Below are 72,089 nucleotides of genomic sequence, written 5' to 3' on the forward strand. Positions count from 1 at the left end.
ACATATAGGACAATGATCATGTACTTTCCCTACTCAAAGAAAATATACAAATTTGCATCTGATAGGCTTTTAGAAAGACTAAACTTACAAAGAAAGCATCTATCCGTTCATCAGTGGTACCATGCATGAGGGGCCTGTTTTTCAGCCCATACAATGCCTTTCTGAACACCTATCATGACAAGATAACTGTACTCCTTCCAAGACATAGTTCGATCGCTCTCTAATCTAGGTTTCTCTCCTAGTGAATTTCACTTGACTTAGCTATGATCTTCATATCCAGGTTCCTTCCAATCTCCTAGTGCTTGAAATTCCCAATGCTCAATCCCCATCACTCAATTCCCAATGCACTCAATCCCCAAGCACTCAATCCCTAGTGTGCTCAATTACCAAGTGCTCAATCTCCCCAATGCTTAATCCTTAGTACGATCACCAAAAAGTGTTGTTTTTGGGTCAAAACCCACACTTCAATGATTCTAGGCCACTAAAAGCCATCAACACACATGAGTTGTAAGCACTTAACATCACTCAATTGATCCCTAGCACTCAATCTCTAGCACTTGATCCCTAATGCTCAATCCCTTCGTAAGATCGCCAAAAAGTGTCATCTCGAGAACCGACACTTCAGACCACCTAGCCAGACTTATGGATGAGCTATATGTGATTGTGCCCAACACAATAAGTGGGCATGCTCGGCATTGGTCTGCATGAACAGGGGATGCTCTAGAGATTAGTCCACACAAGTCAAAGTACTATTTGGAATGTGTCCAAATAGGAGTAAGCAATGCATACTGTTGTTAATAGTGCAAGAAAGACTAGTTTGAGCAAACTATAGTAATACTCATTTGCATGCTTATAGCATAAAATAAAGGTTCAATGGTGTTGAAGTGAATCACATTAGTGTGTCACGATATGATGCATAGTCACACTACGGACATTACACAGATACAACAACATAATGAGAAAAATAGAGTGACTAATCCATCGAGAAAAAGACAAGAGTCAGGTCCAAGATATGCATTCTAGTTTCCACTTCTCACTTAGGCAACATTGCGTTCTTGGCTTCATCACCAATGAGACTAGCTACTACCATACAGCAAGACGTCCTCCTTATAAGACTAGATTAATTAATGACATAGCAACATACAACACTAGTCAGTCCAATCCTCTCTCTTTCTCTCTAATTCCTCCCTTTTCTCTTCTATCTTATGCACTATCTTTTTGTCCATCTTCACTCATCTGGGTACTACAACCCATTTACAAAAGGTCATTATAAAGAAAGATTTTTAGCTCTCATGACGAGTCCATTTTTTATAGATGAGATAAATACAAGCTCATTGGTGGTGAACAATGGAGCTGTTCACCCGCCAACACTGAGAAAAGTATAAGAAGAAGAAGCAAGTAGAGGAGGAGAAGAAGATGGGATCTTACCTTTGGTTTATTCTTTGAGATCTTGCTTGCTTTCCTAAATCCAATAGGTGCAAAAGAGCAACTATGAAAATGAATTATTTGCTTTGTCCAAATCTAATAGGCACAAAAAAACATAGATATTAGGAAACTATGAAAAGACCATTGCTATTAGGAAAGTATGAAAAAACCATAGATATTATAAAACTATGAAAATTTAAAATATATTAGTAAAGAGGAGCTAGGGTTTAGGCCATGAGGTTCTTGACATGACAAGAAGGTAGAAGAACACATTTAGAGGTTGCTTTTTTTTAAATTTAATGATGTGGCATGGCATTCGGCCTAAACTTTTTGAAGATAAAGTCATTGGAATAACCATGAAAAAAAGTGTCAGCACATTTATCATAATAAATTTAAAAAATATTGATGTTTATTACGATGAGGATTTCAATGTTTAGCGAGGCCTATGTCCGATCTCCAAAATTTGGTTATATCCCAAAATAATCTCATCACTATTCTAGGGAGTTATTGTAATGTCCCTTAAATTGAACAAAATAACTCCACACTTAATGAGGCTACACAACAATGAAGTATAACATTAAAAACAACAATAAAAGTAATATAGACTAAAGTTCCTCATAGTATACCAAAAATTATAAAAATACAAATCTAAAACTTCACTTATTACTGATTTCTTCTTTGTTATTGCAAGCGCTGATATTTCACTTGCTTTTCCACACTACAAGGGACATGGCATCCAATAGTGAAAACATCAGTATTATATAAGGCGAACTTGGTTTTTAGTGCTTCTTTTGTTGCTATTTTTACTGTACATCAAATGTATTTGCTATACAACGTCAACAAAGAAACACAAATAACAACAAAACTAATAGCACTTATAGTAGCAATATTCCTTATAGTAGCGAAATATGTCTTTCCTTTCGACCCAAAATGAAAAGTTTCACGCTTTTGCAGATAAGTGGCACTAGCGATTGCTTGCTAGTAGTATTGTTTTGGATGTTATCTCACCTTGTTTTTAGCATACTTTCGTTCTTTGGAAGTATACTTTAGAGGTTTTTGGATGGTATCTCACCTCTTTTTTAGCATGCTTAGCTTAGAGGTTTTTCCCTACCTAGCTTCATGTTCCTCTTATGCTTTCTTTTATTCAACAACAAAAGCTTTTTCTTTTTCTTCATTTATTTGTTGAAGAAGACAAAGGATGAGTGAGGAACAATAAACTCTCGCCTTAGATTATCACAAATGTAGTGCTTCTATATTGCTCTTTCAATTTCTAAATCTTGAAAATGTTAAGAAATTCCAAGTTGACAAGGCCATATAACTTGTTTCCCAATTTTATCCTCAATAATTTTGTTATTAGTATCAACATTATGCAAGGGTTGATGGATAATATTATGGCACCTCTATCTCCTATGTGCATGGATTCATACCATGCCTACTATAACTATGTGTCTAAGAGCCTTGATGTTATGTAATGGGAGAGGCTATGTGTGTGACCTATTCTGACTCCCACCAACAAAGAAGAAAAAGCCACCACTACCCCCACAAGGAGTGGCATGACTAGAATGCCTAGGGCCACTACTACTATGACAATGTGTATCAATGAGGTAGTAGACTAACTCACAATGTGAGAAGAGTAGGGAATGGGAGGTCTTAAAGTACATGGAGTAACTTAGTCATAACCCACACGATGTGTAGGGTGACCAAAAACCCCCCAAAAGGACCATGTCACCATATATGGAAGAATATATAGGTGCATAGATGAAGGAGATCAAGGTAATCTACTAGGTGAAATGGCTTAAATTATTGGACCCATACTTTTTGAAGATTAAGCTCAAGGGATCTCTCTATGCTTTAGATATCTCTCTCTAGCATACACCACTAAACCTATGAAAGAAACGAATGCCCAAAGCACCTGAGGGTGCAGCATTAAAGAAAAAAACAAGAACATGGTTATGCTAAATCACATACAGTCTAATCATACACTTGTTGTATGGACCATGTAGACCATATGGAGACAATCCTAACCATATAAAGAACGTGTGTAGCCCATCACCACACTATATTGTGGTTAGAGACCATAGGGACCAGACATGGGGCTATATGTAACACACACACACCAAGCATATAGAGAGATCACATGGAGCCCATTTCAACCATATATGGGATATATAGACAATAAAAACCACACAGACAACAATGGGCATGTAAAGACCTCGGGCCACCCATTATGACCATGTATAGAGACCACATGGACCATGCGTGAGAGAACACCATAAGAAGGGAAAGCATATAGACACCTATTATGACCATCTATGGATCACATGGACTATACATAATAGCACACCGGGAGAAGACCAAGCATGTGAAGATCATATACAACCCATTACACATGTACGGACCATATGCCAAGGCCATGATCTATGGGTGATACAACCCATTCCACACATGTCCAGACAATATGGACCATCCACAACCATATGTAAAGATATTAAGTAGCCCATTATTACCATCTATGCACAGTTTCCACCATATAAGCCACGCTAAGGCAAAAACAAGCATGTAAAGATCTCAAGATGCTTGTTCCAAACATATATGGATCACACGCACCATGTAGACTATACCGAGATAACATTAAGCATGTAAATATCTTGGGTAATCCATTTCAACCAATGTATAGACCATATGGACCATGCAAAGCACACCGTGAGAAGAGAGAGCATACAGAGAACATAGCCCATTCCCCTCATGTATGAGACACATGGATCGTACATATCACATTGAGATGACACAAAGCATGTAAAGATCTTGGGTAGCCCATTCTGACCATATACAAAGAACACGTGGACCATGTAGAGCACACCGCGTGAGAAGATCAAGGATATAGAGATCACATAGAGCCCATTCCAACCATATGCAAATCACCTAGACCATAACGAGATCACATAGAGACCATTCCAACCATATGTGAATCACATGACCATATAGAGCACCAAGCATGTAAAGATCTTGTTCCGATCATATACATACCACATGACCATATAGAGCACACCAAGCATGTAAAGATCTTGTTTCGATCATATACATACCACATGGGCTGCCATGCAAGGCACACCGTGAGAAGACCAAGCAATAAAGATCACATACAACCCATTCTGACCATGCACATGACATGTAGACTATGTACAAACCACACCGAGACATGTAGACCAAGCAATAAAGATCACATACAACCCATTTTGACCATGCACATGACATGTAGACTATGTACAAACCACACCGAGACAACAACAAACATGTAAAGACCTTGGGCACAACCCGTTCCAACCATTAAAGAGATGATATGGACCATGTAGCAAAGGACACCATGGGAAGAAGCATATCGAAATCCATTTCGACCATATCACATAGCCTATACATAGTAGCACACCATGAGAAGACCATATGAACCATCTAAGGCTACGATCTATGACAGCCTGCATTGACATCATGTGGATGATATAAGTATGTCCATGACTCATGTATGCTCATGCCACATTACATGCTAACATGGACTCATTACATGTTAACATGGACATGTCAACTATCACATCATCAGAGTAGTCCACATAAGCAAAACTCATGAAACCAAAGCTTGTTGTGCACCAAAAAAAGGTCCCTAGTGGTACATATGCTGACATGGACTCGTTACATGTTGACATCATGGACACATCCACTACCACATCATCAGAGTAGTCCATATAAGCAAAACCCACATAACCAAAACTTGCCACGCTGTTCTTGTTTTCCATGTACTTGAGAGAGAGTAGAGAGTTTTAGAGAGAGGTAGAGAGCGGGCCATAACACGAACTGGTTTGAAGGTGAGAGGGACCATTCAAGGAGAACATTTTAATAGGAGAGGCTGGCTTGAGTGGAGTGGCAAGCATGGCTTAGGGCAAATGGTCCTTTGTGGTTATCTAGGTAGTAGAATAAATCACACCAATATGATAATAAAAGCCAAGGTAAAATGAGTAGTGATATCAAACTAATCACTAGCACCCTCTCTAGCTCTCAAAGCATCTAATATGCTCTTAAAGCATCAAACCAAAAATCGGCACCCTCTAGCTCTCAAAGCATCTAATATGTTATCATGGACAACTACTAAAGTCGTCAAGAGCTATGTGCGTATGGCTTTGAACTCAATCAAATTAATCATCGGCACCCTCTCTAGCTCGCAAAGCATCTAATATTCTCTCATGATCATCTACATGAAGCCACCAAAGTGGTCAAGAGGTGCACTTGTGGGGCTAAACTCAATCAATCTAAAGAATGACTGTAAACACAAGATAAGAGGAATATAGGCCCCATGGATCAACCTGGTGTACTACTGGAACTGAATGTACCTCCCATGTATATGGAATGTTGTGATGGTCCTAAGTGATGGCCTCTATAACAGCACCAGCAACCACACAAGATGAAAATGTACAAGAGTCAATGCTGGGGGACTCCAAAATCACAACTTCAAAGGCACCCCAACGACCATGTTGACACCGCCTAACACTTTACTGATACAGAGTTAATCCAACTATGTTTATATCTTCACACAAAGATTACTCTCCTCAACAAGCTCATCTAGATCAACAACTCTCACACAAAGATTACTCTCCTCAACAAGCTCATCTAGATCAACAACTCTCACACAACCATAGCTCCAAAACCCACATCTCTGACACTAAAAGAAAGCTGGTTCAAAAAGCCTACAAGATGGAAAAAGTACTAACTAGATACCAAACCCTTGTCAAGGTTCAAACTTCCACAAATTTCTAATCTTCTTTGGTCAGATCACACACATACAAACACACATCCTTGAGAATCACAGCAACACAACCTTAAATCAAAAACTAATCTCACACAAAAGGAGTTACAACTTCTAATAAACTAGCAACCAACAAGATCATCATTGATAACCACTAAGGTATGATAGAATTTCTTCCACAATCTAACCTTCAAAGATAAAAGAAAGGTGGTGACATAAATTCAAGCTCAACTCTCTAAGACCATGGATCTAAACATAAAGGAAGCTCTACAACAAAAGCTCCACAAAAAAAAACATTTTGAAACCTTCTTCTTCACAAATATCAAGAACACCTAAGTGTTGGGGATGAATCCAAACTCTAATTGGCCTGTATACAATGACCCTCTGATCTACTGACTCCTCAGTATTTCCCTTGCTAGGATTTAATATTCCCTAATTCAAAGTGCTACATATGTCTTATTTGCTGCTTCTCACTCAAACCCTTGTCTTTCTCTTCAATCAAGTTACAGGGGCTCCAACATGACAACTTCACCTTCCCCTGTTGTTTTTGGTTCCCTCTTCAAAAAAACAATTTGTTGCTGCCATCATATGTAGGGAGCCATTTATACTAAACATGAACTGGTGAGGTCTTCATTCTACAATTATGTTTTTTTTGGCTCTCCCCCTCATCTTATCTCTCTTCTACTACCAAATGGACAAACCTTCTATTCATGAGTGGGACACATGTGACATTACAACATCATCATGTGTATCATCAAAACAAGTCATCCCCATCATCTCTCTCATGCATCCCCATACCTTTTACCATTTCCTACATCATAATTATCCATTAAAATCATCCCTTCTTGAGCTCATAAACACAAGATACTCTTACTGGGGTTCTGATCCTTATGGCATTCATCACAAAATGCCTCTCAAACATGTTGGAACTGAATGTATTTCTCATGCATATATGAACATGCTGAAAGTAGAAGCCTACCACAACCATGCTATGTGCATCAAATAAAGCATCATGATGGCATTCATGACATTCATCCCTCATTGAGAGTGCTCCTTAGCATGGAGAACCTCAACAAATAGTAGTCAACGTGCTCTTGGCCAAGAAATTTGTAAGTTGGTTATAGTAGGTGCAACGATAGTAAATGTATCATCCATGGCCAAGAAACTTGTAAGTTGGTTATAGTGAACAAAATAAATATGGCACCAGCATTATGTGCCATAGGTACCACTTGCATTGGATGCTCGGTAAGCACCCGCTCGCTCTCCAAGGATCTGCTCATGCAGATCTAACACAATCCCCCTAGTCACCACAAAAGTATGCAAACCTTCGTGTGAAGATAGTGGGGTCACTACAAGAGAGGTGCTCTTAATGGAGTGGAAGCCCAAAGTGCCTAAAACTATCTATGGCAATCATGGTTCTACCAAGTGATCTATGGTGGTGCTATCTATAAACAAAAAATATATCCCCACAACCCTTGTGTCATGTGAGGAATAAGAAGAGGTTGTGCTGCCACTATGTACACAACTCCACCACGTGTCATGCATTTCTGAATCGAAATGCATTGTGCCAAAGCTGGTGATGCCGTAAAGCATGCTTTAGGTGCACCAAAACCATCATGCTCCCCCTTCCCCTACCCGGTGGTCTTAAAATAGCTCTAAATAACTTGAATGCTAGGTTTTGAGTGGCTTTAAATAACTCGAATGCTACATAGCTATAGGAATATTGCTACATAGTACAACTTGACAATGACAAACTATTGTCATAGTCTCAACTACCTTAACTACTAGTCAAAGGAGCAACATCTAAACTTGTGTTATCACACTAAAGAAGTTTGCTTCCACTAGGAAAAATCTTGGCCTTAAGGTCTTTGGCTAAGCTTGATGAATGCTCATATTATGCACATACATGGGACTTGGAAAGCCTACAAACATCATGAACATCTCTTTCCATAGTAAAATATTCAAGATAATCAAGTATCACCTTAATTGATAACTTTGTTATTTTTGACGATAGCTTAGCTATTGCCATGAATTAATGCCTATAGCGAGGAACCAATCAATTTATTGTATTACTATGCATTCCTCTCAAACAAAAAGCCAACCACTATACATCACAATTGAGTAAATTTTTAATATCCAACCTACTGTTTCAAACCTATAAAAAATTGTCATGTACACACAACGTCGTGAGATGGAAGGTGGCAAAGACACTTTATTTACACATATCTCCATATGACTTACCCATCAATATTATTGGCTAGGGTCAAAAACCTTAGTGAGTTATCCTCCTTTGCATCTTGCAAAGCCCGGCTATATAAGGTTTTTCTTATTAGCTGGTATGGAAGTGAGCTAACTAGTGAATCCTCCTTTGCATCTTGTAAAGCCCGAGCCACAAGGTTTTTCTTATTGGCTGGTATGGAAGTGAGCTAACTAGTACACTTCATAAGGGCTCACTAACTAGTACACTTCATAAGGGCTCACTAACTAGTACACTTCATAAGGGCTCACTAACTAACAAATGTATTCGGAAAATACTTGAGTTAGCATGTATCTAAGTTGGCGATGGGATCATTTTTTTAAAACTCACACTATTTTATTTGCTCACACTCTTTTGATTTGCTTAATGTTAAAATTTTGCACACTTCATGTTCTCAAACATAAGAACAACATATAAGGCTAAAAATTGCACATATGGGCACAGGGCTATGATGTCACCACTCTTATAAGCGGCTTATCATACTTTTTTGCTTGCTACCTTGAAATACTAATGTGTTAGTAGCTTCATCTAAGCTCACCAAGCATTACATTGTAAAGGTTTTATTGCTCAAAGGTTACATATGAGAGGTGAATGCAAAAAGGTGAAAGGGTAGATTCTAAATGAATTAGATATTCTAGGAGTGAATCAATTCATGGTGGAGAGAATTTAGGAGATGTGATTGAGGATTCCAATGAGAGATTCATTTTGAGTTGAATTTATAATTAAGATTATACATTTGATTAATGTTTATTCAATTAACATTAGAAAGTGATCATTGCCTTAATTAATGTTTATTCAATTAAGATTAGAAAATGGATCATTGCCTTAATTAATGATAAAGCCAATCTTATGTTTTAATCCTCCTTAGATCCATGTTTTTAGATACATACTTAATGTCCACACGAGCTGGTCCATACTTAGTTGAGAGCCGCACATTTTTACCCACATCAAGCCCTAGCTCTACACATCTCTATTGACATAATGTGTGTGTGTGTGTGTGTGTGTGTGTGAGAGAGAGAGAGAGAGAGAGAGAGAGAGAGAGAGAGAGAGAGAGAGAGAGAGAGAGAGAGAGAGAGAGAGAGAGAGAGAGAGAGATGTAAGGGGAGAGAAAAAGGAATCTAATTATACATTTTTTCTTTATCTTTCTTTACAAATACATGCTTGGCACCTTTTAAAAATTCAGTTGAGCCATTCTCTAAACAAATAACACAGAGTATTTTAGTCCTTTCTTTAGTAAAAATAGACCAAAAAGAGTTTTATACATAAGATAGTTTATTATAATTTGATGTTAAGTTGTTATTTTAGGTTATAAGGGAAATTTGATACTATGTTATAATACTATAGCGCACAAGATAGAAATGATGCACATCAACTTTGTTTCATTCTAATAATTTAAAAAAGTAAACAATAAAGTTATATGAAAAGATGTTTAATCAATAAAAAGAGAACCTTTCTTAGAAGCCACCTTCACAAGATGATAGCACACACTTCTAAAAAGTTTTTATTCAATAAAAGAACCTTTTTTATAAGCCAATTTTTATGATTTGGACAAGAGCGAGAGCATGGAGAAGACACTTGGGACAACAGAGAGTGTAGTGTGGAAAAGATATTTGCATATGGGCAACTTCAAAATATCTAGAGATGTAGAATATTCTCATAGAATGCTATTGAAGTTATCAAAAGAGTACCATGAATCCCTAATAAATTTGAGATATCTAGAGATGCAGAATATATTATCATAGAATGCTATTGAAGTTATCAAAAGAGTTACATGAATCCCTGATAAATTTGAGAGTCATTGTGGGTGACCTACATGGAAGCACAATAGTGTTGTGACAAAAGGATCATTTCTACTTCCCAAATAAAATCGAGAGTCATTATAGGTGACCTACATGGAATCACAAGAGTAGTGTGACAAAAGGATCTTTTCTACTTCCAATAGCATGGAGGGTTTAGGGGTGCTTATTGGAAATTCAAAGGACGCTTACATATATATAAATTGCATATTAGAATGAGGCAATCTCAACTATCCATTACTTCTTGGGGGGTCTCCCTCATACACACTCACATATAGGTGGGTCTCAAGGCACTAAGCAATCCATCGACTTTACACTTGATTCACCCACCTTCACATGGTAAATGCATTTTCATTGTGCATTTCCAAGCACCTTCCTTTTTTTCGACCGCACATCACATGTGTAAATGTCCTAAGGCAAATTGAGAAATGTGCATGCATGCCCGCACACATGTACACACACACACACACACACACACACACACACACACACACAGATTTCTATGGTTGTTCAGGGCATCCATGAGAGTTTATGCAGGTCACAAAAAGTGAGGGAAGAATGTGCAAGCTTGCCCATTTGATATGTGGGGAAAGTTTTGTAATACACCGTCTTTACACACACTAAGAAAAGGGGGAAAGAAAAGGAGAGAATCTCTGCAGAAGGCATTCTCATGGACAGGGAGTCTCACAATCCCTAAACTGAACATCCTAAAAATTTGCACATATTTTTATAAATAATAATAATAATACTTTATAGACATCCCTAAACTGAACATCCTACACATATTTTAATAAATAATAATGATACTTTAGACACAGTAATAAAAGACCCTCTATACTTACTTGCTGAAAATTTAATGAACCCAAGAAAAAGATTTTGGTGCCTTATTTATGGGCTCTTTTACATTTGTCTTTTAAATTTGTGTTGTTTTCTTACATGACCTATAGAGGTGCAGTGTGCATCTCCACCTCGCAAATTCAGCTCTCTCAAGAAAAACCGCGGTCCAAAAACATAGAAAATGCGCACTACTGCAGTGTGGTGTTCTCTCAGCTCCTTTCCCGCATCCAAGGTTTGGTCTTAATTAAGTAACGCATTTGATTAATGGATGATTAATATGTTTTTATGTGCGATTGAACATGTGATCAATGCGGGATTACAGCTCCGAGTTCACTGCCAGTTAGTATTTTTAGCTAATCAGAGCACTTTTGGTTTTACAGGATCCGAATTACGGAGGCGAATTAAAAGTGATTAAGGGAAGGGGTTATTTGGCGGGAAATGTAGCGGACAAATTTGGGTTTCCACAAAATTACCTTCTTCGCAAAAATCAGATGTGTAGTAACGGCAAGGTAACATTTGAAACCTTAGTAAATTAGGTGAAATCCTCATTAATCATGTACAAATTAGGGAGACCTGGCATCAAATCTTCAACGCTAATTAGGTCCAGCCGGCACTTGAATCGCTCTTAGCATCTGCAAATCAGGGCGCCCCTTGGCATCAAATGCTGATTACATGGTTTCAAGTCAGGGCAGCAAATGCTTGTCGATGGTCCTGGCATTAAATGGGGCCTATCTGGGATCAAATGACAATTGGATGATGGGGGCTGATTCAGATGGTTTTTATTATGTGCAAAATGAGGGCTACCTGGGATCAAATGACAAGTGAATGATTCTTCTTATGGTGCAAATTGAGATCAAATGCTAATTTAATTGTCTTTACTATGTGCATATGCATCGTATTATGTGCAAAACATGGTGGTCACTTGGCATTAAATGTTGTTTTGATGGTTCTTATCATGTGCAAAAATAGGATCACGAGGCATCAAATGCTAATTGGATGGTTTACTATTATGTGCAAACTATTGTTGGCATTAACTATTACTATCTGAATGGATTCTACTATGTGCAACCATGGCTACTGGCATTAATTAATTTACCTTATTTAGGGCCACTTGGAATCAAATGCTGATTTGTATGGTGGTATCGTGTGCAAATAATAGCCATATGGCATCAAATGCCAATTGAATGCTTCTTACTATGTGCAACCTAGGGCCACCTGGCATCAAAGGCTGACTGTAAATGGTTCCTACCATGTGCTTATTAAGGCATCTGTCATCAATGCTAATTGGAAGGGTTCTTATGATGCGCAACCCGGGGCCAACAGCGGCCAGAAATTGCTAACTGAAGGGCTCTTATTTTCTGCAAACTAGGGTCACCTAGTATGCTAATTTAATGGATCCTGGTCTGTGCAAACTAGGGCCACCTTGGCTTCAAAATCTTGTTGAATGGCTCTTCTTATGTGCATATTAGAGCTACTTGGCATCAAGCTGCAATTTAAATGGGTCCAATAATGGCGTTTTACCCTAGTTGAGCGCATGTGCAGATTAGGGCGAGCTGTCATAACATATTAATTGAATGGATCCCACTATGTGCAAATAAGGGCCTTTTGACATCACATAAACTTGAATAGATGGCTTCTATTATATGCCACCTGGCATCAAATTTGAGTTGAATGGCTCTTTTCACCTGCAAACCAGGGCGACTTGGCATTGAATGCTTACTGAAGGGTCTTGTTTTGTTTTCTGGTTTCAGGAACACTTGTTTTCTTATAAAAAAGCTGATCCTCTTGTAGCAAATGTTACCACTTTTAGCAAAGGGGACCTCCTTGACAGTGGTGTTTCCATGGATAACCAACTGTTGGGTGTGTTTGATGTGGACCCTGACCTGGTGGCCCATGCAGATCACCTGAACTACAGATACCAGCAGTACTTGATGCACAAACAAAACATCGAAAAGTACGAAGGCGGTCTCGAGAAATTCTCTTCAGGTGATTAAAAATTCTTTGTAATATAGAGAGAGAAAAAGCAAAAAAGAGAAAATAGCTCTCACTTGTGTGTGTATGGTGGACGGAGAGAGAGAGAGAGAGAGAGAGAGAGAGAGAGAGAGAGAGAGAAAGATATATTAAGCGTCTACTAAAGACCCAATGGGCCTATGAGACCAAAGTGATACAATAATGTCCATGGCATATCTCATCATGGAATGGAAAATAAAACAGAAAGAAAACATAAACATAGCTACAGGGGTGATACAAAACTGTCCATGGAAACTCATCATGGAATACTAAAAACATAGAAACATGAGAGTTATATTAAACGTCTTCAAAAGACCCAATGGGTCTATGAGACATTGATACGATAGTGTCCATGTAATCTCATCATGGTACAAAAGAAAACAAAGACTAGAGGTATGATCTGGGAATGTCAAATCTGAGCCATATGATACAAAATGGGACCAGCATCATTATACAACCTATGGAGCTAACCCCCCAGTAGTAGGAGGGGGCCATCAAGGATATCAAGCATGGGGATAACATGTAGAAGGCTCTGTAGATCCGCTGGGTGTGGGAAGGTGGCTCTGTGCCTCTCCAAGATCTCCTCAAGTTGGGGCTGATATCTGTGTGCTGGCAAGGTCGAGGGAGTCTAGGATGTCGGGCTCGTTGTAGGGCCGTGGCCCGATCTAGAGTCACACCAAAGTGGGGTTTGGCGGGAGGAGGTCAGGCACTCTAGAATGTGTGGCTCGATGAGGCTGTGGGTATGTCATCCATGGCTGGTGTGGCATCCTGTCATGGTCGGAAGAACTGAGTGATGGTCGCCTAGGGCCGGGGTCTCGACTCCCTAATCAGTGAGTCTCTATGGTGATAAAGCTCTAGTAGGATGAGGCCTAGCCACCAACCCCTCTCTGAAGAGACAGTGGAACCTCCCTTGAATCTCATAATATATGGTGCACTTGCATTTGTAGTGCTCCTCTAACTCGACCTCCCATTTGCATATAGTGCATATCCTCTCCTCACGAGATATCTTCATGGATCTCCTTGTCTCTATCCTCCTCAGGCGGTGTGATGACACCCGCAACTGGCCCATTGCAATCCGCATGGCATGTGACGTGTATATGTCAAGGTATCTGGCCCTCAGTATGAAACCATCCTTTGTAAGCCTCACGAAATTATCCATGTAGTACTGCCATTTGTGTGAGAGTGGATCATGTGTTGTAATCCAGGTATCCTGTATGTATAGCCCCAATAAATCATATCTGATCACCTGGTTCCTGTCATACTAAGACAGCCTGATGAATGGGGAGTCTGGTTCATACTGGAGTGGGGGAAGGTGATCCATCTTGAGTCCCTGCCTCATGAACCAGGTGCATTAGGGTGAGCCTCGGGAGTCTCCATGGGGCCATGGCACTGATCTTGTGAATGTATGTGACTATCTGGAAAAGTGCCTCTACTATACCATGGATGCTGCAGCAAACTGTGCCAGGATGATATCATGTGGGACTGATGGTGCCTCCCGTGTTGCATGCCCACTCATCCACATAGAAGCTGTCCAAGTGGGCTTGTTAAGGAGAGGTTCTTCTTTGTTTGGCTTGGGTAATAAGGGGTTATACCTTCCTTTAATAGACGTACAGGCCATCTTGAGAAGTTCATCCCTTCTTTCGACTAACATTGAGCCTCTAGTGCTGTTGGTTTCTTACTCCACATCAAGCCTAATCTGGACAAGTGGTTCCGGTATATCCTGAATCATGATATATACTGGATCATACTCTAGAGATAATGGACCACTTTTCTTTTCTAGTTCTATTTCAGGTTTGAGTGGCTCTACTACCTTTTTCATGGGTTTTTTTGGGGTCTTGGTTTTCTTTTTCTTCCCCTTTTTAGATTTACTACTCCAAGGAGAGGCTGTCTCTCCTCCTTGTTTTGAGATTGCACTCAGGTAATCACATTCAAGGGAGTTTCCATGTCCTCTTTCAAAGAAGAAAGGGAAACGTCGTTTCGTACATGTAGGGGTGCCGTTTCAGCCGTTTCCATAACTATGGTTTCCACACCTGGGAGCTCCGCACTGCCAGTGGGCTTTTGTAAAAGTCTTCTCCACAGTGGTGGAAGTGGAAAACTCCACCCAGAATGTATCCATTGCCAAGAAATTGGATATCCATGGGATTGCTGGTAATAGATGCCTGGAGAAGATCTCGGACGTGGCCACGAGCTTCTAAACGAAGCCACTGAAGAGGACAAGAGCTTGAGTTCCGCTGCTGAGAAAAGACAGTTGAGGCCGGGAATGATGGAGCGGCTGCCACGGAGTCCTGCAGGTGGGAGTCAAAGGGGAACTCTCAACTAGAAAAAGGCATTCCATTGCATTTCCTTCTTAGTAGGGCTGCTGATTATTGGAAAGTTACATAATAATTTTATAAAAGCAGGGCTATTAATGTCTGGGGCCCATGTAAGTGGGTGTGCACATAACTGTGTGAGGAGCCATAAATGTGAGTTCTAGATCCAGTCTAGCCCTGTAGTTAGGCATACCTGTTTTACTATCAGGAATTCGGGCCTTTATAATCTTTTTGTTTTCAGCTGATCTTTGATTCAACGTGTGCAGGGTATTTAAAATATGGTTTCATTAGAGAAGGGAATTACATTGTGTACAGTGAATGGGCACCTGCAGCACAGTAAGCGCTCAAAAAATCACCTGTTTGGACAGTCACCTTTATAAGCTTCCAATGAATCTGTCATACATAAATTTAAACTTTTCCATTGGCGTATTAGAGTGGGGGTAAATGAATCTCTTTCTGTACAGGTCAGCAGAACTTGTTGGTGACTTCAATAATTGGGATGGCTCACAGTAGAGTCACCAGCTCGATGTGCCATGGACCATAGTTGGTCAATGGCATCTTTGATCTAGAGGTCATGCAGAAGATTAGAGAAACCAATCGTGTGGTTGTGGAAGGTGTGGTCCATTGTGGGGACATCCCAGTCTGTCTTTGGCGCTACACATAGCAGGAGGAGAACACCATAGCTCCAATATCAGTGGGATTAGGGTGGGAGTGGTGGAGGACCACGCAGATGGTGAGAGGCACCCCCACCTCCTTGAGAGGTAAGAGGACCACAGACAGATGCGCCACCACCTCCTTGAGAGAGCTGGAGTCAAAGAGGAGGCAGTGCGAGAAGAGGTGCCCTCAGATTTGGAGGGGGGGTGGGGGGTGGGTGGGTAGATGAAACGTGGGTTCGGAGCTGTAGGAGGGCGAGCCTTGCATGTGAGAAAGGCGGCCAAGGCAGCTGAAGGAGGGGGGCGTGGCTGAGGCGAAGCTGGGGAAGGGGATGACGAGATTTTGGTGAAGCTCAAGGTGGAGACGGAGGGACGAAGTGGGAAGGGGGGGGGGGTGTTGAGGTTGCGAAGAGGCTAGGGAGCAGGTACTTGGTCCTGGGGCCATTTGTGGGGGTGGAAGAGGTGGGAGGAGGGGTGTGGTGAACAAGAGGGTGGGCTGCTGGGGGGTGGGGTGGGTGACTGTGGGGTCCACCGAGGGCTCACCTGGAGTGGGGTCCATAGAATCCTCAGGCATGCCTGGCTCAGGATCTGGTGACAAGTGCTCAGAACAGTTCGCCAACTGTGCCCGTGGGAGCGGAGCCTTCTGAGACTGGTTGCACTCTGCGGCGGCAGGGGACCTGCCACGTGTTCTCGTCGGGCGGGCTGCTGCTGCTGCTGGCGAGGTTGATGGGAATTCCCCCTGAGGCTGCGTCTGGTGTGACAGCGATTGCGAGAGGGGGAGGACGAGGAGTGGGGGAGGGGTTGCTGCTGGTTTGCGGAGGAGGCCCCTCGCCAGTGCGATGACGGGGTAGGGTTCGCATGAAATGCCCTGTTTGTGGGCAAAAGAAAGAGTGTCCTGGTAGGCCCGAGAACTCAAGCCACTGCTGTCAAGTGTGTTGGGGGAGATACTCCGGTGAAGCAAGAAGTACCCGAATGGAGGAATGGAGGGGATTGTGTGTGTTTAGGGGGGGGAGGGAGTCCCAACATCAAGTGTTGGGAGGAGCACGTGGTACTCTTTGGGAAGGCCAGGGAAGTAGACTGCCATCACTGGGAAGCCAGTTGCCTCCTCCAAGGGGTCTAACTCCGAGGAAACTGTGTTTCCACTATAAGTTATGGAAAACGGGGAAACAGAAACAGAATCGGTAAGGGAAATGGAAACAGAAATTTCAGGGGCCTAGAACAGGGAGATGCCATGTCAGCAAGGGAGATGTAAAATAAGGAGGAGGAAGCAAAAGAAGGGGCAGAGGGAAACACATTTATATGTAAGAAATCAGGAGAGTACATGATTGGAGATTGGGGAAAAAGAGATTGGTCAGGAGAAGGAACAATAAAGAAGCTTATATTGCCCTGAAACTGGGGGTTTTGGAGGGGCCGTTCCTTGCCGTTTTCCCAATGGAAACGTGTTTCGGGTTGCAAGCAAAGGGGAAACATCGTTTCGTACATGTAGGGGTGCCGTTTCAGCCGTTTCCCATAACTATGGTTTCCACACCTGGGAGCTCCGCACTGCCAGCGGGCTTTTGTAAAAGTCTTCTTGCAGTGGTGGAAGTGGAAAACTCCACCCAGAATGTATCCATTGCCAAGAAATTGGATATCCATGGGATCGCCGGTAATAGATGCCTGGAGAAGATCTCAGACGTGGCCACGAGCTTCTAAACGAAGCCACTGAAGAGGACAAGAGGTTGAGTTCCGCTGCTGAGAAAAGACAGTTGAGGCCGGGGATGATGGAGCAGCTGCCACGGAGTCCTGCAGGTGGGAGTCAAAGGGGAACTCTCAACTAGAAAAAGGCATTCCATTGCATTTCCTTCTAAGTAGGGCTGCTGATTATTGGAAAGTTACATAATAATTTTATAAAAGCAGGGCTATTAATGTCTGGGGCCCATGTAAGTGAGTGGGTGTGCACATAACTGTGTGAGGAGCCATAAATGTGAGTTCTAGATCCAGTCTAGCCCTGTAGTTAGGCATACCTGTTTTACTATCAGGTTTATAATCTTTTTGTTTTCAGCTGATCTTTGATTCAACGTGTGTGCAGGGTATTTAAAATATGGTTTCATTAGAGAAGGGAATTACATCGTGTACAGTGAATGGGCACCTGCAGCACAGTAAGCGCTCAAAAAATCACCTGTTTGGACAGTCACCTTTATAAGCTTCCAATGCATCTGTCATACATAAATTTAAACTTTTCCATTGGCGTATTAGAGTGGGGGTAAATGAATCTCTTTCTGTACAGGTCAGCAGAACTTGTTGGTGACTTCAACAATTGGGATGGCTCACAGCATAAGATGGAAAAGAACCAATTTGGTGTTTGGACCTTGAGAATCCCAGACATAAATGGAAAGCCAGCCATTCCCCATCGGTCCAAGGTGAAGATCCGCCTTCAACGTGGAGACGGGACTTGGGATGATAGAATACCCGCATGGATCAAATGGGCCACTGCCGATCCAGGCCGATTTGGAGCAACATATGATGGCATATATTGGGATCCTCCTGCTGCTGAAAAGTATGGAAATTTTACCGGTACTTGTGGCTTTTGCACTAACTGAATTTGTTTCTGAGCCTTTTAAGAAACATGATTACATTTGGACTCTTTGTCATCATCAACAGATATGAGTTCAAGCACCCTCAACCCCCAAAGCCTCTGACACCCCGGATATATGAAGCTCATGTGGGCATGAGTTCTGCTGAGCCTTGCGTATCGTCATACATCAAGTTTGCTGATGAGGTTCTGCCTCGGGTCAAGTCAAATAACTACAACACTGTGCAGCTAATGGCAGTCATGGAGCACTCTTACTATGCATCGTTTGGCTATCACGTCACTAATTTCTTTGCTGTCAGTAGCCGTTCGGGGACACCCGAGGATCTGAAATACCTTATTGACAAAGCACATTCCTTAGGTCTCAGGGTGCTCATCGATATCGTGCACAGTCATACTAGCAACAATGTCACAGATGGTCTCAACGGTTATGATTTTGGGCAAACCACTGAAGCCTCGTATTTCCACACGGGTGACCGCGGGTACCATAAGCTATGGGATAGCCGGTTATTCAACTATGGAAATTGGGAAGTGCAGCGGTTTTTGCTATCCAACTTGCGTTGGTGGCTTGATGAGTTCAAGTTTGATGGGTTCCGATTTGATGGAGTCACATCTATGCTTTATCATCATCATGGGATAAACATGTCATTCACAGGCAACTATTCCGAGTATTTCGGCTTCAGTACTGATGTGGAGGCAGTGGTGTATATGATGCTTGCCAATGACCTCATACATAGCCTTTCTCCTGATGCCACAGTGATTGCAGAGGATGTTTCTGGGATGCCAACACTTTGCAGGTCAGTGGGTGAAGGTGGTGTAGGGTTTGACTATCGCCTAGCCATGGGGATCCCGGACAAATGGATCCAATATTTGAAGGATGTTCCAGATGAACAGTGGAAAATGGGGGAGATCTGTCATGCACTATTGAATCGAAGATACACAGAAAAATGTGTGGCATATGCTGAAAGCCATGACCAGGTAGTGTGGCGTACTCTTTTTGTTTTTGTTTTTTTTTTCCTGGGAAAAAGATCCTTCTATTAGTTACCAAAAAACAGCCAAAATGCCCAAGTACAAATCTGTCCCCAAAGGGAAACACTAGTCAAGATGATCAAAGGGAGGATGCACTTCTCCTCCGGCTGGCCGCTCTAGGAGGAGAAGGCTATCTCATACAATGGGGGGGGGGGGGGGGGGGGGATAACCACACAGGTGGTCTGTAATGCCAAGTGAGCTCGCCACCTCTATCTGTAAGAAAGGGATCGTGGCACCAGATCCTGAGGAAGGCCTCCCGACGTCTGCTGGCGGGGTGAGGGTGCCTTCTATGGCTTTGCTGCATCGAGCTCTCCATGTATGCCACGTGGCCATACTACTGCGAATTTCCCATCCGTGGCAAGATCTTGGGGTCCATCGACCAGTAGGCGGAGCTGGAATTGGCATAGTGGAAATATGAAGGTGAGAGACTTGAAGGGCTAGTCCCCCACCTTCCCCCTCGTACGGCATGATGTGGCCTTAGTGGCCCAAGCAAATTAGCAATAGGGCCCCATGTGACAATACGGGTGGGAGCCCGATCCATAGTGAAAATGTGCAGGATCCTTTGCCAGACCTGTTGGGCCTTTGGGCAATCCAAAAGACAGTGACGTTATGTCTCCTTGGGATCGCCACACCTCTGGCATAATGCTAGTTTGCCCCCAATAGCCAACCAAGTGCCAACTGCTAAGCTCTTATGTACCAATTGCCACATGAAAACATCTTCTAGAAGTGAGAAAATACGGTGGGAGGCCTTGGGACTGCCAATGTGTTGCTCCTGTTGGAGTGCCCTCCACCTCTGACATTTGAATCCTGCGGCTGAGCCACGTGCCCGCATCTCTGTGAAATTCCATCTTGTGCTCTAACGCCAAGGGCCTCCCAAGGTCGGAGTGCGGGTGGAGATCCTAGCTAGGATGAAGTCCTTCCAAGGCTCATCGCCTGCTGAAAGCAGACCACGAACAATCAACTTGCCCAACAGGGCACAGCTCTGAATGGAGGGGTTGATGATGCAGCCCATAGAAAGTTCTAGATCAAACGCTAGGCCTGACCAATACATGCCCGGGAGAAAAACAAGCAGGAGGTAATGTACCACATGGTGGCGAGAAGAATTTGGTTCACCATCACTACTCGGTCAGCTAGGGAAAGCCTAGCCGAACTCAAGTATAAAACAGCTTCTTTTGAATGCTCAGAAGAACGGGGGTGAGTTGCTGCTCTAGGGAGATGTCAATGCCAACTTGGCATCCCAGATAGCGAACTGGCGTTCCCCTCGGGACCCACTAAAAAGCCTCAACTGGATGCCAAGTCGAGGCAGGCGATAAGCCAACCCAAAATCCACACGATTGTGCCATTTGATCTGTGCTCCGGATGCACAACATCGTCCCCCTCCAGAATGCCCCAATCTACTCTGTCATAGGCTTTCTCGAAATCGAGAAGGAGCACGATTAGATCTTGCTGCCGCATCCTAGCTGATGTAGTGGCCTCCCAGAAGGTGAAGATATTGTCTAGAAAACTCCGATCTTGAATGAAATCTATCTATGTACCATGAATCAAGTTGGGGAGAAAGGGTTGCAATCTCCGGCTAATGGCCTTGGCCAGAATTTTGTAGGCAGTCCCTAGGAGGGTGATGGGTCTCCACTACCGGATCTCCAATTTGTCACCACCCTTCTTGGGAATCAAATGAATGAAACCCTTTGATAGCCTCGTGGCATGGCTCCTGTAACCATTATCTCATTAAAGGCAGCCCTGAGGTCACCTTCCATGAGATCCCAATGTCACAGAAATAAAGAGGTTGGACGACGGTCCTCTCCCGGGCATTTACCTATTGATAGTGCCGTCATAGCCTTTGCCAACTCCTCAGCTGTGAAGGGGTTGAGGAGGAAAGTCCTAAGAGAGTAAGGGACCATCTGTAAACGGAAGGGGCAACTAAACACAGAAAATCTAATCAATCAGGCAATCTGAAAATACACATATGCATGGCAGATAAAACGAGATGACAAATCTGCACAGTACACCACACTAGGGGCCAGAAGATGGGCTGACCCCCCCCCCCCTCCCCCCCCCTCCCCCCCTTTGTGGTTAGATTACCAAAAAGGAGTCTGCTTACAACTTATGTGGGTGCCCAGGGTTCACCACTGGCTGCACCTGTTTCTTCCAATACAATATGAAAACAAGAATACATCACATAATCTGAATTTGCTGACAATTCTCAGCACAAGTGAGCATTCCCGGCATCAAGCACATGCAGGACAACTATGGACAGCCCATAGCACTCCCACATCAGCCCGGGACAACTCAACATCTTCATCTTCTTTCTGTCTGGCTCATAGGGTAAGTCGACCAGTCCTCAAAGGCTGTTTTCAGCAGTCAACCAGCGCTCAGTAGCCACAGAAGAAAGATACCAGCAGTCGTGCACAAACTTGCAAACCTCCGGTCGGAAGGAAAAACTGTCTAGAAGCCCACAACCAGCTCTTCCTCCCTGTTTTTAACCTCTGTCCAGCCTCTATTCCAGCTGTAAATCAGCTGCCCAGCAGTGGAGAACATGCAGCAAGAGTCGGCCAGCTTTTCCCATGCATCTGGTGAACTTCAGTCTCGCGATGGCTACACCAGCCATACATGTATGCCATGTCAGGCTACACCAGCCATACATGTATGTCATGTCAGGCTCCACATGCCACACATGAACAGTAGAAAAATAGAAGCTGTAAGGAATTTTGTGACACCATCTCTCTCGTGTATTGCCACACCTGCTGCCGCGCATCCATCACCTATGCGGAAATGGGGGCACCAATGAGAAGAGTGCTGAAGAAATCTGTGGCGATAGCTCTTACATGCTGGGGGTCTGAAACAACGGATCCATCTGGGCCTTGCAATGTGCGGATACCCTCTCTTTGTCTATGTGGGCCTGCAATCTCGAAGAAATCTCAAGAGACTTTGTTTCCTGCCTGCGTCCAAAAAGAGGCTCTGGTGTGATATCTATACTCCACCCTCCGCTATGAGCTCCGTACGAGCGGCATCCAACTGACTCTCAATCCACCGGCTATCTAATGCGACAAGACCATTGTGAATACTCCTCTCCTACTCTCAGAAGCCAGCCAATCTACTCTGTGCTGCCTCCTGTAAAAGATTTCTAATCTCGCCAAAAGGCCTGCAGCTAGGGCTCCTGCAGCTAGGGCTCCTGCAGCTGCGCCTACGTGAAAATCCATCCTCTCCTAAATGCCCTCTATCCTATTGCAGATCTTTGGGTCTTGAATGAGGCTATCTGGAATCTGAGTAGTAGTAGATTTGTCTTGCCTCCAGGGGCCATCCAGGGAGAGAATAACCGGGGCATGGTGAGAGAGAGAGAGAGAGAGAGAGAGAGAGAGAGAGAGAGAGAGAGAGAGAGAGAGTAACACGACACAAATGCGGATGGGAGCCATCGTCTCCTCAAACATGCCATCTCCATCAACTGGGAGGCATTGGAAAAAACTATAGTCGATTGGTTGTCCCAACACCTTGGGGGGCCACTGGCGACTTTGGAGGGAGAGCTCGGACCGGAGAGGTAGCAATGGTCATCTCTATTGGCTCCGAAAAATGGTGAATCAATTGGTGGACAGAGCTGGCCAGTTGTCATCGCTTTGGATCTGGCGTAGTTGGAGGGCGGTGGTAGTGCTCTGGAGGGAGGGGGGGAGGAGGAGGATTTGGAATAGCCGGAGCAGAGGTGGTGGGAGGGGGGAGAGTTGAGGTAGAATGTTGGGGGGGGGGGGGGGGGGGGGGGGGGGGGCGCAAGGGGGGGGTTTCGTGAGGGACTTGTGGAGGCCCATCACCATCAGGGGATTGTTGAGATAAATGATCAAAACGGTTTTTTGACAAAACTGTATCCCCTTGGATCCTGCCAGCCTGTCGTGCCTATCTAAGCCGCTCGGCTCTTGACATCGGTTGGAGTTCCTGCGTCAAGCCAGCGGTCTACCACTCTCCTACACCGGCCTCAGCTGGGGCCTCGTGCTCTGGTACTGTCAGAATACGCAGCGGAGATGATGACCAGATCTGGGACACGAGCAAAAACGCATGCAGAAAAATACAGCACAAGAGAGAGAGAGATGTAGGCGTGTAACTCTGCTCTGATATACACAAGAAGATTCCGGTATGATACACAATGGAATGGGGGGCTGGGGGCCTATTTATATGGCCCCATAGACCAGTCGGCCTGTGCTACAGGCAGCCGACTGGTCCTGAATCTCCACGACCAGTAAAACAGCCAGTCGGCCAGCTACAGTGAGTCGGCCAGAACAGATTCAGTCGGCCAGCATAAATGCCCCCCCTGTCACCATACGGAGGCCACCCAAGCCATAGAAAAAATGGGAAAAATAGGGGAAAAATGCGGGGAGTAAGGAAAAATGATAAAACACCTGATAAGGGCGGGCACACCCACAACAAAGGCCCTGGTGTATAAAACTGGACAGGAGATGACTTCTAACACCCCCTCTCAGCTCCTGGCTGTGAAACCAACCACAGGGAGCTGGGGTGCCGCCTGAGCAAATCCTGAGATAGCGACTTCGTGAAGAGGTCCACAGTACTGTCCTCCGTCGAACAGAACTCTAGCAAGATGTCATCAGCAACGATCTGTTCACGAACAAAGTGCCTCTCGATGACCATGGGTTCCTTCAGTGGAAGCCCAAACCTGCTATGCAACCTCTGCATCCTCACCACCTCACAAACAGCATCACAAACAGCCCGGTACTCTGCCTCTGTTCTCGACAAGGCAAAAGATGACTGTCTCTTACTGCTCCAAAAACCTGCTCCTGGGCCTGAAGTAGATCTCCTCGTGTCCGAATCTCCTCCCCAAACCGAGTCACTCCAACCGTGGAGTCGGACTCCATCCAACAATCCCCCTCCTGTGTACAAGAGTCCCTGATCCTTTGCATGCCGCAGAAACCACCGGAAACGCAATCCTGCCTCCCAAAGAGTCATCCGCAACCATGAGCTCAACTGCCTCATCAGGAAGCTCCCGTCCAATCTGGTGTCCATCAACCAGATCCATGAACCATACAGCTTCTGAGTCAAAGAGACATCAAACTGCTCACAAGGATCACCACCTGTTACGGTGCACAAACAAGTCCTGGAAACCTGTCAACCACCCCCTCTGAATCCGGAACCACAAAGCCTGGAGAAACCACCTCCTTCTGCAAGTAAGCATCTGCCACCGGCCTGGCTTTCCGAAAGGTCCCCGTGGAAAGAACATCCTCATCTACTGGAGGTTCTATGTCCCGAACACTACGAGACATCAGAGCATAAGTGACCTGTTCAGTTTCCTCTGACTCACGAACACAAGAACTACCAACATCAGTACTGGAAAGTTCCTGCCAACTGCTGCCATCCACTAGCAAGCTATCCACCATCTAGTCCTGGAAAGCCCGCACCTGCAGCGTATCCACACTTGAGTGGCCATTACCAGACTGCCACTCATCACAAACCTGAGGACCTGGGAGAGAGAGTGCTGAAAGCCTGTAAACTCCATTCTCCACTCCGCCTTCCCAAACCACTTGGCCTGTTGCTTTGTCCCGGAGAGCAACAAAATGCTCATCAAACTCCACCCGTACGCCAGTCTTGCAAACCTGATGCACTTACAACAGATGAAAACCAAGTGCCGGAACATACAACACCTGGGAGAAATGCTTCCCCCCTCTGCCCCATCGGGAACTATCTCCATCCTGCCCTCACTGTGAACTGGGATAGTGGATGTATCCCCAGTAAGTATGTGACCAGAAAGCCTATAGAGATCCTGTAAACCGGAACGGGAAGGAGTCATGTGCCTGGAAGCACCACTATCGAGAATCCACTCCCGAGTATCCGTTGCGGAGAGTCCAATCTCCTCCCTGCCTGAAGAAAATAAAACATCGGTGTCCATCACCTCCAGGTGCACAAAAGCCGGAGTTTTCATGATTGCTACTGAGGAATCTTCACCCTTCTCGGTCTTCCGCTTGGGACACTGCCTCCAATAGTGGCCTTTCTCGCCACAATCATTACAGGTCCTCTTTGCCTTCAGTTTCTCGCGGTCAGCGTCGGCCTTCTTCTCAGAAGACTTCTCCGATGAAGCCTTCCCTTTGCCCGAGTTACGGCCTTTCGACCGTTGGCCAGTTAAGGCCTCCGAACCTCCACCCTGAGGAGGGTTCGTGAATCGTTCCTCCTGGTCCAGGGCCATGGGCACAAGCTCTAATCAACGATGAGTAAAATGCTGAGTACGAAGAGGGCAAGTGTTGTTGGGGTAAAGGCATTATGCCCACCCTTGTAGTGTGTACAAGCCCATAAGTTTTATAGTACATAGTACACTTAGTACTTTTAATGTATTAAGTGCACTGTGTGTACTAGTGCAAATATACATGTGTGATAGGGGAGTCACACACTCATATAGTATGAGTTGACTTATCCCCACATGTCTCTCTCTCTCTCTCTCTCTCTCTCTCTCTCTCCTTCTCTCTGTGTATGTCTCCCACATGAAACGCCAATTCTCTCCATTCAACTGGTATCAGAGCTTTGGCTACAGGAGATCCCTGTGGTAGAGAGTGGTAGGGTTTCTACATTGAAGAGCACTGGTTTTAGGGTTACGAATTTGACTGCTGTGCTGACTGCGACAAGCTGGCTAGGGTTTGTTAGGGTTTGTGCAGTGTGCAGCGACTGTGTGTCCCTGCGTTGAACCAGTCGTCGCAGGCAGGTGGGCGGAAAGAGAAGGCGGCGAGGGCAGCCATTTCTCCTTCAGCAGAGCGGCGGGGTCTTCAACATCATCGTCTCGCTGGAGCCGCTGGATAAACACGTGGCGTGTCTGGTGCTCGTAAGCGTGTCGCTGGCAGCAAAGTACCCGTTCGCGGGTCTGACGGTGGCGTGGGAGTCAAAGATGGTGGTGGTGCCATCACTGGCGAGCGGCGCTCAGCCCACTTTGAGGCTTACGTGGCAAAGGCCACATTTCCTTCCATTCGTCGTGCTGTGCTGTGCGCCTTCTATACCTACCAGCTGCCGTTACCTGCCGACTAGATCGTGGCCACCGCAAGGCGTAGTAACGCACACCACAACGGGCCAGGCTGGGCGAGCACAACCCGCCACCATCTGTGTGCAGCCCGCCAGCTTCGGTGAGAGCAGGTGCCTTCGACAGTGCCTCTATTGTGCCTTCCTGCAGGAGCTCAGCTCCTTCGAGCTTCCTCTTCACAAGACCAAGGTCGTCATCGATGCCAATCGAGCAGGAAACCTTCAAAGAGCTGCAAGTACTGCGCCACCACTGCCTGTGAACTCGGCTACACGAGTCAGCAAATTCGACACCCCCTTTCTGCAACATAAATCAAAAATTGCCTGAGGTATTTGCTTCAATTTTGGAATTTGCATGTCCAATCATCAATTGAGCAGGTACAATCATCAATTGAGCAGGTACAAGTCCAAATCGCTCAGATTTTGAGCAAAATTGGCAACAATTAGGTGACATTGGTCACATTCCGCGTCAATTTGCAGGAAATTGGATGTCAAAATTTGGGGCTTTTGATGTAATTGTGCCATTGGGCATTCATACATGCTGTATGATGTGAGCAATCTCACATTGGGGGCAAAATAGCAGGAAATTGGAGTGCAAATCAAAGGGCTTTTGTGCCAATTGGGTTGATTTGCATGCAGGCACTGGCATTTGATGCTTTGGGCAATGTGTTGATGCCTGTCAAGCACTCAATGTGCCTGTAAATCAAGGGGCTTTTATGTATTGGATGTATATGTGGCCAGGGGGAAGCATTGTGAATACTCTGGATGCCTTCATGTGCGTTAATGTACCATGTATGATCAGAAATTGATCTTGAATCAAGGGACTTTTCAAGATTCTGTGCTTGTTGAGCTTGGCAAAGCAGCAGGGAAGACTTTTATGCCTTGAACCCTCAGTAATCCACTTGCAGTCAAGGGGCTTTTGCCTAATTTCTGTCCGGGACTGTTGTATGCAGTGGTGGGGACTGTTAAGGTCTGATTTTCACTCATTTGGACAGCCAGGAGAGCATTTATTGCTACTGTACTTGCTGGTACAGATTTGGTACAACTTTGTACAAGTTTTGGCATGGCTGTACATTGATTTGAGTGAGGAAAAGGCATATTTTCAGCTGCTGTACTTGCCGGTACAGATTTGGTACATCATTGGTGAGCACTTAGTACTGGTGTACAGTGTTTTGGAAGGGGAACAGAGCACATCTAAGGTGCTGTCATAAATCTGCAGCAACCAGATTTTGGTGATTTTATCACATTCAGTGGGAGGAAAGTTGCATTCTTGCTTCCGCAGTGGGAGATAAACTTTGGGAGAACAACTGTAAGCACTTTGTGTGCTTTGGTGCAGTGTTTGCACATCTTGCAGGGAGTCAGGCATTGACTGTATCAAAGGTTGCATATTGCTATGGCAACCACAGGTGAGAGCTCTTCATTGCTTCACATCAAGAAGCTTGAAGGCTCACATAATTATGATATTTGGCAAATCCAGTGCTATAATGTGTTGCTCCAGAAGAAGCAGCACAAGCCCATCAAAGAAAGGGGTGTAATGCCCGCTTCTCTTACTGCTGAAGAATGGGTGGATGAGCTGGCAAGATCCACCATCATGTTGTCTGTGTCAGACACTTTACTTTTAGCATTCGTGAAGAGAAGACAGCTTGGGGAATGTGGCAAAGATTGCAGGACTTGTATGCCCAGCAAAGTGCCTCATGCAAAGTGTATTGGTTGAAGAAACTCATAGGTCTTCAAATGAAGGAAGGGGCGTCTATGTGACAGCCCATCTAAATGAGTTTAATGGTGTTGTCAGCCAGGTCATCAATCAAAAGTTGGCAATGGACGATGAGTTCAAAGCCACCTTTCTCTTATGCACTTTGCCAGAGAGTTGGGACACATTCAGGACAGCCACTAGCAATTCAAATGCTATGCTGTCATATGCAGATGTGGAGGGTGCTCTCCTTCAAGAGGAGATGAACAGGAAGAACAACTCTGTTGGAAAGTCCAATGCAATGAATGCACGTGGGAGATCCCAGCAAAGGGGTAAAAGCCAAGAACGGGGAAGGAGCAAGTCTCGCTTCAAAAAGGACTTGGAATGCCATTATTGTGGCAAGAAGGGACATATCAAAAAGCAATGCTACAAATGGAAGAATGATCAAAAGGAAAAGGGCAAAGGAAAAGACAAAGACAAAGATGAAGCCAAAGATGCAAAGCCAAAGGGCAAAAGTGGAGTCAAGATTGAAGAAGTCAATGTGTCACATGCAGTTGATAGTGAGGATGAAGTCTTATTCACGTCTTCACTTGATGCCCATTCACTCCTTGCAGGAGATGGTCATGGTATGCACTCATGGATCATTGATTCAGGTGCCTCCTTTCATGTCACAGGTTGCAGAGACTTGTTTGTCAGGTATACTGCTGGCAATGAAGGAGTAGTTTATTTGGGTGACAACCATGCATGCCAGATTCTTGGCAGAGGTGATGTGAGGCTTGTGTTTTCAGATGGTTCACAGCTTATGCTCCATGATATCAGGCATGTGCCTGAGATCAAGAAGAACCTGCTTTCTACTGGACAGCTTGATGATGCTGATTATGTTACCACATTTGGTCGTGGAAAGTGGAAGATTAGTAAGGGCTCATTGGTTGTTGCCAGAGGCTCTAAGGTGGACACTCTTTACTTCATGCATGCTAATGTTTGTTACCATGCTAATGTAAATGCAACCGAGCTGCCGGAAATCTCTATGTGGCATAGCCGGTTGGGACACATGAGTGTCAAAGGAATGGAGCAATTGTCTCGTTTAGGTTACTTGCCTTCTCTAAAGTTCTCAAGTTTTCAGTTTTGTGAGCATTGTATATATGGCAGGCAACTCCAGTGCCCCCACAAGAAAGCTCTTGGACAGAAAGATGCTCAGTTAGAGCTTGTGCATACAGATGTATGTGAGATGCCTCAGCTTTCTTTGGGAGGGGCAAAATATTGTGTGTCTTTTATTGATGATGCCACACGCAAGGTGTGTGTTTATCCTCTTCGTTTGAAGAGTGATACATTCTCAGTGTTTGAGAAGTTTGTTGCTCATGTTGAGAATCAAACTGGCAAAATACTGAAGGCTTTGCGTTCCGACAATGGTGGAGAGTATATGTCCAAACAGTTTCAGGACTTTTGTGATGCTAAAGGCATCAAGAGAGAGCTCTCTTCTCCTTATGATCCTCCACAAAACGGGACAGCAGAGAGGATGAATAGGACCATTCAGGAGAAGGTCTGTTCTATGTTGTCACATGCTGCGTTACCTCATGGTTTTTGGGCTGAAGCTGTTATGACAGCCGTTCATCTTATAAACAGGTCACCTAACACGAGGCTTGGTGGGAAAGTGCCAGAGGAAGTATGGACAGGGAAGCCTCCGTCCTACAAGCACTTGAGAGTGTTTGGTTGCGTTGCGTACGTGCACATACGCAGGGAAATGCGCACCAAACTTGATCCTAAGTCTCACAAATGCATATTCCTAGGATATGGTGACAGAGGTGAAATGGGGTATAGACTTTGGGATCCAGTGAATAGAAAGATTATACGCAGCAATGATGTCATTTTTGATGAAACATGCATGTATAAGGAGCCTGCAAGGCAACAGGAGCCTGGCAGAGTCATCTTTGATGATGATGGACATCATGAACAACAACCAAGGGCTGTAAATCAGCCATTACAGCATCAAAACCAGCCCTTAAATGGTGTTGAAAATGGTCCAAATGGACAGCTAGAGATGGTTGAAGATATCCCTATGGATATTCCACAGTTAGAGGAGATACCGGGCATGATCTTTCAGCCTTATGGCATGGAACAGGAGCCACCAATAGGTGATATGCAGGCTGGACAGCAACCTGCAAATGATGATCATTGGGTACGGAGGTCCGCAAGACCCTCAGACCCCCTGACAGGTTTGTTCCAGGGGTTGACTACTTGATGCTTACTGACTGTGGGGAGCCCTCTTGTTATAAGGAGGCTTTACGGAGGGCAGACAAGGCTCTTTGGGAGCGTGCTATGAAGTCAGAGATGGATTCTCTGCACAAAAATGGAACATGGAAGTTGGTGCATTTGCCTACTGGCAAGAAGGTTTTGCCATGCAAGTGGGTTTACAGGCTCAAAGTTGCACCTGATGCAAAGCCAAGATACAAAGCCAGGTTAGTGGCTAAGGGCTTCAAGCAGGAATATGGTGTGGACTTTGATGAGATCTTCTCTCCAGTGGTCAAAATGACCACACTTAGAGCTGTATTAGCTTTGGTTGCTCATGATGATCTGGATTTGATTCAGATGGATGTGAAGACTGCTTTTCTTCACGGTGATCTCCATGAGGAGATATATATGCAACAGCCAGAGGGTTATGCAGTGAATGGAAAGGAGAAGCTTGTATGCAAGCTGAAAAAGAGTCTTTATGGGCTCAAACAGACACCAAGGGAATGGTATCATAAATTTGATACATTTATGAAATCCCAGGATTTCAGGAGAAGTGATATAGATCACTGCTTATACACCAAGAAAGCTTTGGATGGCAGTCTATTGATCCTCATCTTGTATGGTGATGATATGTTGATTGCCGGGAAATCTCGTAAGGAGATGGATGCCTTGAAGAAGAGGCTGCATCAGACCTTTGATATGAAGGATTTGGGTGATGCAAATCACATTTTGGGTATGCGGATACTTCGGGACAGAAATCAGCATGTGTTGTATTTGTCTCAGAAGGAATACATTGGCAAAGTTTTGCAGAGGTTCAATATGGATGGGGGGAAGAAGACTAGTACTCCTTTGCCTCCATATGTGAAACTCAGTGCTATGACAGCCCACAGTCGGATAGTGACAGGGCTGATATGGCCAAGATTCCGTATGCTTCAGCTTGTGGCAGTCTCATGTATGCCATGGTTGCTACTAGGCCGGACATTGCATTTGCAGTGGGAGTGGTTTCTAGATACATGGCCAAACCTGGCTGGGAAGCAGTGAAAGGTGTCATGAGATACCTGAAGGGCACATAGGATATGTGCATTTGCTTTGGCAAACAGGATGCATTAGTGCATGGTTACACGGATTCGGATTATGCCGGTCATCCAGATAACCGGAAGTCTACTACCGGTTATGTGTTTACATTCACAGGAGGTGCTGTGTCATGGATATCCAGGATGCAGAAGTGTACTGCCTTATCTACTACAGAGGCCGAGTATATTGCAGCCACAGAGGCTTGCAAGGAGGCATTATGGCTATCTCGGTTAGTGGTTGATTTGGGTTATACAGGGGATATTCCATTGTTGCATTGTGACAGTCAGAGTGCCATCCAGTTAGCAAAGAACCCTGTCTTTCATGCAAAGACGAAGCATGTGGATGTGAAGTATCACTTCATCAGAGAGGTGATAGAGAACAAGCAAATTCAGCTTGTCAAGATTCATACGGATGACAACCCGGCTGATCTGTTGACAAAGAGTTTGCCTCCAGAGCGGTTTGCTCATTGCAGACACTTGATGGGCATCGGATGAGGCCAGTTTCAGCCTTGATATGGCCTTGTATATTATCATGTACATGCTGATTTTTCTTTTCCTTCATTTAAGGGCACTTTGCCTTTAAGTGGGAGGTTGTTGGGGTAAAGGCATTATGCCCACCCTTGTAGTGTGTACAAGCCCATAAGTTTTATAGTACATAGTACACTTAGTACTTTTAATGTACTAAGTGCACTATGTGTACTAGTGCAAATATACATGTGTGATAGGGGAGTCACACACTCATATAGTATGAGTTGACTTATCCCCACATGTCTCTCTCTCTCTCTCTCCTTCTCTCTGTGTATGTCTCCCACATGAAACCCTAATTCTCTCCATTCAAGTGTGACAGCAACGTTATGGCCATGTCCTCTGACAATATCTCCTTCCCAGCCTGAAGAACTTCCTGCTGAAGAGCCTGCAGCTTGTTAATATGCTCCTGCATCGTCGACGACTTTGCAGGGTTCATAACCCGCATCTGTACTTCCAAGGAAATCCTCTTCATGGGCGATACCCTGTTGTAAAGTGAGGCCAAATGCTGCCATATACCTCTGGCCAACGTCATATGCTTTACATGATTGATTACCTATGGTGTGCAATTGAGAAAGATAAACGAACGGACCCTGGCGTTGACACGATCCCACATGTGTGTCTGAGCCTCCTGGTCCTTTCGGGTCAACGGTAACTCCCTTCCTCAACTTCCGGCCGTGGAACCCCAACAATGACGAAATCAGCGAGGTCGTAAGACTCCAGGACAGATTCCATCATAACCTTCCATATGCCGTAGTTGCTCCCGTCCAACTGACGGTCCATCGGGAACGTGGGGAGTGTCGGGATCTTCACATGTCTCTCGGCCATCTCATACAGATCTGCCATTGCGAGGATGTACTCTGAAAAGGGTGGCTGGGTGGGAACAAAGAAGAACTAAAACCTGCAAGTGGCTGTCCAGCAAATCAGCCCGCCTTCCTCTTGCTTCTCCTCTTCCCGAACAGTCCAAAACAGTCCACCAATCAGCCACAAAACAGTCCCCCTCTTGCTCACACAAATCCCAAGAACTATCTAGAGCCTAGGGCTCTGATACCATGTCAGAATACGCAGTGGAGATGATGACCAGATTTGGGACACAAGAGCAAAAACGCATGCAGAAAAATACAGCACAAGAGAGAGAGAGATCTAGGCGTGTAACTCTGCTCTGATGTACACAAGAAGATCCCGGTATGATACACAATGGAATGGGGGGCTGGGGGCCTATTTATATGGCCCCATAGACCAGTCGGCCTGTGCTACAGGCAGCCGACTGGTCCTGAATCTCCACGACCAGTAAAACAGCCAGTCGGCCAGCTACAGTGAGTCGGCCAGAACAGATTCAGTCGGCCAGCATAAATGCCCCCCTGTCACCATACGGAGGCCACCCAAGCCATAGAAAAAATGGGAAAAATAGGGGAAAAATGCGGGGAGTGAGGAAAAATGATAAAACACCTGATAAGGGCGGGCACACCCACAACAAAGGCCTTGGTGTATAAAACTGGACAGGAGATGACTTCTAACAATGGTAGCCTGTGTCCCACCCACCTCCCCGAGGAGGGTTTGAAGTGGGGCCAGTGTGGGGGGGGGGGACAACTGGAGGCGGCCCCCTGGACTGCTGGCAAGGGCAGACTCTAGCGAGGTGTCCCATCTGGCGACAGATGGAGCATTGGCCTGGGAGGCCAGAGTATTCCACTCTCTGAAGAATCGGGTCCCCCCGTATAGGGGGATTCCATTACCCTCCCGATAGCACCACCAATCACCAGGAGGAGAGGAAGGTATTCCTTCCTGAGGCTTGGAAATCAAACTATCACGGGAAAGCTTGAGACGCATGCTAAAGGATCGGATGTTGGGTCGAAGTTGTGTTGCCACCTTGCACAAAGAAGGCCTGGGCTGTACGCAGTACGACGGGGCTCAGCTGCATGACTCTATCTGAAGCATAGTCACAGGAAATGGCCGTTTCAGTCCCTAGAAATGCGTTTCTCCGTTTCAGGACCCCATCCGTTTCCACGGCCGTTTCTCGTTTTCGAAGTGGTATTGTCACAGGAAACGGCCGTTTCCACCCCTATAAACTCGTTTTCCCATTTCCATTCCTCAAACATTTCCGTTCTCGTTTCTCATTTTTGGTGACTATGATCCGAAGCTGCAGGCAAGTCGAAGTCAACTTGGTGATAGCCACTCCCAAGAGGATGAATATATGTGATCTTTCTAGGCGCGTAGACAAGGCTTGCCTGTAGAAGATCCCTGAACTGTCTGCATGCCGGGCGGTTACCCACAATCTTGCATATCAAGGTGGAGGCCTCTAAAGAGGCAACTATTAAAGCGAGAAGCTGGAGGTCTTCTTCGTAAAAAGAGAGGCAAGGGACGGCAGCCTCAGTAGCCCTAAGAGCCGTAACCACCAGACTAGGGAGAGGGGGGCGGGGGGGGGGGGGGTGGGGGGGTGCGCGGGCAGGAGCACTGAAGGAGAGGGGCTGAAAAGGCTGCGTTAGGGAGCTGGGCGGGCACGGACAGGAGGAGGAGGCAGCGCTGGGGAAGGCGAGGTGGCGGACAGGAGGGCAAGACGGCGCGAGAAGGAAGAGAGGGGACAGAACAGGGCACCACAGGGGGAGGCGAAGGGCTGGGCAGAGGCGGGGCTCAGGCAGGCACCACTGCAGGTGGAGGGGGAGCATGCGGGCGGAGCAGGTGGGAGAAGGGAGGGGGAGCTGCGCACAGGCGCAATGGGGCAGAGGCGAAGTTGGGGGGGGGGGGTGCAGAGGCGATGGTGAATGGTAGGGAGGGGTGCTAGGTGCATATTGGGGGGAGAGCTCCAATTTTCAAGCTGTGGAAACTTGAAAGATACCGGGTCTGTGTGGCGTACTCTTAATATGGCTTAATATCTACCCCGGGTATTTTTTGTGCTCATGTTCTCTCCTTGTGCAGTCACTGGTTGGAGACAAGACCTTTGCTTTTCTGCTGATGGACAAGGAGATGTACACGGGAATGTCAACTTTGCAACCGATATCACCAGTTGTTGATCGGGGTATTGCTCTTCACAAGGTATTTATACTAAAATTTGTATGATCGGTTCCTCACTTTTCAATGAGTTGTTTTTGAAATCTCAAATGACTTGGAGGAGCAACCACTAGCCCAAGTGAAAAGAACCTGGACTGTGACGGGCAAAACCCATATACGGCAGGGGTGTGTTTGTGTGTGCGCATGTGTGTGTGTATGTGTGTTTTTTGGGGTTTCCACAGTATGACAAAGAAAGTAAAGCCTGCAAACATGTACAGATGCAAGTGTGCATGAATGCATGCAGGCATACACTATAAGGGTGTTTCACTCGTGTAATGCGTATGCAAACTTTTGTGTATGCGGTAATGAAGGGTCTAAAATTGCTCCTGGGTGGGATATAGGCTCCATACTTTTTGTATATACATGGGTATTTCTCAAGTGGTCATGCACACAGGTGGTGTCATTTAAAAAAAGCTACATCTCAATCTTTTAAGAGCTTTCTGTGTTCTCTCATTCAAGAAGACGCTGAACAAACTTTTTAGGGATTTTACAGCTTCTGCAAGTTTTTATGCTGTAGATGGTCCACCATGGCTTTAGAAGGGGAAGGATACTTAAATTTCACAGCTGCTTCAATTTTGTATGTTGTAGATGATATACTTTTTAACCATGGCTTTAGGAGGGGAAGGATACTTAAATTTCACTTCTTCTTCAATTTTGTATGCTGTAGATGATACACTTTTTAACAATGGCTCTAGGAGGGGAAGGATACTTAAATTTCATGGGAAATGAGGTAAGGTATTTTTAAACCTCCGAGGCAACCTTTTCTCCAAAACCTGGTTTTGTCAGCTGTCTTAACATCTCCAAATTTCTGAAATGATTAATTACACTTGTGACCCTGCTACTCTGTTGCAATTTAAGTTCGGGCACCCAGATTGGATCGACTTCCCCCGAGAAGGCAACAACTGGAGCTACGAAAAATGTAGAAGGCATTGGGACTTGCTAGAAGTGGATCACCTCCGGTACAAGGTGACTTGTTTATATACTTGCAGTAAAGCCATACATACATACAAACAAACAAATGTATGTACACACATACGTATACTTACCACAAATGCACACATATGTACGTACTTCGTGCATACATACATGCATACATACCAGGAAGGGACGTCTTAGAGGACCAAAAACATCTTATTCATCATGTTGCCTGATTGTCTCTTAGTAAGTACCAAAACTCTGTTAAGCTGACAAGACTTTGTTCTCTTTTTGGCGTGTTTAGCATATATGAATAATACATATCACCCATTGACTTATTTATTGTCTGCAAATATTATAGTTCATGAACAATTTCGACAGAGCCATGAATGGGCTTGATGAGACCTTCCATTTTTTAGCATCCACAAACCAGATGGTCTCATGCACAAGTGACGAAGAAAAGGTAAATTTGTGTGTCAGGGATTTGCTTGGTGAGTGATTTTGCATAACTTTTACTTGCTCAGCAGTTGTATAGTATTTCATGTGGCATGATGTAGAGAGGTGTCTTTGCAGGTCATTGTCTTTGAAAAAGGTGGTTTGGTGTATATTTTCAATTTCCATCCTCATAACACATACTCCGGGTAAGTGACCACCCAGGACTTTGAACAAGCAACTATTGCTTTTTGTATAAAAGGCTATCCAGTTTGGGTCTAGAGAATACTCTTTCAATTCGTTTTGCAATACTTGGATATTTTATGACCAAAATTAATACTATAAGTACTGTTTATAGGTACAAGGTTGGCTGCGACTTGCCTGGAAAGTACCGTGTTGCTCTAGATAGCGATGCTCTGGAGTTTGGTGGTTATGGCCGAGTATTAACCCTATCATTATACTTTTTCTATTTTCTGTTTCTCCTTTCTTGAAATGTGTGGGCTGTAAGGGATTGGGGTGTTTTTGTGTTGTTGGGGGCGGGGGGAGAGGGTATAGGGTGTTGGTTATATGGGTAAGTTTCTTGTTGAATGGGTTGTATAGAGCTGTACTAAGGATACCGTATAGAAGGCCTTAGGGCTGGTCCTTTCATGCAAAGGATTCACCCTTTGGGTTACCTTTCTTGGTTGGTGTCTCTTCTAGAGGTCCCTCCAGAATTGTTGTGCGTGGAAGCATGAGCTGCACCATTTACATTTACCAAAATGTTTCCTTTTTCTTTGAGGTTTCAGAGATCTTGAACGTTTTATCTTGAGTGAAGGCACCTTGCCTTGTGTGGTTGATCTAAGAAATTGGCTGGATCTATACTCGTGAATATTCCTGCACCTGTGCTCCTCTGCATCTGGCCATCCTCTCTACATGTAGGCTGTGCCTGAAAGGCCGTCTTACTAAATTGTAGGTCCATGCTGGCTTAGATCTCCATCAAGCCAAGCACCAGAATTCAACCTAGTCAAGCTCTGTGGTTGTTCCTTTCTAATTATCTACTTTGAGGTAGTGTAAGGTGCAGATTCATCCCTTGCATTAGGGTGGTAATTGCTGAAGGGCAAGGTACCATGATCACAGCAATCTTGCCTCTTTAGAGCCAAGGAGGAGAAAGTCCAAATTATAAACAATCTCGTGTCTAAGTGGTTGCCTCTTAGATCTGATGCTGTTGTCCAGGATGTTGCAACTGAAAAAGTGTTGATCTAGCCTAAGAGCGTGTAATCAAGCCCACCATCAAGTCATCGTCACTTGCACTTTATCCCTTAACAGATCAAGAAAACTCCTCAATAATGAAGGGAACTGCAGAAACCACCTTAGTGTTTGTGTCTACAAGTGTATGAGCTGAGACATGCTCTGTGACTTGTTCATGCTTCCTTGTGCATGCTAGTGTGAGCACAAGCAAAGTAAGGGGCTAGGCAATGATCGTTTATGGACCCCCTATGTGTGTTTAGCACGTATACGGACTGTGTAATGCGAGTTAGGATTCTTGGCTAGATGTAGAAGGCACAGAGAAGTGTGGAAAGGAGAAGCTGGAGCAGATGGGCTAGGAGACCGTTTGAGGGCCCTTTCAATCTTCTTTACTAAAGATTAATGGAAGCTTAACATTACAGGTGTATAATCTAGTAAAGTTTTTGCTGCTTTCTAGGTTGGTCATGACATTGATCATTTCACGAACCCCGAAGGGGAACCAGGAAAGCCAGAGATGAATTTCAATAACCGTCCCAACTCCTTCAAGGTTTTATCACCAGCACGCAGCTGCCAAGTAAGCATGCCTTGTGATCTCAGTTGATGACGGTTGTGTTATCTTAGAGGATTCTCATGTAACTTGCCTTTTTGTTTTCACAGGTTTATTTCAAAGTCAAAGAAGACTTGCTCTCCAATAATAGTGAGCCGGTAACGTCAATACTTACAAGCTGAGCTTTGGGAACTGCCAGGATTTTTTTGCTATCTTCTGCTACTTACGGTTTTGGAACTTTGGATGACAAAGAATGAGCCATGGGGCTTCACTTCTAAAAATCCCCATGTCACCTGCATGCAGATGGTAGTGGACATTAGGTCTATTTTATATGTTTTTTGTGAGTATATATATGTCATCTTGTTCTGTAAGTATATATGCATCTATGAATATATATGTCATCTTGTTCTGTAAGTATACATGCATTTATGATGAATATTTAACACCATTACTCTTAAGTCAACTACATTAGAAGCTAATAAGGAATACACCTCTTATAAATGTCAAGGCTATAAATAGGTCTATATCATCTGCACGAAAGTGATATCATACATTTTTTTCCAATGAAGGCCACGAATGAGCCATGGTTCGTGAATTGTCTTTCAAACAAAGACTCCATCTCTTTGCAAATCATTGTTCTTGTAGTGAGATATAGGTGCTATTGTACATCTCCCCCTCCCCCCAAAAAGAAGAAGAAAAAACCAAAAAGAGGACCTTGAACACACATGTGAAACATGAGAATGTATTAACTTCCTCCTTGCTTGCCACTCACGTAGCATGCTAATTACTTGTTAAAGCCACTAGCTAGATCTTGTATTTAACTAGATGAGATTGATCTCCCGAGGCACAAGCAATCTTTGGTGGAGTAAAGGCCTTATTGTGACGCTTCTTTATTTTAACATTTCATTGAAAATGTTTATTGTAAGTATATGACCTTAACATGTACTCCTTTAATTTCATATTTGTTTTATGGTTTGCTAGTGTAATGACCTTACAGTACTCGTGCTCGATTGCTCTTCTCCTCTTATGAAATATCTTGTAAATGGAAGAGCTGAATTCAAAAGTTGATTGGCAAAGAGAAAAGGTTATTGCATTGTGTGCAACTTGAGGGACAACAGACAAACTATGCTTAGTAGTATGAGATTGCAATGGCACCATTTTGGTTGACTCCAAGCAATCTAAGGTCACATAGATATTATTTGATTTTTGAGACTTGGGAAGGGGAGGCCTCGAGTTCAAATCCCCACAAGATAAAAAGGATGGGAAAAAGTTAGCATATAGGGATGTGACGTAAATCGAGTGTGTGGAGAAGATGGGCTTGGTGGGTTGGCCAAGCTTTCTCGTTCACACCTTCATTATGCAATTAGTGTATGAAGAAAGATGGCAACTTTATTTGGATTCATATATTATACACCATTGTATACTACTACTGATGTTTTAAAAGAGAGCACTTAACCATGATAACCTTGCCAAACCTTGCCTTGCACTTAACCAAGACAAAGAGTAGTTATCTTACCATGGGGAGATTTTGCAAGGATAGCACAGAAACAGGTTGAGATGTTGCATTCTAGGAAGTTGCATTGGTACTTCTAGAGATGGTGATGTCATCTGATTTTGATATCAATCATACATTAGTAGGGGCAAATAGCGTAGCTACTAAATATGAGACTGACTTACTCAAGATAAGGGAAAACATTGGTGTTTAATGGGATGCTTAAATGGTTGCAACCAATATGCCCTACCTATCAGCCACTTAAATGTGGACAAATTGTAATTGACTATCTCATCAGCTACATGGAGGTGACGAATTGTAATTATCTCATTGGGTCTCCTACATTGATCTGCATCGCATGCACTCAGATCTCACTAATTGAGTTTTTTCTGTTTAGCCATTAGCTAGACCCCATTCGTAATGCTAGTCTTCTAATACTCTTGGCCATCATGGAAAGCATACCTATTATGATCACCTCATCCACAGGGTTGTGAAAGAGTACTTTTGTTACTACCAAATCCATCTCGAGAAACATCTTGTAGGCTCAATTGCAGAAATTGGGTGGTACAGTGATGAGTGTAAGACGAGGCACAGATGGAGCAAGTTTACCAAGGATTTCATTGTGTAGGCTGAGTGAAAGTAGAATTTTAAATTCATGCAAGAAGCACAGGTTTCGAGAAGCCTACGAGGACGAACTCCTTACAACTTTGCAAAGTAGTAAGTGGTTTTGAGCCAATCATCTGGAAATCCATTTCCCAAACAGCTAATGTGTCAAAACATAGCTTGTTGGGTAGGTCACATCTTGAAAATTCCTAAAACAAGTGGAGTACTCCCAAACTATCTCCATTTTAACAACTAGTTGGGAACCGTGCTTCGCACGTCTTTTGAGGCGTCCAAAATCAAATGCTACCCAAACCTCCTCCTTCCCTTCCCGAACCTCCAAATTCTTGCCACGTGGTGGCAGCTTTGTGAAACTCTTCCTTAAGATAATATAGAGATTCTTGAGGAGGTAATAGCTCACCAACATACATTTCACATCACCTCTTGACTCAACTCTCCATGACAGCCCATAACGGGCATGGAATCTTTCCCCCCCTCATGATTTCTGAAAATGGGTCACCCCTAATGAGACTCCCCATTTTCTTGGGGAAAAAAGATTCTCCTTGACCATTAGATAGTACGTCAAAATCCAAAGATCTCCATTGTTGAAATGTGCCTCCTTTCTTTTCCAAATATCCCCTTCATTGCCTATCACTATCACCATTTAACTTTTATAAAAGTTGATGTGGTTGCAGTTCATGTACTTTCTTGACATTTTCATGGTTAGGAATTTGGTGTGGTTGTAGTTCTTGTACTTTTTTGTCACTTTCATGGCTAGGAATGGTTGCCTCCCTTGGATTGAAAGCCCAGAATGGAGTAGGGAAAGGCCATTGGGAGGCCTTTCCTAGGAGGAAGATGGGAGCCAACACTAGCAGTGACCCATCTTCCTCTTGGGAAAGGCTAATCGATGGTCTTTCCTAGCCGTCATGGTCATTGGGCTCCAGAATCATCCCTGCTTGTCCTTGCTTGATGTGACGTTCTACTTATTGCACGTTTGACACGTCAAATTCTTGCAAACTTTATGTCCCTAATGTGACACTCAAATCAATACACGTTCGTCGACACATTAGTTTTTGCAGAATTTTGTGCTCCATGGTGACACTCAAACCATTGCTAGCAATACAAGTCAGATCCTTGGGAATTGCCCTAATTTTCTAATGGAGAAGGCAGCTTGATTGGACGGCCTAGATCTTGATTCTGGAGCCCAAAACAACCATGACAAAATAAGAAAATGGCTCGCTTTTAACTAGGCTCTCCATTTTCTCAGGGAAAAAAGATTGCCCTTTATCATTCTATTATCCTTCATAAATTACAAGCTATCACCACCATTACTACATAAAATACGAGACCCAATGGACCCATAAATTTACCACACTATATATGTGCCCAAAAATGGATAAATGAGTATGGTAGTTTTGTTATTTTCAATAACATTAAGGTATGTTAGCACACACGTCCTAAACTAGATTGTTTTGCTCTCTCTCTCTCTCTCTCTCTCTCTCTCTCTCTCTCTCTCTCTCCAAGTTTCAATATTTAGTAACCTATACACAACCTTTTTCAAGACTTGCTTATCCTACTAAGACCTACTATTGTCAAGATTTGGAAAAAGATGGTATACTTAAATGAAAATTCCTAGTCAAATTATCGTTTTCTCTATAATCCTTGGTGAAAAGAGTTGTCATCATAAGGCTTCTCCTTCTTTTTGATCAAACATATAGTCTTTCCTATAATTGAGCATTCAATTTCAAAGTCTTTTCATTTTTTAAATAATTATTTAGACTTAGAAAATTGGACTAATTAATGCTTATATCTTTTTAAGTTGTACATGTAAGATAGAGATTGTTTTGTTATTTAGTATACATAAGGGATTTGTCAAATCATACATAATATTTTTATCATGATAAGAAAAATTTGAAGTCCCATGATTTTAAAAATAAATAACAATGAATAATATTATTTGTGTTAAAAGACATGCAGGGCCAATAGCACAAAGACACTTAGCAGCTCTCCTAAATTTTAACATAGTTGAGCGCTAGTTACATAAACTTTCATCCAAATATCTGATAAGTCACTATGCTATTGGTTGAAAATGGGTTATTATTTGTCTTTAAGGGTTTGCTTTCTTCTCCCTTATGTTTACCTTAGTAGGCTCCTTATGTTTACTTTAGTAGGCTCCTTATGTTTACTTTAGTAGGCTCCTTTAGAGATTTAACACATTGAAGAGTCATCCAAATACCATGGCCTTGAAGAGTCTATTATGCTAGTCTACTAATTCGTTGACACACTTGGAGTTTTTCTAAGGCGTTCTAGCATTCGCCATGTCACCCTATTTTTATTTGCACTTAGGGGTGCAATTCCATTACCAATAAATTGAAGGTTCTTATTAAGAAAGATTTTTTATTTTGTAAGGGCCTACCTTTGTGTGTGTGTGTGTGTGTGTGTGTGTGTGTGTGTGTGTGAGAGAGAGAGAGAGAGAGAGAGAGAGAGAGAGAGAGAGAGAGAACTTGAGATTCATGTCTAGAAAGGATTAGGGTGTGTACAAATGAATTAAGATCAGTATCTTGATATGCTAATACTAATGATAAAAATAGAGCATAATGACAAGGCAAGAGGTTTAGTAAAAAGGTCATGTGATAATCCATTAGATAGAGTGCCTTTTTATAGGCTTGAGTACATCTCCATTAGTCATTAATATTGGCTCACAAGTTTGATTAAGTTCTCCCTACTCTTTCTTCGATTTGAGCACCGTCTCCCTTGAAGTGAGCACCCACTTGGCCTGTTTTCCACCTTCTTCTAGGTTCCTACTTTTTGGCCTCTGCATGGGCTGGTCATTCCACATATTCCTTCATATTTGGGCTCTCTTTGAACCTTCGAACCATAGTCTATGGCATACAATCATTTGAGGGTCACATCCCACTCCCCCTTGCTCCTAACATTTACCCAACATCACTTACTATTTTAGCACTTTCCCCCTCAAGTGATGAACTACTACCACCATACATACACTGGCTCTACACTCTTAGTCATTTGTTAGAGTGGTCTATCACAAGCACATTATAGGCTACAATGTTGCCTTAGAGCCTTTAGTTTTACACAAGGGTAGGAATACAATGAGTGGGTTTAAAGACAAGGTGAGATCTTTATGTTTCTACTAGGCATGCCACAATTTGAAGAAATACGTCCCATATTTAATACAATTGTTTTGAAATACTTTCCATATTTAACATAATTTTGTTGGAGTTGTGTGCATGTCATGTTTAATAAAAGGATGCTATGGGGAGACTCTCTCTCTCTCTCTCTCTCTCTCTCACACACACACACACACACACACACACACACACACACACACACACACATGCACATGTATATATATTTATGTGCATTAGTATTTATGTGTGTATATCCTATGTATATACATAGATACATGCATATAGGCATGAGAGAGACTCTCTCTCTCTCTCTCTCTCTCTCTCACACACACACACACACACACACACACACACACACACACACACACACACATGCATGTGTATATATATTTATGTGCGTTAGTATTTATGTGTGTATATCCTATGTATATACATAGATACATGCATATAGGCATGAGAGAGAGAGAGAGAGAGAGAGAGAGAGAGAGAGAGAGAGAGAGAGAGAGAGAGAGAAATGAAATGATATATTAATGTCTCTAAGAGGCCATAATGGCCTATGAGACCAAAACTGAGAGTACATTTGAAGTTGGTGTCCCAATGGAGAAGGTATCAGGAGGTGTGTGGGCTGGGTTGCTGGTGCTGGTGCTGGTGCGCCGAAGAAATCTGTCAGGGTCCTCTGTCTAGGTACATCATGGCTCAATCTCCTATCTGCCAAGAGGGTCTCTCTGTGTCTCATGATCTCAAGTAGGAACAATCCCAATCATCTCTGATCCTCAAACTCCATGACCCTGCGTAATGGCCCAAAACCCTCTCGGAAGAGGCAGTGATATCTCCCTTGGATCTCGTAATAGACTGTACATCAGCAAATGTAGTGCTCCTCTATCTTTGCCTCCTGGTAGCATAGCTGACAAATGCGGTCATCCAAGATCTGATGCACATATCACCCTGTCTCAATTGGCAACTGGTGTGATGAGGTCCGGATCTGTCCAATGGCACAAAGTATCCCATGTGATAGGTGTACATCCATGTACGCCGGGCGGGTGATAAAATCATCTCGGTGAGAGGTGTAGAAAATGGCTCTTGTAATGAGCCATTTTCGTGCCTAAGGGCTCAAGGGGACTAGTCTATGTCCTCTCTATGTCCACTTTGATGATATCCATCCTGATCATGCGGTTTTGCTCTGAGCGGGTGAGATCCAAAAATGGACAATCCAGACTGTACTGAAAGGGTGGTAGTGCCTCTATCCGCAAACCATGTAGGTCAAACCATGATCTCATGTGAGCGTACCAGCAATGAGTATCTCCATCCTCTACCAACTGTATGGATGAGGTCAATGCCAATCGGGAGTATGTCTGCTAAGGGAGCTCCCATAGCCGCTGTAAAAAGGTAACTGCCTGGAATAGGGCCTCGGTCACTACTGGTGCGGCACCTAGCTCAGGCCGAACAATCTCATGTGGGACTGATGATTTGCTCCGAATCATGTGGGCAATCATCATAATCAGTGGTCTCTCCATTTGCCTCCATCCCTCAACCGGCCCTCTTTGAGATCTATGATGTATGCTGGGCTCCCAAATTGGAGCTCCGTACAGGAGGGTTAGTGTGACAAGCGTATCAAATAGCCACAATTTGGTACACGGCTCCTGAAACTGTGTGTGCACATTGCCTCTCAAGTGCCCGCAAGGTTGCATGTCCTTGAGCTAATCTAGCTGCTGCTGCCTCTCCTTCAGGGAGAAACACGGTCCTGTGAAAGTAACTCCCAAGTAGACATATGACCTGATGTACTCAACCGAATCCCCTCGAAAAGTGAATTGAGGCTCTGATCTCGTCACCCATGCCTGTGGTGTGTTAAACACCATAACCTTGGTTTTTCCCAAGGTTCACTGTCAGATCTCTATCCGCACAGAAAGCCTGTAATGCATCCAGGTGTCTCTGTAATCCCTCTGGAGAGTCTGAGATTAGAACAATATCATCAGCATATAACAAGATGGGCCCTGGGCATCCCAATCTGTCTACATAATCAGAGACCACATCAATGTACAATCCAAAGAGGGTGGGCGATAGCGGGCATCCCTTCTTCACCCCTATTGTGCTGGTCACCATATTGGATAGTCCAGGGACTTTGCCTGACTTCACAGACTCATACAAAGCATACATCCCCCACTGCATATCCTCGGGTACCTCAATGTCATGCAATCTATGCATAAGCTTGGCATGTGGTAAGATATCGAAGGCTTTGCAGAAGTCCACAAAGCAGCAGTATATCCTTCTCTTCTGTGTGCCCTGCCCTCTTCAATAAGTGCCCGAAGTGTCAGTATGTGATCCAAGGTAGTAAATCCTCTCCTGAAGCCGGCTTGTCCATGTGCTCGATGACCATGCCTCTTTGCCCAGCGGCTCAGCTCTGACTCCAATATAGAGCCATATAGTTTGGCCAAGTAATGACCAATCATGATTGTCCTATAATTTCCTGGTACCATGGGGTCCCCACTCTTAAAGAGTAGTACAATGATATGCTATGTCCAGCTTGCCGAGAAACCCTCACAAATGGCACGATTAAACACATGTACGATGAGCGAAGCCAAAGTGTCGCGCGCATATGAGAAGTTCTCTCTGACTAGCCCATCATGATTCTGTGCCTTTCCATTCTGTAACCTGTCTATCGCATCTAGCACCATCCGCATAGTAAAAAAGGTGCTGCTAGGTAGCCGGTCTAGCTCCTAGAGGGGGGTCGGGGGACTGTCCTGGTGCATCATATAGCTCTCTAGCATAAGTATGCCATGCCTCAGGTGCAGTAATCGGAGTACCAGGCTGTCTCTCCTGAAACATCTTCCATGCCCTCTTGCTATCCTTCCCCCCAGGAAGAGTTGGTAGATTTCCTCCTCTAGCTTAGCTAGAGGAAATCTAGGAAGGCTCGTTTCTTCCTCCACACAAGGCGTCGAAAGACCATCTTGGCCTGTCTATGCATGTGAGTCCCAATGGCAATCTCATGTTGTAGCTATGCTCGTGTCTCATGACACTCATCATTATACCAACTGTTCTGTGGGGCAGTGCTGGGTGGAAGGGATCATAGTGCAGGGAAACGCATATGAGGCGGATGCATGTAGTACACCTGCCAATCCTCCCGTGATCCGTCCAGAGGGCTATGCGGGTCTAAAGCAAACAAGCCATCAGGTAGTACTGCATCTCGGTAAACCCCAACTGTCTCATATGTAAACTGATATCTCGGGTACCTAGGTAGATGAGTGGCTAGCCCCTTTCTCGGGGATCTACCTACTAGTGTGAAACTTAGGTATGCATGATCGGCTGCTATGCCAATGGGCCGACTAGAAATCGTGAAACCCCGCACATCAGGTATCAATGAAGGAGATCCCATCAAGTAGTCCACTGTGGTCGCTCCCCCTTTAGAGTTCCAGTGTGTGAGAGCATCTGATCCTTGCCATCTCGATAGGCCATTGTATATGACCAACCCATGTGCACTCTTGAGTGTGAGAAAATGCCTACCATAATCTGTATTCTCCCCCTCATCTTGTGCTGATCTCTACAACCCTACATCCTCTGCCATGATCTCCCGATACATAGCCTCTTGAGTAGCATACAACTCTATCTGCTCTATGCCTGTACGTGCATTAAAGTCTCCCATGCTGGCAAACCTCATGATATCATCATATAGTGGCATATAGGGCGACTCTCCTGATGGTGCAAACCTGGAGTGGGATGGGGGAAAGTAGCATACCGCCACATATAGCTCGCGGAGCCCCTCTCTGCATATTCGGACCCACATGTACCTCGCATTTGCATCTCTGTGTACCACATGTATTTTGTCACGAAACTCCTCCCTGAAAAGTATTGCAACTCCTCCACATCCTCTGGTACCTCCCACTATGCATGGTTGAGGGCGGAACAATGATTCCCATCTATAACCCCGCACGTCAGGAAGCCTCTTGTTTGTGCATTGATGGGTCTCCGTATACATAGCAATATCATTGTGTCTGAAAGTATCCTGCATCTGTTCTAAGGGCTCCATTGCAATTCCACACCGTGAATCGCAAGGTCTCCTAGGCCGGGCACCGTCAAGCAAGCCTCCTCTCCGTAATGATGACTCGACCATCTTTGTATATCGCCCATTTCCCCTCTTTCCTTGCTTCTCACACGCGGCATGTGTTCCTTCCGGTGGTGTGGTATCTATGCCGGTGTACGGTCCTCATCCAAATAAATCTTTTCCCCCTTAAAGGGCCATCCTTTTGGAGAGGAAGGCCTTCTTCTTCTCTAAGTCACCAAACCTGATGATCAATATCTTCGCCCTGGTTTCATCTCTGCCTACTCGCCTTGGTTTCATCTCTGCCTACTCGCCATGCTCCAGTAATGGGTACATTTTTGGCTCCAATTTTGTTGCAAGAGCTTTTGCATCCTCTTGGGGATTTCCCTTATCTTCCCACCAAACTACGTGTACATGTAAGGCACATGCCTGTCTCTTGGCTTCCTCTTCCAATGTAGCATTCATCACCTCTACTTTATTGAATGACTGGTGTATCCTTTTGCTTTTTTACTACTTCAATCCATGGGTTGACTTCCTCAATTTGTTTCTTTGTGGCACTGGCAATTTCAGCCCATGAATGCATATATCTCTTCGTTCGGCGTTCCGTATATCACTTTCCTTTGGGCATGCATCGGCTCGGTCCATTCCTTTTCAAGCTCCTGTAGCATGGTGTTCATCTCTGTCCTTATGTGCAGCTATATCTCCTCATAAAGGGCCTCATCTCGTCGGGCCATCTTCGCAAGCCTTCATGAGCTAGGGGACATGATCCCTTCCCTCAGTCTTATGCAGTAGGCATTTGGTGCCTTCGTGGGGGTGTGAAAGGCTGTCTCACCATCTTGTTCTCCCTCCTGGGATTGAGATATGTTTTACCCGAGAGAGAGAGAGAGAGAGAGAGAGAGAGAGAGAGAGAGAGAGAGAGAGTTGAATATCATGGCATCACCACAAGTCAAATAATAGTTTTAAGATGTTTATATGTGGTTTAGAAATAAAATTTCATATTTGCCAAGAGGGGCTTAAGGATACCATGACCACTAAGCACTGTTGCTCCTTTGTTAGTGTTAGTAGGTAGCCATTATTGAGCGATTTCCTTGTTTCCATTGCTTGTTGCATCCATGTATATACACAAACATATATGCCAGTAATAATCATTGAGATTTTTGACAAAAAAATGTTAAGTTGTGTAGTTAGGACACTTGTACTACCTTTACTAAATAATGAGAAAGGAAACCCCTTCAAATACATGTGAAAAGTGAGGTGATCTTAATTTTACCCATCACACGAAATTATAAGCTGTGGCATAGTTACGTGCATGGGTTGATAAAGGTACACTGACTAGTAGTTGCACACAATACACCTCATAAAGAGCCCAAACATACATTTTTTAATAGGAAAAAGACTATGCGTGTCAAAATGTGAAATCAACTTTGACTCGTTCCATAAAGTGTAGGGCAGTGCTTTTTTTTTTTGGGGGGGTGAAACAACACTTTTTAGATGGGCAGCTATATACATGGTGCCTGCCCAACTGGGGCGCCCCTTGAGTGTGTACAGGCAGGGCCTAATGTGAATAGGAGAGAGTAAATGGAGGTATTAATTTATTACTGATAATTAAATCAAGTCAAGCGAGTACGACGCTTTCCAGCTGTTGGTAGCAGAGAAACCAATCAGGACAGGACAGCACGCCACGTTTGGGAAATCAAATGTAATATTAATTATGCCAGTGTAATCCCTGATTGATACTCTTAAATCTTAATCGTGCTCCTGCAATCAGCCATTGCGTGGAGCAACCACCCGCACAGATTGAAAATGAATGCAGACAACAACATAGATTTCCGTAAGAGAAAACCTAAGCTGCACACAGTATTCAATGGCGATCCAACATACAGCGAGCACCGGGCGGCGCTCGAGGACTGGAGCAGGCAGTTGGAGGCCTCCGAGAGGAACCTGGCTCGAAAGCAGGCGAGCTGCAGCAGCTCCAAGTCAGATCTGTATCAAATCCTCGGCCTCTTCTTTGTCTTCCAAGGCGTCATCCTCACAGCGGTGGCGCAGTCCAACCTCCTGAAATGCCACAACTGGTATTTGCCATTCTGCCTCTCTCTGCTGGCGTCCCTGGCGGCGTTCGGCGCGGCGGTGCAGAAGCTCAAGGAGACGGCGGAGTTCTCCGAGCAGTATCGACTAGAGAAAGCTTTGTACCGCGCCGTCCATAAGAGCCTGGAGGCTCTCAAGGAAACAGGCACTGAATTCGACCTTGAAGCCGGCCAGCCCGAGCTGACGGGCGCCTACACCGAGCCCGAGCTCAGCGGCAAGGGCAGATTTGACAGCGTCTACAGTATCATTTCCCGATTTTGGAGCGTTTGGGTGTGCAGCTACGCCGGCGCCGTCCTCCTCCTCCTCCTCCTCTTCTCCGCCCTCACCCTCTGGGCCGTCCCCCAGATCTTGTGCCATCCGGGATCGGGTTCTTCTCCCCCACAGGTGAAACCTCTCCTGCTCTTTTTCTTTGATCCAATCAATTTTCCTGATAGCCTTTGCTCCACCATCATCACAATCACCATGCACATCATCACCATAGTGTTGTCCACAGTGATGTGCAGTACCTCCTTCTGCTCACACCTGTGTTTCCACAATCAAAGGCAGCTTCTGCCCACCATCTTTCAGATATCTAGTTGGGCATTGTTTTCAGTTTGAAGAATTGCCAAGCCTATGCCTGGGATTGTGCCTTCCCTGCTTGCAAAAAGGGAGTTGCAGAAGCACACCCCCCAAGCATGGATCATGTTGGGTCAAGCCTCTGATAATCTGCCTCAGTGCAACCAAGAGCCACGGAGGATCTAGACGCAATGAGTCGGAAACTCACGCTCTCGACAATCAATCTCCTTCGAGACTATGCATTTAATGCATATCTCAGAGGAGTGCCCGCGGAGAACTTAGGAGACTTTGTAGATAATTAATAATGGTTGTAAGTCATTGCAAGTAGTGTAAATTGGGCTGAAAATATACTGACTTATTAGGAGAACTTAGGAGACTTTGTAGATAATTAATAATGGTTGTAAGTCATACTGACTTATTAGGAGAACTTAGGAGACTTTGTAGATAATTAATAATGGTTGTAAGTCATTGTAAGTAGTGTAAATTGTTCTGAAAATATAATGACTTATTAGGAGGATAAACGAGGATTAACCAATGAGTGTGGAGAGAAACTGCACTTTAAATGCAAAAGGCGAGTAATATAAGCAATGCGAGTGGTCGGGGGCACCGCTTTTAAGGCCTTTCCCCACAAGCTCACTTAATTAGGCTTCTAAAACTTGACCACAGAGTTTTAGAACTGTGCAGGATCACGGTGAATTGTTCTGTGGGAAAAGCCCTTTTAAATTATCCCTACTAACCTCTCCTGGTTTCGCCCATACATGCTAATCATGGGATGCAAATCCCTGAGCTATACAGAGGAATAGATCACACATTTACAATCAATTGTATTAGATACCAAACTGGTCCCTTTGGGAAAGATGTAATTAGCTAGTCTCGGTAATCTGCCTAGACTCCTAACTCTTGCTAATTACTCAGAAATGATGGCCATGGTCTTCACAGAAATGGACATGCAACTTTCAAGTTTTCATAATACTCGCAGATTTAGGAATTGGGCCTTTGTACAGATTTGCAAAAAATGTATAAGCAGAAATTGAGAGTGTAGATTTTGCAAGGAAGAATGAGCCTAAATTCTATAAATTGGATTCCAAATCTTGTGATTTTGTCACTGTTTTTAACCTCCTTTTCTAGTAGAGATTCCTTCTTTTTTACTTTTTTTTTTAAAACACCTTTTGTGTGTGTGTGTGTGTGTGTGGGGGGATCAAACTGACGAGAAAAAGCATGTTTTCAGGGATAAAGTGGGGGGAATGCCTCGACAAACACAATCCAAATGCAGTGCTAAAGAAAGCACAGGCAAGAAGAAGAAGAAGAAGATAGGCCTCTCACCAAAAGCCTCATCATAGATTAGAGTTGATCTGGCTTTGGCACCAAAAGCCTCATCATAGATTAGTGTTGATCTGGCTTTGACACCAAAAACCTCATCATAGATTAGCTCAAGGATCCGATTATGCTCCCCCTGATTTTGCTTCCATGGTAGGCCTTTGCTTCTTGGACAGGATTGCTCAGTACTTGCTTCTTTCCTCCTTGTCTTCACATTGCCCACCACTGTTGTAATTATAATTCTTTTATTAGCTAGGTGTAGACAAATAGCTCTGTGGTGGTTTAATTGTCGAATTTCCATCTATTTCATTCAAGGAGTAAAGCTCCTTGATCCTATTGGACTCCAATGTTTGGATGTGAGATCTCTCACCTCTTACATGTAGGCTTTGGTTGAACTATTTTAGATTGTCTACATACAATCGCACAATATGAACTTGTATCTAGCTAAGATCCTTAAGTATCCTTGAAGTTGCAACCAAGGCTGCATTATCTAAGGTGTTTAGCTAAGATCCTTAAGTATCCTTGAAGTTGCAACCAAGGCTCCACTATCTAAGGTGTTTTTTTTGGGATCTTTGTGCTCGTGTGCGTGTGCTTTTTCATGCCGCCGTCAACAGCAAGTAGGTTTTGAACCCAGTACCTCATGCATGGGATTCAATACCTTACCACTAGGATGTGTCTCCATTGGCTCCACTATTTAAGGTGTTATTTCACTTTATTTTTTTTAATAGCCATGATTGTTACTTAATCCCACCCCTTAGGGGATGGGAGGGGTAGCAGTGAGTGCACTCAGAATCGAACCCAGCACCTAAGTAATAGAGCTTGAAGACTCTATTGTTGGCATCCCCTTTCACTTGAATATTGTGCCATAGGTAGTTTATTTCTAACTTTATTTGGTGACTTTATTATATTCATATTTTAACTACAAAGTTTAAACACACATGAAGTTACAAAGTATGCACATTAAAAAAAAAAACCATGATGAGGTGATCAAGTTGTTTAGGCCTTAGATCTTGCCTTAAATAACATTGTTTATAATAGCATGCCATGTGGGTTATTTCGTGACTCAAACTCGTGTCACTCTCTTCTTGTCTCATGATTGATGCATCCTCACCACTACTAGACTCTTGTCTCAAAGGATTTAGGTACTCCTAATAGGACATGATCTCACCCGTGTGTGATAAGTGGATGTTGTTTACTATACACGTTTCTTATAGAGTGGATAATAATGAATAAAAACCACCTTAAATGAAGGTACTTGAATTGGTTAAAAACATGTGGAAATAATAAGTTTTGATTAGAACTTTTTCCCTTTGTACCAATTTTTAACATTTTCAAAAATCATTAACTTCTACGAGTGTGTGAACCCAATTTGGGATCAATAGCTACCACCACTAGTATTCTATATCAGAGCAAAGACGAACACATCACCAAGCTATTATGAAGCGACAATGTCCACATCCATAACTTAGATGAGTGCTCGTAAATGTTCGACAGATTTATTATGGCGATTCTCACTCCAAGAGCAAGCTAGAATCAATTTACTTCACATGTAAGTAATAGGCCAATTATGAGCCATGGGCGCCTTGGTCAACCCTAGATTATTCATGATCTCGCTATGTACTCTCACTCTCTATATTCCCCCTCTCGCTTAGATAACTGTTTCTTGCACATCCCATTAACAATCTTAATAACTGAAACATGAAAAAAATAGAGAAAGCATAGAGGATGTACTTTGTATTAGAGTTTGTGAAGGATTACAAAAGTTTTGTAATGGATTGCTCAGACAATTACTTGCATATAAGATTGTTCAATCCAACAATTATTGAATACATCAATAACAATAGTCACTCATATAAGAATTGAAATTGGAAACACACTCTAACTAGAACCACACCCTGCCTAATAAAACACACTCTAACTAGAACCACACCTTGCCTAATGAAAATGGATAGTATTTATAGTAGGAAGTTGCATATAGGATTATGCAATCCAACATACATCAACAACATTATTAAAACAACAATAACATACAACAACAACAACAACAATTGCCTAATGAAAATGGACAATATTTATAGGATTATGCAATCCAACATACATCAACAACAACAATCACTCAAATAAGAATAACAATAGTCACTCAAATAAGAATCAGAATCGAAACCACACTCGAACTAATCCTACCTAATGAAAATGAACATTATTTATAAGTAGTTGGTGCCACATATCACATGTCGATTGGATCCACACTAGCCTTCTTCGATTTTCCTTCTTATTAGATCGGCTCTAGCCTTCTTGGATTTTCTTCTAATTGAATATTCTCTCCAACATTCTTGGATTTTCATTTGATCTTGTTTGCTGCTCGGATTGCTTCAATTTCTGTGTTTCTTGTGTATGACTTCTTGTGCTTTCCTTGACAAGCCTTAGAGACTTAGATCCACACTTTGATTCAACTCTCGCTATATGCTTCTCCGAGGCTTTCTTGTTGCCATGTTCCTCATGTGTAGTTTGTTGGTTGTTTTTCTAACCAACCATTTGGCCTTGGGTCATTAGCTCGGATTTGAGTCCAAATCTCTCTATGTGTGCATGATCCTCCAAATTAAGAATATGATCAATAGGATCATCATAATCATCATTGTTCACTGAAGACTCACAACGTATCCACACATGAGAGATAAATGGAATCATCATCCATAAAATCACTAGACCTAGAATCTTCAAGGTCATTGAAGCAATCCTCATAGATAGGGTCTATCTCCATCAACAATAATGGACTAAGAAAACTTCTAAGTCAAATGTGAAACTCTCTAGATCCATATGAATAATCACATGTCTCCTATGAGATCTCACCTTAGCAAAATCAACACTATCCTCGTGCTCAATACCTGACTGCTCAAATATATACACTATATCCACATAAATGCTGCTAGGTGAATTATGGGAGCTACGAGTAGTGTTGCCTTCAAGTTGCAATACACCTCGCTGGGTGCACTAGCTCATCTGTCGTGTCCTCATCACTACATTGTCACACTAAAGTACTTCTTTGCTAAGGGAGTGAGGGAAGACATCTCTTTGCCTAGATGGAGGCAAATAGAGATTGGACTTTGCGGTGATTCTCTCTCGCAAAAGACGAGGGAAGAAGAAGAATCTGATGCAAGAGGGACACCTATAATAAAACATATCTAGCAAGCATCCATCAAGCAAGCAAGATTCAATAATATACATACAAGCAAGAATAGAGAAAAGAAGAGCACACAAGTATTCTACTGCAAGGGAATGAATGTGTATTGCTTAGTATCAAAATTGACATCAAGTAAAGATTCAATAATATACATAAAAGCAAGAATAGAGAAGAGAAGAGATTACACGTATTCTATTGTAAGGAAATGAACATGTATTGCTTAGTATCAAAATTGACTTATATAATAGTGACTAGTTCTCACACTAGGTTGGCTAAAAAGATGGTCTTGCCACTATTGCTAGTCTTACTTGCAAGTATATACATAAAGTCCTTAGAATTTCCCTATTTGACATTAATCTCTCAAGGTAAGGACACTTTATATGTTCTAGCATTGTCTCGCTCAAGAGCAAGTAAGATGGTAATAAAGAACCTTATAATAGGTTGGGTGGGTTAAACCATGTTGACTTACAAAGTGATTAACATAGCCCCTTCTTAATGGTCATCCCATCCTTGCATCACCCAAGTCGGTGGTGAAGTTGCTACCAAGGTTGGACGGGGTGGAGAGGTGTAGACAATTCAAGATATGCTATGAACTTGGCATGCAAGGTTAAGTGGTATGGTTCGAGACCAATCCGTTAATCAGATGCAAGGCATTTTGGTGATAAAGATTTGCATAGCCGTGGTGGGAGGCTTCTAGTTAAGGTGGCATGGAAGGTAGGTGCAAAGTAGAATTTCTTTATGTGAGGCCTCCTTTTGTTGTGGAAGTAGCTTGGGACCTTCAAATTTAGGCAGTTTATAGAAGTGTATTGTGCCCTGTGATTTGTGAGATGAGCATCAAGACCACCAATGAATGATTTACATGGGTAGATGGCAATCTAGACCTTCATGGCGTAACTTGATAGTATTCCTAAACCTCATAACATGATGCTTAGAGACTAGGCATTATTGTGGCTAATATGTTGACCAAGATAAGGCTAGGTGTGTGGAAATGAAGTCCAAAGAGAAGAGGTGAAGCTCTTGGAGGTACCTAAAAGGTTGATGGTGCTCCAGCAAAGGTGATGTACCAAGCTTACGCTTGCCATGGTCCTACCATCCAGAGAAGTGCTTAAAGGGTCAGTTGGCATTGATGAGGTTATTTTCAAGTGCATATGTTTGTACATGCCGTGATGTGCAAGTGCATGTGCCTGTACATCACAGCATGTGCATGTGCCTGCACATGCCGTGATGTACAAGATGTGAAAAAAAATATGTTCATAGTAACAGCACTAAATATGTTCAAGTCAAGATCTTACCTTGGCCTTTGCTGAATCATGTGTCATTGGGTCTTGTCTTTAAGCTGCAATGTCGATATGGGTGCACTAGCTTGTCCACTGTGTCCTTACTCCATTGTCACACCAGAGTGCTTCTTTGCTAAGGGCGTGAAGGAAGAGCTCTCTTTGCCTAGATGGAGGCAAATAGACGTTGGCCTTTGTAGTGGCTCTTTCACAGAAGGTAGGGGAAGACAAAGAAGCTAATGTAAGAGGGAGACCTACAAATAGACCTATCTAGAAAGCACCCATTAAGCAAGCAAGATTCAATAGCTTACATGGAAGAAGAAGCTAATGTAAGATGGAGACCTATAAATAGACCTATCTAGAAAGCATCCATTAAGCAAGCAAGATTCATTAGCTTACATGCAAGAAAGAATAGTGAAGAGAAGAACTCACAAGTATTCTATTTTGCAAGGGAATAAATGTGCATTGCTTAGTGTCAAAATTGACATATATACAAGTGGCTAGTTTGCACACACTAGGTTGACCAAACTTAAAAATGGTTCAACCACTATTGCTAGTCTTAGGCAAGTATGTATATAAAGTCCTTAGACTTTCCCTATTTGACATTAAGCTCAAGGTAAGGTTGTTTTATATGTTCCAACACCATTTTACAAAAGATAAGTGCTTGTTTGAGCAAGTAAGATGGAAAAGTATAGGGGTTGACTGGATGAAACATCCTTGCATCACCTAAGTTGGTGGTGAAGCTACTATCAAGGTGGAGAGGTGTCGAAAGTCTAGGATATTATGGTTCAGGACAAATGCACAACCTGATGATGTAAGGCATATTGGTGATAAAGATTTGGATACCCTTGATTGGAGAGGCAACTTGTCGAGGCAGCATGGAAGGTACGTATAAAGTAGAAGTTACACAAGGCCTCCTTATATTGTGGAAGTATCTTAAGCCCTTCAAATTTAGGCAATTCATAGAAGTAGCCTGTGTCCTATGATTGTGAAATGTGCATTACAACCACCAATGGATGATTTGCATGGGTAGATAGTGGTCAAGACCTTCTTAGTGTGACATGATAGTATACCCGCACCTCACAACGGTGGTGATACTTAGAGATCATTGTCATGGTTAATACATCTGGGCAAGGTTAGGTATGTGGAAATGAAGTCCAAGTAGAGGTTCTTTGCGTGGAAGCTCTTAAAGGTACCTACAAGGTTGATGGTGCTCTAGGAAATGGGTCGTACCATGGTCCCTCTATCTAGAGATATACCTAGAGGGTTGTAATTAATGAGGTTAGTTGCAAGTGCATGTGTCTCTGTGTGCCGCGATGTACAAGGTGTGGAAAAAAAATGCCTTAGTGAAATATGTAGGTGCATGGGCAATGGGCGAAAGGTATGCTTGTGTGAGTACTCCTCCAATATTGAAGATTTCTTTAACTCAAGTGATTTCTTTGACTCTTTTTTTGGTGCTTTCCTTGATATTTAATCCCTTTTATGGGGAATCAAGATCATTAGATTATTGATGATGGTAGTGTACTTTGTCTAGAGCTCTTGCTTCAAAAATTTTGGCGTTATAGAACATTGGGGATATAGGCTCTGTGGAGGATCAATAATTGGTGTGGCTGAAGAAGAGGCCACAAAAGGTTCTTGTTGATTTGAGGAGGATCTAGGCAATGGGTCATACCTTTTGTGGCTGAAGAAGAGGCCACAAAAGGTTCTTGTTGATTTGAGGAGGATCTAGGCAATGGGTCATACCTTTTGTGGCTGAGGAAGAGGCCACAAAAGGTTCTTGTTGATTTGAGGAGGATCTAGGCAATGGGTCATACAATGGGCTAGGCTTATGCTCGCCATGGCCCCCCCATCTTGAAATGTATCTGGATAGTTGTCACAACAACAATAAGGCTTAAATGTAGGTTCTTGAGATATTAATGCCTATTCATGTTGGATGTGTCTTATAAATGCAAAGCCCATGTGTATATTGTAGGTGTCATGCATGGGCATTGGCATAAATGTGTGCCCATCTAGAAGCTCCTTCTTTCAAACAATGAAAATTCTAATACACTACTTTTTTTGATTCTTTTCTTTCTACTTTCTTTGACTCTTACACATGGCTAGGGATAGAAAATTGAGTGTTGATGTGTAACAATGCTGGTCATTGACAAGGCCATTTTGGCTAAGGTAAGGTTATCGCTCGGTGACAATGAAAGAATTTAGGACTATCGATATGACATGTAAGTTGGTAAACTACGAATATAGTCGAATGGATCTTGGGATGATTTTTTTGAGCTACTTCTTGAAGTGCTAGTGGCTAATGTACCCTCTTGCTTAAAGCATGGTGATGTCAAATGGAAAGAAGGGAAGCATTACAAAGCTTAAGAGAGGGATGAAATTTCATATTGCTGAACAATGCCAACCTTGGGCATATGGTGGTGTTTTAACCTTGTGGGCATCTCTACCTCACTTCATTAACATGGCTATAGGTAAGTTTTATGCCTTGGAGGGAGATGTTGTGAGACGCAATGTAGAGCCGCTCAATCAAGACCTCTTATCACAATATCCTAATGCTTGGCTATTCCATCAAATCCCCTTAGTCTAACCAGAATAATCCTTACGTAAGAAAAAGTGAATGATTCCTCGAGGTGTTTTCCCTTCATAATTCTCACAAGCATGTCATATCAAGTAGATCGCCGAGGCTCAACAAGATGTCCTAACTCCTTGATTATGAAGGCAATTCCTCTATCCTTATTCATGATTATTGCTCTAGACTACTCATCCCAAGTTTCTCATTCTAAAATACAATCTGGTCTTGTTTTCAAGAGTATCCTACAAACGCAGGTCCACCTTGCCATCCACTTCTAGTGGTTAATTCTTCTTCTAATTAGACCATATCTATAGGCTCAACCTAGCCTCGCTCAATCCCATGGGTCTAGCCTTCTGCACTACCCCACTCAACCTATGGAGTCGATATAAACTCACATGGTCTAATTGAAGTTGCTTTTTACTCATACACACACTACTTAAATAAAGTTCACATATGCACTCCTTTGAAAATGCATAGGTAACACTTATGTTAAGTATCTTGTAATTTTCAAGAACCATTCCAGAAAAGTTTTTTTTTTCTCACCAAAATCTCATGCACTCATACCATCCATGCAATTGACGTCAATTGCAACTTGAACAAGGAACAAGGGGGAATGTAACCTCTATGGGGACACTCATTATTTTATTTTGAATGTGCCTTTTATTTATATCTTTGACCAAGATTAATGTGTATAATCAACCTGTGCGTGCTAGTATGATGTTTACTAGGATTAATGTGTTTAATTATATGTTTGTGTTGGTCAAGATTAATGTGTTTAATCAGTTGTGTGAACTAACTCATATTATTTTGGATATAGGTGATGATTGAGTGGCGGGATTATGTGTTAATCATGGGTGGAACATGTGTTGGATCAATATGAGATATTTTAGAAAACATGTGAACACCTTTTATGGTTTCATATTTAGGCATCAATATTTTTGAAAGGCTAAGGCCTGATACCTTTGTACATACCAAATAGTATTTTATATATTTTTGGTAGACCCAAGACTTTATATTATTACTTGCTATATTCATGTCACTTCACGTGTGCTTATCTAATTCTTATCTATCTACTTTGAGCGTTGTGCTTCCATTTATCTCTCCTTACTTGTTGCATCTATGTGTGTGAATCTTTTTTATCTCTACTCCAACAGTCAAGGTACTATTAGATTATGATTATGGAGTAGGATATTCTTAAGATTGTCTTTAATACCCAATATGGACATTTAAAATTTATAGTAATACCATTCAGATTAACAAATACCCCTCCTACTTTCAATTAGTTAATGCAAAAAATCTTCATCTAGCATCTCGATGATTTTATCTTAGTCTTCTTTGATGACATCCTAGTCTACTCCAAAAATGCTATTGAATAAAAGAAGACTGCTATCCTTATGAGTAAGAATTATAGTAAAAATAATGATCATAAAACTCTTAAAGATCTGAAGATCAAGATGATGAAATCTAGATAAGAGAAGCAAGGAGTTGACCTTAGAAATATCTTCATTACACATGAAGATGTCATCTTAAAGAAAATCTAGAATAATCATGAGAAGCTAGATTTAGGAAAAAGTCTTGATAAGACCTCATGAGGATGTATGCGATTGGAAGAAATTTGACTTTCTTGGAGAATTGACTAGAGAGTTATGAGGTCTTATTAAGCTTGCAATGGCTTACACTGCTTTGGATAATATGAATATGATACATGTTTCTTGAATCCATATCTTGAAATTATTGTTTGGATAATGTATTCATGTAATGCATATGTGTTGTTTGTTTGTGGAAGCCTATGAAGATACCACACAGGTTCATGAATTACCAATGTTATTCGCAAGGTGCATCAAACAAAGGTGGTTGCATATATAAGACCTTGATCCCTCTTGGTCGCAAATGTGGGTGTGCTCTTGGCAAGCACGATTGGTGTGATGAAGTAGCTCTAGATTGATTATGGGCAAGGTGGAGCATGGTGACTATGTATGCGTGCTAGTAGTAGACATACATTGCCCTTGACGTTAGGCACTAGTATGCTTCCAAGATTGATAATGACTAGGTGAAATAGCTCCTTGATGTCAGGCACTAGTATGCTTTTGGTATTGATAATGACTAGGTGAAATACCTCCTTAGAATAGTGAGATTTCATGGTTTGATGGATGTGAGATATATGTGGGATCCTTTATGCATTGGTCTTATTAAGATTTGGGAGTGATCGTGCTCAACAGTATGTGTGGTCTTGTTGAGGATCACAGTTGTGGTGTAAGGAGATATATGCTGATGATGTGGCACTGATGTGTTAGTTGTGTTTGTGATTAATTATATGGAATTATGCACGAGATGAAAAGAATTGTATGATGTTATATTTTTATGAAAGGACTGTTTCTTTTTGAAGCTTGTAAATCTTGGAAGCTTTAATAGCTTTTAATGTTTTTTTAATATTTTAAAGCTTTTTAAATGTAAGTATAAAAGCTTGTAAAGTTAGTAAAATTTTATAGGATAAACAATGTTTTAGGATATACCTTTAATAATGTTTATAAGATTTAAAGCTTTTGAGTTTAAAACTTTTTAAGGTTTTTTTATTTTTATTTTTATTAAAGCGTGGCTATATTAAAGGATAATGAGAAAATTTACAAAAAATGCTTTTTCAAGAAGCATAACTTATATCAAAATGTCAGAGTTTCATGCAATCATAGGGTAGAAGCATGTTAATGTGCTACGCTTTTTATGCTAGTTCACATGTGTGAACAAGCATTCCTAGTTAGCATAAGTTTAGGCATGTAAGTCACTATATTAGTAATCATATTTAAAACTTCTGGCTGATACAAAAAGCTCAAATGAGCACTTCAAAAAAAAAGAATAATCAATGAAAGTTGTGGTATATTGAATTACGAGCTAGTCTTTGAAGCTAGTTAGCACGGGCGTTACAGCGGAGTGGTGGGGTGATGAAGTGCAAAGGCCAGAGCACCATGGAGCCCGCAAGCAAGGCGGCGCATTCGCGTTCTCCTATACACAGAAAACGCAGAGCCCCTTCTACTTCTCCATCTCCCTGCAAAAGCGCAAAGCGATCTCAAGGTTCCCTAATGTCCCTCTCGGGTACTCTCTCTCTCTCTCTCTCTCTCTGTGTGTCTTGTGCGAGTTCTGTGTGTTTTCTCTTCTACTTTCGGCTTCAGTACCACAAGAAGCTCCATCCAATACAGTTGAGCACATTTCCATGCAATATAGTTGAGCACATTTCCCTTTACAATTGAGCACATTTCCCTTTGATGTGTGCAGGCCGATGGAAAGCTCCGAAGGTCATGATCCCCATGCAGGAAAAATTCTGTACAACTTTGGTAGAGTTCAATGCTACTTATGGCCTTTCCATGGAGGGTTTAGATCCCAAAATGGTTAGGTGGGAGCAGGTCACTGATGCTGAATGGTTCAGTGTGTTCAAACAAACAAAGGATCCCAGCCAGTACTGCATCAAATGCAGCACTATCCACACCGAAATGTATGAGTCGATGATGAAACTGCACTACAATGTATACCAGAAGGCCCCAACCAACATGGAAATTTCCTCTGCATTTGCAAAGGGCTTCGTGAAAGAATTCAGTCCTGCCGTGATTGCAAGCGGGATAGCCATTAGGTTCAATTGGGCCGAGTTTGCAGTGCAGTACTTGCAGGATATTCGAGAGAAGGGCTATTATGAGGGCCATGTTAACAAGTGGAGACTACGCAATCTTCAACTTCCAGCTTCAAAAATTGAGGATGAGTCTGCTGACATCTGCGAGGAAAACATGGGATTGGCAGGAAAGAGTACTGCCAAATCTACCAAGGCCACACCTTAGCCTCATCAAGATAGTCAACAGGAGATGGAAGCTTCTTCATTTTGTGGGTTGGAGGAATGGCAGTGCATGAAGGCAGCTGTCCTTCAAATGAAAACACAGCTACATTATGAGAAACAGAATCTAAACAATGTGCAAGAGGGCCTGGAACTTGCTAGGGCTTTGAATGCAAAAAATGTGAAGGTCACTCCTATTGTCACGGCCATGAGACAGAGGTTGCAAGCAGCTGAGATGGAGTTGCAAGCTCTATTGCAAAGCAATGATGTGGATGCCCGGTAAAAGATGGAGCTTGAAGTCAGAATAGAGACAACCAAAGACACCATAGAGGCTATGGGGTTTCCTCTTCGTGAAGATGACCCCATAGATAGTGACATAGACATAACCTGTAAACTGGTAAGTGTCCGGCCGTAAGTTTCATCTTTGCACTTTATGTTTGGTACATGTGCTCAGGTAACTCATGTACTTACCATGCTCTTTTTGTCTTGGTTTTGTAGGTTGAGGTGGAAATTGCAAAATCCAAGGTGCAGAACTCTGAAAGCCAACTTGAACTTGTGATGCACATGTAGTCCAAGCTGCAAGGCTCGTTTCTCTAAATTGCCCTAACTAATCTAGCCCTTGCTAGTTTTATGAAGGATAGAGAGGTGCAAGACAGCATCGGAACAAACCTGTGTACTGGCTGTGGTCTGCCCCTTGAGGTCCAACCATTCCTTGCAATGGTCAAGCTCCCTTATGAGCATAATTATCACCTTCTGTGCTTTGCTGCTACATGCTCCCTTGGGACCGTATGTAGGGCTCCCTTCTGCAAAAAAAGCATACCTACCGCATGGTTGTGCAACCTTGCAACACTACGACATCCAACCACACCAGAGGTTGGTAAGAAACCATACTTGAATGTATGCTTGCATACAGGACATACAGTCTGCAAGCTTGATCATATTGGGAATAAAAGGTGTGCTAGTTAGCATAATGAATATGCTAATTAGCATGCCAGGTATGCTAGTTATCATACTAGATATGCTAGTTAGCATATATAGTATGATAGTTAGCATATTGCATATGCTAATTAATATATCCAGTATACTAGTTAGCATACTAGATATGCTAGTAGGATGCTAACTAGCATATACCGTATATGCTAGTTAGCATACCCTGCATGCTAACTAGCATCCTCGTTAGCATACTCTGTATGCTAACTAGCATAACATATATGCTAGTTAGCATACCCAATACGCTAACAAGCATACCGGATATGCTAATTAGCATATCAAGCAGGCCTACTAGCATATCCAGTATGCTAACTAGCATACGGGATATGTTAACTAGCATGCTAACTAGCATACCGGATATGCTAAAAAGCATATCCAGAATGCTAATAAACACAACGGATATGCTAGTTAGGATAGTGGATACGCTAACTAGCATACAAGATACGCTAATTAGCGTGGGCCAGTATGCTAACTAGCACATTGGATATGCTAGTTGGATGAGTGGATGCTAATAATTAGCATATCCAATATGCTAGTAAGCATATTGGGTATGCTTATTAGCATACCGGAGTTAGCATATTGAATGCTAATTAGCATATCCAGTATGCTAGTTAGCATATTGGATTGCTATCTGAAATGCTAATTAGCATACAGGATATGCTACTTACAGGATATGCTAATTAGCATATCTTGTATGCTAACTAGCATACTGGTTATGCTAATTAGCATATTGAATATGCTAGCTAGCATACTTGATATGCTATTAAACATGTTGGATATGCTAATTACCAATTTTTATATGCTAGTAAGCATTTTGGAGCATATTGGATTAGCTTAGAGGTTATAAGGTCTAATAGTTAGCATACTAGGTATGCTAGTTAGCATATTGGATATGCTAGTTAGCATACTAGGTATGCTAGTTAGCATATTGGATATGCTTATTAGCATACCAGATATGCTAGCTGGAATGATAGTTAGCATACAGGATATACTAATTAGCATATCCAGTATGCTGGTTAGTATACTGGATATGCTAATTAGCATATCCTGTATGCTAATAACTAGCATACTAGATATGCTAATTAGCATACTTGATATGCTATTAAGCATATTGGATATGCTAATTAGCATATACTGTGCTCTAGTAAGCACATAGAAGCTTTTGGGTACACTTGAATTGCTTAGAGATTATAAGGTTTACTAGTTAGCATACCTGGTATGCTTGTTAGCATACTTGATATTCTAGTTAGCATATATGATTATGCTAGCTAGCATACACGGGAATGCTAATTAGCATACTGGCCTAGCTGCACACATAGTTAGCATATGAAACATACTATGTAGCATACATGACATGCTTATAAAGGGTGTAATCAAAGATTTTTTTGTTGCAGGCCTCTCAAAGCCCCTACATGATGTGGGCAGTGTGCATGACACCAAAGGTAAGGGAAAGGCTGCAAACTGAGAACCCTTCGACTGAGAAGGGTGGTGAGCTAGATACAATGAATGAAGGAGTAGATGCAGGATCCCAGCAAATGCAAAGTGCAAGCATGAAAACAACAGAGGAAGGCGGTGACGTGAGCAGTAAATCAGAAGAAGATGATTTTTTTGTCATGGTTCCTCGTGCGCGTGCCATGCCTGCTGCAACTGACACAGTAAAAACTTCTCAGCAGACAATGGCTAGTGCCAGTGCATCAGGGGAAACATTGAAGACTAACAGCATAGAGGACCCGCAGGAAGTTGGTGATAACAGCCCTCTCGAGGGTTTTTTGTGAAAGGCTAAGGCAAAGAGAAAAGTGGACCCGGAAGAGGTACCTGAAGAAACTGCAAGCAACGGCTATGGTTCCCCAAAGAAGATGGAGGACAAAGCTGAAAGCACCAAAGGTGAAAAGAAAGCCACCCGCTCAAGAGCTTGCAAAAAACTGTGCTAAGACCTTTCCTTTTTTGTCCAGATTCTGTATTGTAAGCAGGCAACTGTCACTGTTCAGTTGTTTAGCCTTTACTTAGTGTTCCCATACCTATGCCCTTCACTCTTATGGCTATGCCATTTTGAAAACCTAATGCCTCTTGTGGCTGTCATGTAAATTTTTTTATTTTCCCGGTGAAAATGTCTTTGTGTAATATAATGTTGAGCAGCAGTCCATTATAATTTTCTGCCAATCTATGAACTTCTTCACTTCGTATCGCTATTTCTTTGCAGAGGAAGAGAAACTGGCATTAATTGCCTTGCCTGATGTAAATGCGGCCATGCAATGTGGCAAAAATTATGGAAATGGCGAGTCCGCAAAGCCAGGCAAATAAGGAGACAAAAATTGGAGATTGAAAAGCAGCTCGAACGATATTCACAGCGTGCCCGCAGAATTTTTGAGCGCCTAAATTATGTTCACCCATCATGGGAGGTTATATATGCTGAATGGTATCCTCTTCTAGACCCAATATGGGTGCCTAAGCGACTGTGTGATGAAAAAAGGGCTCTTTTACTAGATCTCAACGGTCTTTTGCTAAGGGTGGTAGAGACTCGCTTCGGCGAAAAGCCCCCTACATATGTAGATGAAATGTTAAAATACAATGTAGAGGATAAGCAGGTGTTCTGTCGCAAGGACAGCCACATGTTTTTGGACGGGTGTCTTCAGTTCTTCAGTGTGTATATTTGGAGCACAAGCATGCATTGTAAAGTCATGAATATTTGCAAGGCTGTTTTTAAATTGCAGGTGCCAAGGATTGCCGGTTTTTTTGCGCAAGAGCACTGCAGTCCGCAACCCTGGCAGATCTTGAATAAACCTGTGTTTATGAAAGATTTAGCCTTGTTTTGGAAATACAATCCGATGTACAATGCCCAAAACACGCTTCTGATTGATGATAGCCTCTACACAGTGATCTCTACTCTATTTTTCTATCTCTCTTTATTTATTGAACTTTAATTTTCTATCTCTCTTAATTTATTTAAGTTTATTTCTTAAGGTTTATGCCTTTAATTCATAAGAATATATGTTATGCTCTAATTTTTATGTTGAGAATTATAATTTCTTCTCCAAGTGTCCATAAAGATCCTCACAATGGTATCAGAGCTTTGGGGACCACTCAAAGAGAAAGATTTTTGAAAAAAAAATTCAAAAGCTAGGTTTACGTAATTATTTGGTGCAAATAAGGCCAAAGGTTTGATTTTTGGGAATTACTAAGGCTTCAACAAATCAAAGAAGAATTCTCACGGGATAAAGAAAGGTCTGCAAAAGCCTGTAGCAAGGGTACAAGTACTTTGGATAAAGAGAGGAGCTTCAAAAACCCAAAGAGTAAAAAAGCAAAGCAATGAAATCCTTTGGGCAAAAGGGTTAAATGGTTTATGGGAATGTTGTGAACCATTGAATGGATATCTACACTAAGGGCTACAAATCCTTATCACCTTTTTCCAAAAAAGAACTTCCCACTTTCCAAATAATACCTACAGGAGCAAAACCACCTACATATATCATTGTGCCTATCGCTTTTCTCATTCTCTGATTAGCACTAAATTGTTGCCTTTTCTTTTTTCTTCTCTCTCTTCACGAGACTGAAGCTTTGGGGGCTACAAATCCTTATCACCTTTTTCTGAAAAAGAACTTCCCACTTTCCAAATAATACCTACAGGAGCAAAACCACCTACATATATCATTGTGCCTATCGCTTTTCTCATTCGTTGATTAGCACTAAATTGTTGCCTTTTCTTTTTTCTTCTCTCTCTTCACGAGACTGAACCTTTGGTACTCAAAAGTTTTATTACTAAAAAAAGCCTTACAACTTTAAATTTCAAAACTTTAAAAGCTTTAAAAAGCTTGTTTTTTTCTCCCCTTTGAAAAACTTTGGAGAGGAGGCCTTGATAGGGGAGGAGAGGAGCGCTATCGTTTGTATGTGTACGAATGACCTCTCTTAGGTTTTGCTTTCCCTTTTCCCCTGACCAATCCCATTAGCTGACCACAAGGCTTCGAAGCAGGAGATTCAATCTGTCCCAATGGCCACCAGGCTAGAGGGACACCCAAACAGGATTGCTAGAACCAAACTAGGTGCGTCCCCTTCGACCTCCTCGAGAACCAGCACAAGTTCCATTTCTCGTGCTCGCTCGACACAGGCAGTGAACCTCGAACTCTCCACCCCTGTTCTCCCTCATCATGAAGAAGATAGGAGACATCAGCCCTTGAGATTCCTCTTTCCACATGTCAATCATGCGGTGGATCTACAAACGACAACTATTTTTGGCTACCCACCTTCTCCCACCTAACACTTGTCAGCCATTTTTGTGCATGAAAACAACCTATTCTCACCTCGTCCCCACGCCTTTCCATCTCCCAACCAAACTCCCTCTCAGTCAATCTCTAATGGAGAACCAAGCTGGCCCCAGCCACAGTCCCAAAGCACAAGAGACAGGGGGAAGAGCAAGTCAGGAACCTGTACCTCTCACACGGAGAGAGAGAAGATGCAGTTGAAGGTAGCCCTCCTCAAGAAGCCTGGGGGAACGCAGGCAAAATTGTAGCAAAATATCACACACAACGAGGATTTGGTGATGCTGGAAGAGAAGCTTCAACATGTAGATACGGTAAGCTCTCTGTCTCACTCCCTACAATGCTGGTTCAGAAGTGGCAAAAGAGTCTACCATACCAGGGCTCTTATAGGGTTATGTTATGGTTTGCAACCTCCTACAGAGGTCCTTAAGTCCTGGATAAGGAATAACTGGTCGACTCTCGGCCTGATTGTAGAACCCCTAACAATTACTTTTGCTTCCTCTTCAATGAAGAAAGTATGGCCCTCAATGCAAGGAGCTGGGCAATGGGTTATCAGAAACTCCCCTTTATCCCTTTTTCAATGGTTGACTGATTTCTCCCTTATAGGACCCAAACCGACTCTCTGTCCTGTCTTAGTCGAACTACCAAATCTACCTCTACATCTGCATCCTTTAATCAAACTTCTTCTCGAGCCAATAGGTAGACTCCTTGGGGTTAGGGCCAATGTTGACTTCATCCCTAGATGGCATCCTTAATCCCTAATAGACTTAAGCAAAGATCTCTCGAAATCTATTGTGATAGACACTGGCTTGCCTATTCCCCTAGACCAACCCCTTATCTTCAAAAATGTACCCAACACATGCTTCCACTATGGGTCAAAAGACCATTTTATCAAAAATTTCCCTATCAAGTTCTCGCCACCAGCTCAACCCCCTATCAATCAACCGTCTCCCTCTCAAAGGACAGCCAGGGGTATCAACAAGTGGGTAGACAAGGAAAACCCAAAAACCATCCCCAACTTGCAAGAAATCAACCAAGAAAACCAAACTACAATAGATTTTCTCCTCTATTAGTGGACATTTTTGAGCCTACACTTAACATTATAGAATTATCAAAAGATGAAGAGGAAGATGAGGTTCCAAACTAGCAGAGCCAAGGCAGTGACTTGGAGAAGGAGGTTGAAGGAATGGACTTCCGAGATAGGTCCAAATTCAACCTGACCCTAGCCCTTCTCAAGCTGAGGAAGAATCCCTACCTGGTAAAAACAAAAAGCTAATTTCTTTGGCGACAATTAAACAAACTATTAGAATTGCTGGTCAATCCAAGAATGAGTCATCTGCACAAAAAAGGAGACAATATCAAGTCAGTGGGATGGCCTCTCCCCTTCCCATTGAAAAAATACCACGAGTCAAACCCCCCCCCCAAAAAAAAATCAAAAATTATGACAGATTTCTCCATACTTTCATATAACACCAAAGGTCTTACATATGCTATTAAAGCTAGAGTAATAAAGAATTGGCTATTCCAAACCAATATCTAAGTGGATTTTATTTGTCTTCAAGAAGTGCAAGCGGCCAGTAACCTCCTCACTCAGAACCTTGCAAATATCTCTAATCAGCATAATTGGTTTCAAACTAACCATGATCAGGGCTCTCAAGGTATTGCTATAGGTCTCCATAATTCTTAGATGCCTTACTACAAGTCCCATGAGATTAATCCGTTTGATTTTTGGGTGGCCATCCATCTAGATCACCTTAATTTCAAGTTTGTTATTGTCTCTGTTTACGCAATAGGTTCGGCCACTTCCAAAGCTCAACTATGGGAATCACTAATGCATTTCATAGATCTATCATCCTTATTGGAGATTTCAACATGATTGAATCTCCGCAAGATAGATTGCTAAAGTTGGGTCACACTGTCAGAGGTGCAGAAAGGAAAAGCTGGATGGAACTAAAAGGTATACACACCCTTTAGGATTTGTCATGTGACCATGACTTCACTTGGGGGAATGGGAGACAAGGTGCTTAGCTAAGGAAGGCAAGATTGGACAAATGCTACTCGTCTGCAGCCATCAGCCAACTGCTTCCTCAACACCAAAGTGAAGCCACCACAGCAACCGCTTCCTCAACACCAAAGTGAAGCAACCACTTGGGGGAATGGGAGACAAGGTGCCTAGCTAAGGAAGGAAAGATTGGACAGATGCTACTCGTCTGCAGCCATCAGCAACCGCTTCCTCAACACCAAAGTGAAGCCACCACAGCTAAACATAACTCTTTCGGATCATTATCCTATTCTCTGCTCCTTCTCACAAGGTTCTCAGAAGGTCAGATCAGGCTGGTTCCATACGAACCCCAAACTATTTCAGCTCCCTACAGTTCGTGCAAACCTCCAACTGATCTGGTCAACCCACTTGAAAAATTTTAGATCTCCTACACCAAGGCTTGGGGACATGCAGTGAGTGCAAAGTGCTAGCTAGTCGGCTCACGATTCACTTGAAAGACTAGATAAGACCAGAGCAAAAAGGATTTATCAAAGGTAGATATATTCTTGATGCAATTATTGCATTATAGGATGCTCAACACACCCAGCAGGACTTTATCTTTTTCAAAATAGACTTTGATAAAGCCTATGATAGGCTTGAATGGAATTTTATTTTGCAATCCCTTAAAGACATGGGACTGGGCCCCAACTTCAGAAATATGGTACAAGTGCTATTTGGAAATGCAATGGCAAGAGTAACGGTTAATGGGAATCTCACTGAATCCTTTAAACTAACTCGCTCCATAAGGTAGGGGTGCCCACTAGCTCTGCTACTTTTTGCAACAATTACTGTTGATGCTCTAGGTTGGTTAGTTCAAAATGCCATGGAAAAAGGCCTTCTAAGGGGAATCCAACTCCCAAACAACAAAGGGCAGACATGCCTTCAACAATTTATAGATGATACCAACGGTCTTATTCTCTCACAATGACCCCAGATCAATTAGTGCTTTTTGGGATTGCCTCAATTTATTTTGTTTGGCCTCGGGTTCTATCATAAACCACTCAAAAATAGAAATTAGAACCATGCTAGCAAATCCACCACAATGGCTTTTTGATCAAGGATGCAAACTTCTAAATGAGGGACAAATCTTCAGACTCCTAGGCATTCCAATGGGGTTAGGGGTCTCTATGCATCAACGATGGAAATGGATTTTGGACAAACTATAGATCAAATTCAGATGCTGGGCAAGCATGCAGCACAACCTTGCATGCAGGATATTAGTCCTTAAACACATTACTTTCCCAATTGCAATTTACTTTCTCTTTTGTTGGCACCAATTGACTTCTGATTTAAAGCAATTAGAAAAAATCTACAGAAATTTTATGTGGTCAAGAAATGTTGAGGAGATGAAACTCCCTAAAGTAGCCTGGAAGGTATGCACCAAGCCCAAAAAGCAGAAAATACTTGGAATTCCCAATATTGTGGATTTTACAGATCAAATGGCAGCTAAATGGATCATCAGAAGTTTCTTATCGCCCTCAAAAGAAATGTAGATCAGTACAGTATTGCAAACTTCCTCAAATGGAAAAAACTCCTAGAGCTAACGGTTTTCTTCAGCACGGTTAAAATAAAACCGCATGGCAGACCTATGATCTAAGCAATGTGGAAAGCTTGGAACATATGTAAACAAGGATTGCAGCTACATAATAAATCTAGAAAACATGCACATGTTTTGCATTTGGATTCGGTGTGTTTTCTCAGCTGCTGTAATATCCCTGTAGATCAAATTAAACATGCATACAAACTTCAGAAAAAGGGAATATGAACCTGGGGTGACTTGTGGTGCAGTACGGAGGGTAGATGGAAATCAGATCAAGATCTATGTACAATATTTAGACTATAATATTCAGACTCTCTGCAGAAGCGGATCTACTTTTAATTAAAGACAGAATGCTTCTATGGCCTGATGATGAGAGAATTGGATTTCTCCAACTCAAAGGACCGCTGTCTTATAAGGCTTTCTCCTAGAAGTCCAAATGGAACCTGCTACCTATTCCCTCTCTCCCCTGTCAAGATCCTCCACCATTACATTGCAAACTCAATAATAGATGGAACCTGTTTTGGGATAGGAAACAATGGGGATTTAAGTTCTCAAAAATCTGGTCACCCAAGAAATCTTGTTTTTGTGGTTGATCGTGTGCACAAAGCACTATGGACAAATGCCCAAGCAAATAGATTTGGATATGGGGGCGAATAATGCCCAAGATGTAAAAAGGAGCTGGAAACAATTACCCATCCTTGCAATGGAGACGCTTTGAAATTTTTGAATCGATGTATTTCACCTATCCAATCTTGGGACTTGATTGGGATAGAAATCCTTTTAGGTCAACAAATTAAATGCTTTGCAGAATTATGGAACATTATCCATGCCAAGTACTTGTGGACTGTCTAG

At 42.9% G+C, this 72,089-nt stretch overlaps 2 protein-coding genes and 1 pseudogene across 6 annotated transcripts; all 3 read left to right on the plus strand.

Annotated features, from left to right (window-relative positions):
• The first annotated feature begins 11,121 nt into the window (after positions 1-11,121).
• On the plus strand, positions 11,122-38,845 carry LOC147613686 (1,4-alpha-glucan-branching enzyme, chloroplastic/amyloplastic-like). Of its 5 annotated transcripts, XM_086781646.1 has the most exons (15): positions 11,126-11,339; positions 11,488-11,616; positions 12,859-13,093; positions 18,148-18,217; positions 18,346-18,615; positions 18,720-19,626; positions 35,095-35,211; positions 35,744-35,803; positions 35,894-35,956; positions 36,085-36,192; positions 36,503-36,604; positions 36,715-36,782; positions 36,932-37,013; positions 38,255-38,371; positions 38,455-38,845. In XM_086781646.1, exons 1-15 carry the CDS (start codon positions 11,289-11,291, stop codon positions 38,524-38,526), a joined length of 2,451 nt encoding a protein of 816 aa, XP_086637772.1. In that variant the 5' UTR covers positions 11,126-11,288; the 3' UTR covers positions 38,527-38,845. The 5 variants fall into 5 exon arrangements, with proteins under 5 accessions (XP_086637773.1, XP_086637772.1, XP_086637776.1 ...); XM_086781647.1 differs by lacking the exon at positions 35,744-35,803 and having other exon boundaries at positions 11,122-11,339; XM_086781650.1 differs by lacking the exons at positions 36,715-36,782; positions 36,932-37,013; positions 38,255-38,371; positions 38,455-38,845 and adding an exon at positions 36,328-36,387.
• Positions 38,846-49,377: 10,532 nt separating this feature from the next.
• Positions 49,378-52,415, plus strand: LOC147613687 (uncharacterized). Its single transcript, XM_086781653.1, has 2 exons — positions 49,378-50,087; positions 51,487-52,415. The coding sequence occupies exons 1-2, from the start codon at positions 49,422-49,424 to the stop codon at positions 51,490-51,492; spliced, it is 672 nt and encodes a 223-aa protein (XP_086637779.1). The 5' UTR covers positions 49,378-49,421; the 3' UTR covers positions 51,493-52,415.
• A 10,332-nt stretch (positions 52,416-62,747) lies between these two features.
• On the plus strand, positions 62,748-65,334 carry LOC147613688 (uncharacterized; annotated as a pseudogene).
• The last annotated feature ends 6,755 nt before the right edge of the window (positions 65,335-72,089 follow it).

This window comes from Cibotium barometz, chromosome 43, assembly GCF_041138505.1.
Source record: "Cibotium barometz isolate CiBa-2024 chromosome 43, ASM4113850v1, whole genome shotgun sequence".
NCBI lineage: Eukaryota > Viridiplantae > Streptophyta > Polypodiopsida > Cyatheales > Cibotiaceae > Cibotium > Cibotium barometz.

Excerpts from the sequence above, each read along its gene's own strand:
- LOC147613686 (XM_086781646.1), top strand. The coding sequence starts at position 11,289 with ATGCGCACTACTGCAGTGTGGTGTTCTCTCAGCTCCTTTCCCGCATCC. Across the intron at positions 13,094-18,147 it reads TCTCGAGAAATTCTCTTCAG|GGTATTTAAAATATGGTTTC; the intron begins GTGATTAAAAAT and ends ACGTGTGTGCAG. Across the intron at positions 18,218-18,345 it reads GAATGGGCACCTGCAGCACA|GTCAGCAGAACTTGTTGGTG; the intron begins GTAAGCGCTCAA and ends CTTTCTGTACAG.
- LOC147613687 (XM_086781653.1), top strand. The coding sequence starts at position 49,422 with ATGAATGCAGACAACAACATAGATTTCCGTAAGAGAAAACCTAAGCTG.